Source organism: Cupressus sempervirens, chromosome 1, assembly GCF_028749045.1.
Source record: "Cupressus sempervirens isolate cs-2001-9-10 chromosome 1, ASM2874904v1, whole genome shotgun sequence".
NCBI lineage: Eukaryota > Viridiplantae > Streptophyta > Pinopsida > Cupressales > Cupressaceae > Cupressus > Cupressus sempervirens.
This window is the reverse complement of record NC_143118.1, coordinates 372680138-372752226: the sequence shown is the minus strand read 5'-3', so window position 1 is coordinate 372752226 and position 72089 is coordinate 372680138.

Here is a 72089-nt window from a genome sequence, read left to right as displayed (position 1 = left end):
TCCTTCTCAAAGTTTGGATTGATGAGAGTAGGGGTTGAGGCTTTGGCTGCTTTTATCTCTTCAAAAATTACCTTCCCTTTGTTGGTCCATGAAAAGACCATGATTTTCTTAAGCATGGTTGTAAGAGGTTTCACCATGGTAGCTAAATTAGGGATAAAACTCCTCAAAAAATTTATTCTAACAAGAAAACTTTGTAGAACTTTCTTATGGCTAGAAAGGGGAAGAGAAAGTATTTCCTTTGTAATTTTTGGATCAATGGTGAAGCCATCCTTTGATAAAATGTTTCCTAATAATTTTCCTTGATATGTGGAAAAGACACACTTTTTTTTTAGGGATACCCCAAATTCTCTACACCTTACCAACACTTGTCTGAGATGACCAAAATGATCTGCTACATTTTTTGAATATACTATGATATCATCAAGATAAACCAATACAAACCTTTCAATTATGTTTTTGAAGGTCATCTCCATTTCCTTATGAAATGTGGCACCTACATTTGTTAGCCCAACAGGCATTTTACTATAAACATAGGTGCTTCATTTGGTGGTGAATGTAGTCTTGTATCCATCAAAGTCTTTGACCAGCACCTAGTTATAACTAGAGAATCCACCAAGAAATGAGAATCTCTCTGAACCAATGACCTTGGAAAATATCTACTCCATGGAAGAAAGATGACGGTGATCCTTAAGGGAAGCTTGGTTAAGATCCCTAAAATCCACACAGTCAAATTTATGCATTCTTCTTCTTAACAGAGACAAGGTTTTGTACCCATGATGAGTGCTTGATAGGGAAAATAATGTTAACCTCAATCATTTTGGATATCTCTTTTCTCATTAATGGTTCAATCTTAGGATTCACTAGCCTCTATTTTTGTCTTACTATTTTGACATTATCAATTAAGTCTATGGTATACTGAAACAAACTTGGGTCAAAACCCTTTAAATTATCATATGTCCAAGCAAATATATCATTAAATTATTAACATATATGAATGAAATTTTCTTGCTCAATTTTAGAACATACCTTTCCCATGTTTAAGGACTTTCCATTAGCAACTACAACAGTCATATAATCATCTTTGTCAATAGATAGGTTCATGCCTTTATCTCTTGCTTGGTCATCAAGGTTGAAGACACTCTCTAAGGTAATGAGACCATTAGGCAATTTGTTGGAACTGAGACTGATGATTTGATCAAGCCATACTAGTCATGAAAACTTGATTGGTTTCTCTCTAAGAATTCTCCCTTATTTTACAATAAACTTACAATTTTTGCATCAAATTCAAAAACTTTCCAATTGGTGTTGTTGTCAGAATAGAAGGTCTAACTACCACTCTGATTTGTTGCTTCTTCTCAACTTCAAGATTCCTGGCACATCATAAGATGCACCAATAGTTGCAAGTCTATTAGCATATCTATTGTCTTTTCTAGGGGTACTCTAAATATTAAAAGCATTGAAACTTTCAATGAAATCCCATACTCTATGTTTATAAGACTTGGGTAAGCCATTCTTAGTGATATTCTGATTGCTTACCTGATTGAACACTAACTCACTATCTCGATATACACAATGTTTTGATACCTCTTTCTTGAGCAAGTAGGAGACCTTGAATCAAGTATTCATACTCAGCCACATTATTGGTACAAACTAATTAGAGCCTAAAGGAGAAGTAGTACCTTACTTGTGTAGGAGAAATCAATATCACACCCACCCTAGATCCATTCTTATTCCTTGATACATCATAATACATGCTCCATATCCCACTCATTTCTTCTTTGGTCTTCATAAGGTTAGGGACAAGAGCATCCTTTTTTGTTATGCCATAGGTGCCAAGGTATATCTCAAGGGTTTTTGGCATGGGATAAAATTTATATGCATTAGCCCACTCATATAAGAGAAAAATTATTATCTCTACTAGAGAAGTGGTAGGCTTATTTACTATATCAGTCTCATCCATTTCTAGGATAGTGCAATTCATCTTGATGAGATTAGGGACGTAAGGTTCATTATAATGGATGGCTAGAGGCTTTTCTTTGATTGAAGCCTTGGTTCCATATCTCGTTCTAAAAAACATATATGACCAATCAAAAGATATGTAACCACCTATTTGGGTAGTGAAATCTCTTAACTGGCATATGGAAAAGTGTGGCTTAACCTCAACAAATGATATATCTTGAGTTATAGTACAACTAGGGCATGCATGTAGGTCCATTTCAACATTCCTAACAATCCCTACATTATTGATTGTACTACCATCCTACTATAATGCATCCCTAATAATGGGCTCAAATTTCATTTCTAAAGCATCAAAAACACACCTAGGCATTACTAAACTACTAATCTCTAAATCAATCATGAAATTGTTTACTAGCTAATCCCCTATAATTAGAGAAACATAAAAAGCAAGAGGTATAACCTTTTTACTTGTATCTACCTCCCTTGATGGTTGCACTAGGCCTATGGAACTTTCCATGGTAGGTGATTGGTCCTTTGATTCAATACTTTCCAATTCTTGCTACGCCAACCTCTTTTGCATGGGTATAGTAGAAACAAAATCCCACATGGAAATATTTACATTTTTCTACTTCATCTACTCTACTACACTAAATGAGGCATTAGGTTCTTTGGTAGAATCCTTTGGAGCTACATTTGTAGGGGGTTGAGTTAGGATAACCTAGGGGTCATTCATATCCTCTCTGGTACTATTCTATCTTTTTTGTTGAAGGACATTAGCTTGATGATTTGCTACTTGTACATGAGGTACTACATTGAATGTTTAATCTTGATTAGGATGAGGAGGGGTAGCATCTTCAATAGCTCTTCTTTTTCTCCTAGTGTTGTGAGCAATGAAGTCTCAGTTTATATTACAATTTTCCTCCACCTAGTGATTCATGAAGGAGGAATCACTTTCTCTTTGAATATGTGAGGCATCTTCGGGCTGGTTCTCATTATATGGCTATCCTAATATAGGCTCTTGGGTGGTCAAAGTCAAATACGATTCAACCTTTTGACACATGGAATTGATATAAGAATAGTTGCAGGAGGGACAAAAATCTTGATCTTGAGACATTATTTTTAGGGACTATGGCTCTACTTTGATTTGCATTTGAGGTAGAAGAATGACTATTTTGCCTATTTAGATGAAAAGAATTCTTCCCATAATTATGATTTGGATGTCTACCATTATTCAGATTTTGATATTACAATTGAGGAGCATTATTACCTTGAGCTTTCTATCTCTCAAAAGTCACCACTTTGTTGCTCACCTTCTACATCACAAAGAAGCTATCTTCCAACTCCTTCTCTTGGCCTTGCAATCATTTATCTATGCTCAATATCATAGACTAATTCATCTCCCTAATTTCATCTATCTCATTTGAAGATGTGGAAGTTTGGGGGACTAGGGCAAGGTATTGTGATGTGGAAGTTGTGGGAACAGGGGCCATTACTAGTTGGTGATTTGGGATATCAGGAAAGAAAGGCATAGGAGGCCTTGGAGTTAACTTTTCTCCTTGTATCAATATGGTTTTTTTTCACTTATTGTTATCTCATAAGCATTAGGTAATGCATCTCCTTTCATAGTTTAGATTGTTGTGGAAATATCACTGTTAAAAGCTCTGAGGTAATGTAAGAAGGCATTACTAGGTGTAGGTTTCACTAAAGTAGGTGTTATGTCCCATGTCATCTAAAATCTTTAGTTGATGTCATTAATACATTCTTTGGAGGAACTTTTAATGGTAGTTAGCTATTCTAAAAGTGACAAATAGTCACTTTTGTCTTCAAAGTGTTTACATAGTCCTACTCCTAATCCATCCCAATCCATTATAGAACCATGTGATAGACCCCTATACCATTGTAGGGATTTCCCTTTCAAAGATGAAGCTAGGAGTCTGACAACCACATCATCTTCTATAATACCATGGATATTACAAACATTTGCAACCTCTTGAATGTGTTCTAAGGGAGAGATAAAGGTTTCTCCAATAAATTCAAGTATACTTTTTAGTGCATCTATTGATATATCATGTCTTTGGGCTAATAAGAGACGACTTCCACCACTAAATGTGGAAAAAGCATGACCTTTGATCATATAAGAAAGTGATCTAGATATGGGTTAATGGCAAGCTAGGTTGACATCTAACAACAGGAGGAGTAGAAATTGATCTTGCAAGTGTATATATTTCCTCTGTACTCCTAACTAGTGATAGTGACAATATAGACTGTCTTCTTCTAGGATTTGAAAATATAAGACCTTGATATTGAAATTTACATCTAGAAGATGCCCATGTTTCAACTTTGGGCATGAATCATAGAAAATTTGGTATGGAACCAGATATGAAGTGTGTAGAGTCACCAAGTTCTTTGTGGAAATGAGCCTCTTGAAGGCCTACGATATTGAGAGCAGCATTGTTTCTTCAACATCAACTTAAAATTATTCTCTTTTGACACCAGAAGGCTTTGGAATCTTCTAAATATGGTTATACCTAAGGACAACCTTGTGAAACATGGAAACAACCTCCAAGCTATGGGACTTGAACTATGAGGTTGAGTGTTTGGAGAAGGTTGACTTCCTTTGTTATCAGGGTGCATCTAACTATGCTTAGAGAGGAAAAGGGAGAAGGAATGCATTCAAATAAAATATATCTACTCTAACCTAAGGGATGATGCACCAAAATAAAGTGTTTGACTTTATCTCTACCAATAAATGTGCACTTGCCAAGTTATGACCTCAAAGAATATAGATTCAGACTTTGTATAATTCAACAACCATGTGTAGATTAGACCAAAAAAGAATACTATATGAGTATCATCACTTAATATCATTCAAATGCCAAAAGTAGATACAATCATGAAAATTACAGAATATAGACAAAAACATTAACTAGAGACAAAGAAATCTTGTACAGTGTGTTAACGGCTAAAGAGACATAATGGAGAATTAGAATGGCTCAGAGGCATGAGAGATTATAGTAGTATGCATAGAAGCAACACTAGAGAATTAGAGAAAGATCAACCCTTACAAAAATTACAAAATCTTCCTTTATAGCTTAGGCATAACTGAGATATTTCTAACCAAAGTTACTCCACAACCACTTACATTAAATGCTCAGAGAATAATAAAGATGATACAAATAGTATATTTCATTTGGTACATTTGTAGAGGCATGAAAATCATGGAAACCCTGACTAGAGAAAGCCCTAAAGTGATGGATATGGCACCAATCAATGCTAAAACTCATCAAAATGGATGATCACATAGCGGGAAGAGTTTCCATTGTGTCGTTTAAAATCTAGCATTAACTTGGATTGGTTAGGATTGATTAGAAAGATCAAATTGTTCAAGAAAACCTAATTCTCCTCTATTTATGGCTTACAAATTAGTGAGATCAGTAGTTAAACAAATTCATGCAATCAAGATGAGTTGTATGGACAAAAAACATTATTTCCTTTTTCCACCTTGCATTGTCTTCGCAAGTTTGACTAACCCACTGACCAACTAACCATGCTACCTTCTAAACTTAATTGTGATGACTTATGAAACTACCAACTTAACCACTATGTCTACAGTGTTATTTTATCAACTGGGATCGCTGGGACATGTGGCCATTTGTCACTTACCTACATTCCCTAATTTTTGAGCAAGTCCATGATGCAAGCAAGCAGTGATAATCGATCACCAAATGATCACCAATAATGAAAAACTCTAGTTATTACCATGCTTCTTTTAAAACCTTCTAGCCCACTAAACACTCAACATTCATCCCCACAAACATGTAAACCCTTGACCAATCAAGATGAAGCGACTAACACATACTATCTACCTAGAAACTACTTGGCCTTTCTTTACAACCCTAGTAGCCTACATAGAATAATGGACCCATATGTCCACATGTCAAAATAATTCTTCCCTACATCATCATAAACCTTGACAAAATATAGGATATGAGAAAGCAATGACCAATCAAAATGCCAATCAACACCAACATGTCAGCACAGTTAAAAGATGGTTCACAAACAAGAAGCAAGGTCCCAACTTGGGTGTGTGGCAAAGGGTTACTTCCCTACATTTGTAAAAAACCTTGCATCCTAATAAAGTAGGAAAGTGTCTGTCATTGATCTTGAGAGATTTGATGGTGAAAGAAAACATGCAAGGGTCAAAAATCACTTAGCAGAACATGGAGATATTGTAAGGTTTTTTTTTTTTTTTTTGTGTAATTTTATTATTTTTTGGGTGTGTAAGAAACTTTACAACTTGAGATTAGTGGGAGGGTTACATGTGTGGATAGAGGATAGAGTCACCTTTCTTATGCATCTAGTTTGAGGATTTGGAGTGAAAAGAAAAGCCTGTTAGGAAAGTTTTAGTGCAGACTACTCTCTTATCAGCCTGTGCCTAGGGTTTTGATCATATCTTGCAAACCAACCATGCAAAATTATAAGCATTGGTGATTTACAAGATATGGAAGTTTATTTTAGGACTTTTTTTGTTTTAGGTTGTAAGAATACTGGCCACTAGAGTTATCAGCAAAACCCTAGGATAGACATCTCATGTGATTGTCCAAATTTGTGGAAATCATTGCATCTAGATCAAGTTGGTGGTGGAATCTGAAGGTGAAACTAGAAACTTAGTGATGTTTCATGAACCTTAACATGATCCAAGTGTTCGTGGTAATGAGGAGGCAATAGGAAGGGTGCTTTCTTTCTTAATCGGCCCAGATAAGCCTAATTCCTACTAGGCAACTTAGAGCGAAAATGGTGTTAGGGATTGTTCAAAGGCTCATCTCCTAGGATATTTTGAGTTTATTTGAGTGTACCATTTTGAACCACAAATTAGGATTGGGTGTTTCCTTGGAAGCAAGTTATGCCTAGTTGTGTCACAATACTTATAGCCCTCATTGTGGAAAGTAAGATTCCTCGTATGCCAAGACTTGGGGAATGTGTTGTGGAGTTATAAACTTGTTTGTTTGATTGTTCTTATTGTAAGGGAGATTGGATTCCACCCTAGAAGTCAAGTAAACCTTGAATACCTATTGTTCTTAGGTTTCACCTAAGTAGCCAAGTGGAATGGTGTGGACTACCTTGTGGAGTCACATTTTATGTTGAAGGTAAGATATTGGGAACATTTTTGTTCATCCTAAACCTATTCAATATTTTAAAGGAGTAGATAACTTGGGGCTCTAGGGAATTTTTTGCTCTCCATGATCTACCTTGTGGGAATTTTTCTGCACGTTGCTTTCCCATTGCACATCCTTCACATAATTTTATACTTGATGATATATTTGGAAGCCCATGCACCATTTATAATATCTACATAAGCTTGAGACTTTGAAAATTGACATGCCCCGAATGCTCGTGCCATAACCTGCTCATATCATCATACTGGGCAATAACACATATGTTTATCTCCACATTTTGATGTAAATTCTTGAAACTTATTTAATCCATTCCCTATTTTACCAATTGCAATAAATCTATAATTTTAGACATCTTTGATTAAGTACTTATCATTATATAACTCTACTATTTTGAAGTAAATTCTTGAAACTTATTTAATCCATTCCCTATTTTACCAATTGCAATAAATATATAATTTTAGACATCTTTGATTAAGTACTTATCATTATATAACTCTACTTTGTAGCCTTGACTTTCAATTTAAGGCAATAAAAGTAGTTTTGTTTTTAATATAGGGACTAACTTCACATTTTTAAACAAATCACTATCAACCTTCACATGACCAATCCCTTTAACTTCTAGAGTGCTATGATCTTCCAAATATATCTTTTCTACAGTATTTTCACTTATTGATTCAAATTGTTCCTTATTGTGAGACATGTGTTGTGTAGGACCATAATCAATAACCCAATCATCTTTCAAAGTATTATTTTCTTTAAGTGCAACACAAAATGCATTTCATTTCAAATCACAAAATTTAGGATAATTTTTTACAGTTCTTTCTATATCTCTTTTCTTCTTGAAACATTCATTTTCCTTATGACTCATCATGCCATGATAATTACATTTTCATTTACTCTTATTATGATCTATAGATGAAACACTCTTATTTTCATACTTCCAATTTCTTTCTTTAGATTGATTATCTTGTGACTTCTTATAATATTGTTTTCCATTCATTACAAATGCTTGAGATTCACCATCATTTGACTCATTTTCTTTAACTTGTCTTTTCTCTTCTTGGACTAACTTAGCACACAATTCTTCAGACTTAATACTTTGTAATTTATCTGTGGTATCTAAACCCCTTATAAATGATTTATAAGATCCTCAAAGATTTTGTAGTATAATTTGCATAAAATCTCTATCATCTATATTTTTTCCAAGAGAAATAAGCTTGTTCTTCTTTTCCTTTAATTTACTTAAATGTGGGACTATCTCTTGTGAGCTTGATAATTTCATATTATATAATTCAATAGCAGGAGATAAAATTGATACATCACTTAAATTTTGCTATAGATCCTTCAAATTTATCATACTTTTACTCCACTTCTCTCATTACGAACTTCTGGAAAAAATGTCCTCCAAAAGTGTAAGCTTGATTAGTGTTGCTACCTTCTTGTCTCTTCTATCCCAATTATCTTAATCCTTTCCTAGCTATGTAGGCCTCTGTTCTTTTCCAATCACAACGTCATAACAATCTTGAAGAGTTAGTTTCAATAGTAGATACTGAATCATAGTAATTTTTATGATTTAATTTAACTGTGGGAAAAGTAACACGAAGTGATTCCACTATAAAACTCTCTCCTTTTTGGATGAGAATGAAAGAGATTTAAAAAAGAAATTAATGCCTAGATTAAAATTGAAAATTTGTCACCAATTCCCTTTCCCTTGCTGCAATAGTCTCATTTTTCCAAAAAATAAATTGCTCCTCACTCCTTTGTTATAGCTTGCAAGTATAAAGATTCATACCAAGAAGAAACATATCTTCACATCCTAAAGAACAAAAAAATGATCTGATACCATGTTGAACTAATTAAAGACAATAGCACAAATTTTTTTTTAAAAAGGAGAGTTAAAAATAGAGCAAGAAAAGAAGATTAAATGTATCAAAGATGTACTCTTTATTAACAAAGCACTACAATTTTTCTTCCTGCATTTATAGTTGGGAGGAATGCTTTATTTATTGAGCATATACATATTTCTAGAGGCTTCTTAAGAGGCTTCAAGAAGGAAGCATTCTAGAAAGTTCTCTATATTTTAAAATTTGTATAGTTTGCAAGAAAGGAAGCTTCATGACGAGATTGGAAAGTTCTAGACTACTAATAAAAATATATTATTTGAACACCCTTAATCAAAAAGTCCATATGCTCTATTAGTTCACACAAAAAAACTCTAAGATGAAACAAAACCTTTTTCTATGGATCCATCATTGAAAAATTGATTCTTATCTATATTAGATATGAGGAAGGAACCACTATGCCAAAAGTAGTGACTGAAAACTATGCATACAATTTTTAGTCTTGATAGGATAAAGAGGATCTAGTTATACACTTCATTGTGAAATTAACATAACAACAATTTTCAAAGCAAAAATATGCAGACTATATTCGATCTCTGAAACAAATAGACAAAAAATACATTCTATACACATTCAAAATTATCATATCATTTTCTTGGAAAATGATCAAAAAACCTTCCCTCCTCAGGATGAATAATAGTTGGTACACTCATATTGAAAACCATGAGTTTTTTGAGATCTGCAAGAAAAACTAATTAAAAAAAGATTATCTAATTTCAATCAATGGCTATCCATCCGTGCAAATGAAGGAGGTGGATAGAGTGGATCAAAGATAAACACCAACTAAAAGATAAGAATTCAATTAAATATGTAAAATACAAAGACTTATCACTATGTGCTACAACATGTCATGCATAACTAAAATCTATTACAAGTCCTTAGAATGCTACAACATTATATCCACTCATGATCTACAATGATCAGATAAACATCTAATGCTCAAATCCTTACATAATGCTTCTATATATAGAGGGATTAGAACAAATTAGATATCAAATCATTACAGTCAAATAATATTTGAAATATATGGCATTGAATAGTTTTTTGGAGGGTGTTGGAAACATCCATATTAAATATGGTAGTTGGGAATCTGCATGGTTGGTAGTGGCTAGTAGAAAAAAAACTTTTGTTAGTTTTAATATAGTCTAACTGATGATAGTTTGGTGGTAGAAATTATGATCTACCAACACTCCCCTCTAATTTCTACCACAAATTACATCAAACTTCATAATATTCATTTTATCACTTAAACTTTCAAATTGTTCCCTTGGCCATAATGCCTTCATAATTATATATGCAGCTCTTCAGACTTAATAATTGCAACTGTATTCTTCATATGATGTTTGCAAACCTTTTGGTCTTCTTATTGTTATAATTAGCTATTTTTTCTTGGGTTTCTAGGCTACAACCTTCTACAATCTGCTATCAAGTAAATCCTTAGTGACATTTAGCAATGATTGCTCCAACAACTTCAAAATAAAATCATGGTTCTTTAACTGTGATGCTAATATTCCTTGATCAAATCATTTGATGTCTCCCACATATATATCTACTACAACAAAACATAATTGTCTTTTTTCAACAATACAATTTTGAATAGCTTTAATTTTTCACAAATGGTGACATCCCCTTCTTTGACTTGTGTGACAATCTTTCTTCATCTATCAAAAATGGTGACAAGATCCATTGACAACCTTGCTTCATCTGTCACTAATGGTGACGAGATCCATTATAAATCTTGATTAGTTTCATCTATCAAAAATGGTGATAGGATCCTTACTTAATCTTTAAAACTTTTAATTAAACAAGAACACCCAAGATCTTAATCTACTCTGATATCACTTGTAAGAATTGGATGGAGTGGATCAAAGATAAACACCAACTAAAAGATAAGGATTCAGTTCAATATGTAAAATACAAAGACTTATCACTATGTGCTACAACACTTCATGCATAACTAAAATCTATTACAAGTCCTTAGAATGCTAAAACATTCCATCAACGCATGATCCACAATGATTAGGTAAACATCTAATGTTCAAATCCTTACATAATGCTTCTATATATAAAGGGATTAGAACAATTTAGATAGTAAATTATTACAGTCAAATAACATGTGAAATATATCATAGCAAAAATTTTATTAGATGGTGTTGGAAACTTCCATATTGAATATGGTTTTTGGGAATTTGTATGGTTGGCAGTGGTTTTTAGAAAACAATTTTCATTGTTTTTAATATAGTCTAACTGCTGATAGTTTGGTGGTAGAAATTATGATCTACCAAAAGAAAATAGGATGTACAACATATAGGACATGTTCTTCCCTTGCTTTCACCCCACCTGCCAAGACACTCCTCATGATATCTACTTCCACAAAAATCAATTTGTGCAATTTTCTCATTTTCCTCAAATTTGTTTTCCTATAATTCATCAAAATCATCAAAAAATACGAAGAAGATAAAGGTGGGGAGCCTTCGACAACTTTGTACGATAAAGGTGAAATGGGATGGATCAGCATGCAATGACAAGTGGCATATGTTGTTTAACTTTGGAGATCTGGTACTCTTTAGTTGATATAAATGTTTGGAATTACAAATTATATAGAGGTGTACTTCATATTTTTCAGCCATAAGCCTAGCCAATTTCTTGAATGAACAATTGACCATAAAAATAAATAAGATTAGTATATTTGTATAGGCATTTCACTCCACACAAAGAGGAATTGAACACAACAAAATCCCTCTATTGACTAAGTATTGGTTAGAACCAAATTAGAATCTTAGTAACATAATGCATCATGTAACTAGTTTGATTTTATATCCTTATGATTTAGGAATTTAATTGTATTAATTTTGAGTCTTCTTTTCTTATTTGTTCACTTAGTTTTAATTTATACATTGTTTCTATTAGTTAGTTAACAAAATATCAAATTTAAACATTCTATTATATTATTATTTTTTTATTAGTTTCATTTGATATGTTGTAATATGTAAGGATAGAATTTTTTGGCATTAAGTTATTATTGCCATTAGTGACAACACTTATCTCTATTAGCATAGCTACCAAGCTCAGCACTCAGTTTCCTACACTCACCGAGCTTAGAAGTGTTCAGCAGTTTACATCAAGCTTCATAGTATCCATCGAGCTTCATAGTTTACACCGAGCATCTTAGTATCCATCGAGCATCTCAGTGTCTACCAAGCAATCAGACTATGTCATGGGAATTTAGTGTTAACCGAGCATGGAAGTTATAATGTTTACCAAGTAAAGCAAGGTAAACTCAGCGTGCAGTATCTATCGAGTAACACTTCATCTACTGAGTCAGCAGTGGTCATCAAGTTTAGAACTACATCGAGTGATTAGTATGGACCAAGCCTTCACTTCTACTAAGTGCATGATGATGTCGAGTAATGCAATGGACACCGAGTATTAGAAGGTCACCGAGTCAATTCAGTGAACCTGAGTTATTTACTATTGGGCTGACTCAATAATGTTTTGTTCACTTGTGTTTTAGCTGACCTTGCAGTTATAATTATAGGAATGATATATATGTAATGTATTATATCATTTACAATGTATGGATTAGATTATAAAGGAATAGACATGTAATGTTTTGAGAAGAGTAAATGCGAATTAGCAGTAGAGAAAAATACTCAGCAAGGTCAACAAGGAAGAGTAAAGATTCATCAATCACAAGAGGTGATCTATACTTCAAGGATTTAATCAGCAATCAAGTTTTAAGTAAGTAAAATCTACTATTTCATCCTAATAGGTGAACCAATCACTAAATCCTTTAACAAGGTAGACTTAACAGTCTTTTGTAAATCTCTTACCAAGTGCATACTTCATTGTATGTTTGTAAACCCTCTAACAAGGTCAACCTAGTAGTCCTTTGTGGTCTTAACAGGGCAGATCACCAGAAGTGGTCAATGGAAGCCTTAATAGGCCAACTTTATACTGTAGTATTGAAGTTTTGTGGGTATCATCCCCACCCAAGTTTTACTTTCTATTTGGAAGGTTTTTGGGTCACCAAATCACTATGTACACGTGTTATGAATTTTTGATCTCTCATACATGCAGTAGATTAGATGAATGAATGGTCAATAGAATATATGATTAAAGTGCTAAATTGTTTTAAAGTTTTGAAGTTACTAATTCACCCCTCCCCTCTTAGTAACCCATCATATCTTGAATATTTTGAACAATTGGTATCAAAGCTTTTGTGGTTTCTAGGATAAAGTTTGATAGCTTGAGCAAAGATCAAGGACAATGGAGCTATTCAGACTTGACAAAGCTATTAAAAATGAAAAGCTAGATCTGGAAATGGCCATCGCTCAACTCAAAGAAGCAAAGGAGCATCTTTCCCAATCCCTAAAAAGATGGAAGGAACTTGCAAGACAAATGAAGCACCATCAGTATGTTGAAGAAAATATTGAATACCTTTTACGATCAAATAGTTCAAATAAAGCCAACGAAGCAATCAAAGAACTTTTAGGAAAGAATGGTTCTCTACAAGAGGAAGTAAGAAAGTTGAAAAGAGAACAAGAAATTCAGTCATTGAGAATGTGTGAGATTTTGGAACAAAGAACCAAGGCTATAGGAGACTTGGAGTCTAGGAACAATAAAATTCAAAATCAATCCCTTCAACATGAAGATCTTATAGATAAACTATCTAATGAAAATGAAGAAATTATGAATCTGAGATCTAAAAATGAAAGCCTGAGGAATGATTTAATTACTAAAAGACAAATCAAAGAAATCTTACAAAGTGACTTGAGATCTAAAAGACAAATCAATGAATGTTTGGAAAATGACTTTATCACTGAAAAGAAAGTCAATGAAAGCATAATGAAATCTCAAGTAGACATAACTCAATTAAATAAAAAAAGTGAGCAAAATCTTCATAGACAAAATGGTAAAGCTGGTCTTGGATATAAGGAAGAAGGTGAAACCTCCAAACAAGGTACCCAAAGGAATCAAAGACCTACTTTCTATCACTATGGTAAGTTAGTTCATACATCAAACAAATGTTGGAGCAATGGAAAAGCTAAATTCAATGGTAAATGCTAAAATTGTAGTCAGTATGGTCATAAAGCTAATGACTGCAAGGAGAAACCAAAATTTGAAGGCAATTGTCACAAATGCAAGAAGCATGGTCACAAGGCATTCCAATGCAGATCCAAATCATTCAATCCAGCTAAACAACTTGTTAAAGCAATATTTGGATGGGACTACAATACCTGGTGCAAATGTTATTATTGTGGAGAATATGGACACATTGGTATAAACTATGCAAGACATCACCTAAGGAAGAAGGACACTACTGTAAGGTGCTATACATGCACAAAACTCGATCATGTAGCTAAAAATTGCATGAATATAGGAAGATTTGAAGATGAAAAGAAAGCTAAAGTTGATAACATTTGGAAGCAGATGAGACAACAGTGGATTCCTAAATCTATTGAGCAGAATAGTTCAAATGATGGCAATGTCACTCAAGAAGAGGGTGACTCCAGCATTTCCAGTTAGATTCACAAATAAGGATATGGAACTGCATCTTCAAGTGATATCTCAAGTAGTTCCAAATGAAAGAAAGCAAAATGATCAAATCAGTATTCCAGATACACAAGGATCAAAGGAAGTGTATCCTTCGATGAGTTGCATCTACCGAGGAAAGTCAGTTGAAGACCTTGCTGAGCTAAGTCAGGAGTAACAAAAGTTTTGTTCAATCATCGAGTTGCAAGCTTCTACTGAGCAAGTGAATGAATGATAGCCTATCAAGCACTATCTCATCTTAGCTACTCTTGTACTGGGCATTAATGACAAAATTTTCATCAAAAAGGTAGAATTTGATTTCATTCTTCACCACGATTTCAGAGCTAAGAGATTTACAAGTGCACTCAAGAAAATTCCAAGCGATTTCAAGTAATTTTCCAACAAAGAATTTGTTCAAAATTTTTCTTACACCTACTAAGTAGTGATGGTATCTAGGAGTAGTAGCAATAGCAAGGCAAAGAAGGATTTGGAGATGGTGGTAAAGGGTGTAGAATGGAAAGTGCCTAACTTCAAAATTGTTCTAGCCATTGCAAAGTCACTTGATCCTAGTGGAGCTCAATCCCAAATTCCACCAAAGGTACTCCTCATAAACGATATTTGCACACATTTTAAATGTTCTGTTCAAGAGATTGGAAACCTAGAAATGGACAATGCCCTAGGAGAAATGAGTGTTGATGGCTCTTTGAAACCCGAGCATAAGCATCTAGAGACCAAAGGTTTAACCCATATCTCGCATAGGCCAAGAAGTTTCTAGATTAATTGGATCAGGTACATACTCAGTTGTGTTCACAATGGTCAACTATGGTTAGAGCAGCCAGTATTAATCACCAAGAAGATGATTCATAAGATTATTGGTCTCCCCATACTTAGCAAAGCCAAAACTACCAAAACCCTAGGTCGGGATGACCTTCAAAAGAAAACCCTAGCTAAATGGGATGGTAGAGGTTTGAAGGTTAGCATTGTTTCTGATGTTGAATTAAGATTTGGCATTCACATCATTGCTCACAAGATTTATAGTTCTAGTTATTTGAACAGTGTGCCCTATGAGGCTTTGGATTTGGCATTCAAGATTGTGAAGAAAAATCTAGAATTTGATCGGTCAGAACTATTGTTGAAACAATTGAACAAGAACATGGATAGCATAAGGACCTCAATGAATAATCCCTATAAATTTGGCTCCCTGTTAACTTGTTTATTTTTCTATGTTCAAAAATTCTTTCCATCAAAGGGCTCAGTTGTATGGAGAAAAGACACCCCAATTCTATATCAGATTAATGATTTTATTGCTGAGATGGGTGAAAACTTTGAGAAGGTTATGGATAATTATTTTGAAGATTTCAAGGAAAGAATGAATAACAGGTTCTGAATTCCACCAAAATTGGTTGAAGATTACAAAGATGATGTATGTTTCATGGTTGACTGTGATAGAGTATACATTTAGGTAGTCAAACCCCGAGTTGCATGGGTGAAATCTCTTCCTTATGACATCAATATTGATGAAACTGGGGATATTATTGAATCACTGGTGAATGAGCCTAAAGATCCTAAGCTTCTTGCCTTTGGAACTTATGATGAAGCAAAGGCTAGAATTGAGCTTGAAATCAAGCTATGCCAAGCTATAAGCAAAGGCAAGAGGAAGATAGAAAAATTGAAACCTAAAACTAGCCCTCTAATGTTTACTGAAGGTAAAGGAGAGGAAGAAGAAGAAGAAGAAGAAGAAGAAGAAGAAGAAGACAAAAAACATGAATCTAAAAAAGAAGAGGAACCGCTGAAGAAGAAAGGAAAGGTGTTTATCACCAAACCTCAGAAGCAACCAACTACAGTATTCACTAGGAGAACCAGGAAAGGCAAGAAGGAAACTGTACTTTTCAGGCCTCCACCCACATTTGAGGAAAGGCTAAAACAGTTAAGGATTGGAGTAGGCATCAACAATTTTAAAACTCTCAAATATGAAACTCAGTCTCCTACAGAGCAAAAGGAGATTGGAGACTTGATAATTGAAAAGTTAGAAACTTGGAAATTCTCTCCCGATCAATTTGCATCTCGAATTCTAGTAGTACTTCTTGACAAAATAAAAGTTAGATGGGAGAACATGGTACAAACTGTCAAAGATATATTTGAGCAAAAATTGAAGGAATTAGTACCCAGTCTGATAGATGCAAAAGTCAAAAAGGCATTGAAAGGTCATGAAGGAAGAATGAATATGAGATTCAATACTTGTCTTATATTATTAAAAGACATTGAATCAGTTGTCAAAAATACTATAGATGTTTGGAACGATGCATATCATCTTAGGAAGCCATCAGATGATCCTATTGAAATTAAGGGTGATGATAGCAGTGACAATGATGATTTTGATAACACTCCATCTATCAAAGTTACTCTAGGAGAGCTACATGCACTAATGAAAGAAAAAGAGGAAGAAGACAAGGAGGACGAAGCACTTGAGGAAGAAAAAGATGAAGATGACCCAGAAAGAATTGTAGTAGTAGCTATTGCATCCCTTCCTCACTCTCCACCAAAGACTGTTAAATCTATTATGGAGATGGATTCTACAAGTGAAATTGTCAGCACAATAGCCACTTCAATTAATCAATCTTCACCAACCACCTCCCAGCTCTAGGCATCTGAAACATAATTGCCAAGCACTTTATCTACCGAGCTACCTATCACTTCTTTAGCTATTAAGTTAGCTTCCTTAGCTCCTTCACCATTGGTTAGTACAATAGTAAGTTCTACAATTTTTTCTTCATCAATTCCAATAAGTTCTATAGTTTTGTTTTCATCAACATTATCTGTATCCACATCAACTCCAATCAGTTTAGATACTGCTATGGGTACTCTACCGAGTGTGACACCATTTTTGGAAAGTGTTTCAGTCTTTGATCTGGTTAGTACTTCTATTGGCATTCAATCCTTGAGTCCTATCCCATTTTTCACTGCTAGCCCTTCTATCTCCACTATTGTGTCTATTCCAAAGGTCAAACTAGTAATCACAGAAGTCAAACAAAAGCATCCATTAAAACTTATGATCACTAGAAAGGAAATTGAAGAAGACATTGACTTAGACATAGAGATAGTAATACCAAAGATTGACTTTGACACTGCTACCATTGAAGAGATGAGGTTAGACAATCAACTCATAAAGATTAAGCTACGTAGAAGCAGTTAAGATCTAAAAGGGATAAGGAGTACAAAATAATTGAGAATGCCAAGGATATAATTACAGAAGTTATAGGTGTTGAAGTGGATTCCACTCAACACATTTTGATTTAGTTAGAAGAGGGAGTACAAAAAGTTAATGAAGATCCTTCCAAACAAGAGAAACTAATTGAAAAGGCTAAAAGGAAATTTGATGACAAGGTGCTAGAGCATATTACTCAACAAATAGAAATCAAGTAAGTTGAATTGTCCACAGTTTTGGGTAATTTTGAAATGTCTTTTAATAATGCAGCATCACTTTTTGCCAAACTTTATGATGTTTCTAGTTTTACTAAAGAAATAAAGGATAAGCTAAATAAGATTGACATTGATATGCAATCAATTGCATCCAAGCTAATGGTGGACTCCTCCTCCACAATCTCCCATCACACGAAAATTAGATATCTGGCAGATGTGCAGGTAGCACTATTGAGAGAGGAAGCAAGGATCTGGTCTACACTAATAGACATCTAGAACATGATCCTTCCTATCATGGATACAATGTAGAAGCATATTGCTTATTGCAAAAAAATGGTCCAAGATCATAACTTCTTAGTGGTTGATCACATGATCCAATTATCTGCAGAAGTTCAAATTGCTCTCTCCACCTATCAAATTTTGTAGCAGACTTGGGATAATACTTTTGCCACCATCCTTAAGGTACATCAATATTTTCTATCTCACTTTGGTGTAACCATATAAACTATATATGTAGTCCTTTGGCATTATTGTCAAAAAGGGGGAGAGATTCAACATAATAAATGGGGAGAGTTATTAGTATAAGTTAAAAGGGGAGTTAGCACTCAATAGAGTTAGCATGTGTACATAAGTATCTTTGTATATACATTATAAGTCATCAAGAAGATATATGTAGAAATGTATATGCAACAGTTCTACAAAGATCAATTTTGAAAAATCAAAATTCAGTGAGTTAGGTTATGTACATATGTTTTCACTTATAAGTGTTTTGTCACTAATGCCAAAGGGGGAGATTGTTGGCATTAAGTTATTATTTCCATTAGTGACAACACTTATCTATATTATTATAGCTATTGAGCTCAACACTTAGTTTCCTACACTCACCGAGCTTAGAAGTGTTCAACAGTTTACACTGAGCCTCATAGTTTACACTGAGCATCTCAGTATCTACCGAGAATCTCAGTGTCTACCGAGTAGTTAGACTATGTCATGGCAATTTAGTGTTAGCCGAGCATGGAAGTTATAATGTTTACCAAGTAAAGCAAGGTAAACTCAGTCTGCAATATCTACCGAGTAACACTACATCTACCGAGTCACCAGTGGTCATCGAGTTCAGAACTACATCAAGTGATTAGTATGGACCAAGCCTTCACTTCTACCGAGTGCATGACAATGTCGAGTAATGTAGTGGACACCAAGTATCAGAAAGTCACTAAGTCAGTTTAGTGAACCTGAGTTATTTACTATTGGACTGACTTAGTAATATTTTGTTCACTTGTGTTTTAGCCGACCTTGCAGTTATAATTAATGGAATGATATATATGTAATGTATTATATCATTTACAATGTATGGATGAGAGTATAAAGGAATAGACATGTAATGTTTTGAGAAGAGTAAATGTGAATCAGCAATAGAGCAAAATACTCGGCAACATCAATAAGGAACAGTAAAGATTCATCAATCACAAGAGGTAATCCGTACTTCAAGGATCTAATCAACAATCAAGTTGTAAGTCAAATCTACTATTTCATCCTAACAAGTGAACCAGTCTCTAAATCCTTTAACAAGGTAGAATTAATAGTCTTTTGTAAATCTCTTAACCAAGTGCATACTTCATTGTATGTTTGTAAACCCTCTAACAAGGTGGACCTAACAGTTCTTTGTGCTCCTAATAAGGCAAATCACCAAAAGTGGTCAATGTAAGCCTTAACAAGCCAACTTTATACTGTAGTATTTAAGTTTTGTGGGTATCATCACCACCCCAATTTTATGTTCTATTTGGAAGGTTTTTGGGTCACCAAATCACTGTGTACATGTGTTATGAATGTTTGATCTCTCATACATGCAATATATTAGATGAATGAATGGTGAATAGCATATATGATTAAAGTGTTGAATTGTTTTAAAGTTTCGAAGTTACTGATTCACCCCTCACCTCTTAGTAACCTGTCATATGTTGAATATTTCCAACAAGAATTAATTTATTATTTTATTTTATATTAATCTCAACTTTTGAAGATTTATTTCTGAAATATAATTTCTACTAAAATATAAATTTAAATATACGTACATTTTAAAACATACATAAATCTATTTTCTATTTTACAATTAAAAAACATATTAACTTTCAAATTTCTTATATATATATATATATATACATATACATATACATATACATATACATATACATCTATGAATATGTATACATATATATAGATATATATGTATATATATATATATGTATATATACATATATATATATATATGCATATATATATATGTATATACAAATATATGTATATATATACATATGTATATATATATGTATATATACATATACATATACATATACAAATATATGTATATATACACATATGTATATATATATATATGTATATATACATATACATATACATATATATATATATATATGTGTGTGTGTGTATATATATGTATATATATATGTATATATACATATACATATACATAGATATATATATATGTATATATACATATATATATATATATATACATATATATATATGTATATATATGTATATGTAAAGGTATATATACATATACATATACATATATGTGTGTGTGTGTGTGTGTGTGTGTGTGTGTGTGTGTGTGTGTGTATTACACATTTAGAATTTGAATTATTACAAAAATTAGATATTAAAAAAAAATATTGTGATACTTTAAGAATTACGTGTAAGTATAAGGTAACTAGGTTACATATAAAATAGTTATCAAATAAGTTTGATATTGCTTATGCATGTATCATCCCAATGAAAACAATGTGTGCAAAAAGAAGGGTAAGCATAAAAAGGAGAGGACAAGAAGGAAACGAGGAAGAGGAGAAGAATAAGACAGTGAAACCTAAAGGTTAAGGATAATGAGGTAGAGAAGATGGAGAAGGAAAAGTAAATAAAGATGAAGAAGGAGGAGGGCCATAAGGGAAAAAAGCAAAAAGAAAATAGAGGAAACATGGTAGAAATAGAAAAAGAAGAGGACTTGAAGCAGTAGAGAAAGATGGCGAAACCAAAGAAGGGAGAAGGAGGAGGAGAATAAAAAGTAGTGGAACTAAAAGGAGGAGAAAATGAAACAAAGAAGATAGAGATGAAAAAGACAAACAAGAAGAGAGATGAGGAAAATATTAGATGAAAAAGACCAAGAAGAAGAGAAAGAGGAGGAGAAGAATAATATATGTAATGGGTATGTGCAGGATCATGGTGTACCAAACTATGGCCTTAAGTGGCAGTGAAAAACTAGCAAATCAGGGTTATGTCAACTTGACACATAATTTTAAAGTGATTCTGGACTTTATATCAAAAAGTTGTAAGAAAATAATCTATAGGAAATTGAATCTAGTTTCTAAAATACAAGGCCTTATCTGGAGGAAAAAATATTTGATTGCTCAAAAGTTTGGATTTTAATGCAGTACTACAAAAATTTTAGGGCAAAAATAAAAAGTAGGTGTATGTCTGACCACCTTAATCATAATCAAATGATAATATTTTTAAATATAATTTTAGATATAAAAAGTAGACTCATGCCTAGATATGGCACATATTTTTGGAAATTTTTATTCCAAATAAATAATTAATTATGAATTTTCTACTATATTATTTTCAGAATTAAAAAACTCTTGTGTCTGACCACCTTAACTAGTTCAAAAAAAATCAAAATTAAGTTTTTTTTTTTTTTTTTCTTCTACTAGTCAAAGCATAGAATGTGATGCATCTTTTGGATTTCATAAATCTTATACGATTTGACAGTTATAGCTATTTTTCAACCAATATGTCAATCAGCACTTTGTAGCTAACTCCATTAGAAAATAAGTAATAATTACTTATTGAACTCATAATTTGACAAAACTTACATTTATGAAAAACTAAGAAAACTCTTAAGAAACCCTTTTCATTACGTCAAATTTTGGTTTAAAAAAAGTTGTCAGCTACATGCTTAAAGTAAAAAACACATAAGAATATGCCAAAGACACATTTTTGGGATGTTTTAAAGATGACCATATAAGGTTGGTATTGAAAGATATAGTAGGAATTATAAAGGTATTAATTGTTTTCATTTAGTATTAGGATGGGTGGGAAAAAAGTGAGAATAGATTTCAAAATTCTTTGAGGCATTTCAGAACTACATATTTTTAGATCGCCACTTTTTGGCACACCATGATCCTGCACATACCCTAATTGGAGACAATTTTGGTAGATTTGCATAATATATATAATTGGGTTGTGTCTTTTGGGTTTTTGATAAATTTGTTGACTGCAAGATAGTGTAAGATAAAGTAGTAGATAAGAGGAGAGAGTAAGAAACAAGGGAAAGGGAGGGATACTAGGGGGGTGGGTGGGAGGGTTTGTGTGTGTGTGTGTGTGTGTGTGTGTGTGTGTGTGTGTGTGTGTGAGAGAGAGAGAGAGAGAGAGAGTTCATATGATTAAGTCAATATAAGTATTAGAGTTCACTTTAGCTTAGTGTATAGAAACTCATAATCAAAATCAGCTAAAACCTTGCACTGTTTGCTATAAGTACTAGTTGATATTATCTTGTTAGGAAATCTCCTAACCTAAATGGTGCATTCAGATTCCTCCAACAATTTCCTTAAATGTTGGAGAGGAGGATTTTGGCAAGAGATTATGTAGGAAACTTACACACTTGTATGAAAACCCGAGATTTTCCATTTCTATTTATAAAAATGATCAAGAAATGTTTATAACATACAATTTGCATAATTTAATTTAACAATATAATAGGTATATGTACATGATTATCATTTTAGTTAACTAATATTTTAAAAGATTCCTTAATGGGTATACTTAGAAATGCTTCTATTTGGATGATAATATTTGATAAAGAAGATTTTAGCTTGTTAGGGTCCATCTAGTTGCAGGAAGATGATGGGAATTGACTTTTATAGAACCCAGTTTTGAAAATAATTGTGTTTGTTTCAAAATTGGTAAAATGAAATTAGAATAGCCAACTTCTAATTTTGCCTCAAAACAAGGTTATTAGATTTCCCTCTCCAGACTAGGAATTGAGATTTAAAACCCAGTTTCAATTTTTGGGGAGTAGATCAAAATGAAATTCGAATATTTTTGGTATCCACCCACATTTTTTTGGCACCCACTCCATGAATATTGCTTGGTTGACCTAAAATATTACTTCCATTTTGTTGGCTTTACATGTTAGGTTGATCCACTCTACATTTTCACTGGTTTGACTCTCACCTTATCTTGTTTTCTTTGTATCGTAATTGTTTTAGCATTTTAATTTTAGAGGGTTTTTATTGTGTCATCATTTTTGTTTTACAAGGTCAGAGTTTTTAGTGTTTCCAACTTGGAGCTTTGTGTCTGCATTCACCATTTTTGGATACTCAATAAGGAGCATGGGTTTTTTCTTGGACTCACCATTTCTAGACATGTAAGGATGTGTAAGAGTTTAGGAAGTTTCTTTTAACTAGATCTTACTTTTCATCCTTATTTATTTTCTTAGGTTTTCATACGTAACTGAAATTGAGTAATGTTTTGGGCTTTGGCCACTATTAGCTTCCTTTATGTCAATAGTTGTAGCTTCATTTTTACAATGATGCAAGTTATTTTCATATGTTGCATAGTTGTTGTTCTAAGTTTTATTGTATATTACGTTCTTACACACTATTGTAGAAGGCACTACAAGAGACCTATCTACTTCTATCTTTGTGGGTTCTCAACTTTTGGGTTATAAAAGCATCACAACTTTTTTCCATTTCTATTGTGCTATATTCTATTGAAGAACACTCACCCATGTCATGTTATGTGATATGTATTTGGAAATATATGACCCTCTACTTAAAAACAAGCATCTTGAGAACATCATGTCTCATCTAAAAGAACTCTCCTGCCCATGTTTCAATGACATACGGTGAGGACATGGTTGCCACTGAATACATAATTTCTTGCCATATCTCCATGAATATTCTTTCACACACTCTCTCAATGTTGCTCCAACCTATGTCATGTCACCTCACAAAATATGTTCTTGGAATCTCACTGTTAATACTTGTGAGTCGTCACAAGTGGATTTTTACCATCATTCCCACAAATGCACTTCACTATTTCATCTACTGTGAAGGTATTTGAAAACATCCCTTTGAAGGGTTATTTCTAACAACAAAGTCCAAACCAGGAGGACAACTACAATTGGAGCATCCCTGCACATACACACTAGGGCGAATCTTTTCTCTAATTAAAAAATGTAGAAACTGAAGCTTTCGTTATGGCAACTCCCTAGATTTTACTTGCGTACACAGAATAAGATTTGATTTATATACAAAAATCCAAATAGATGTGTCAAATGTGGAATTGACTAATTGTCTTCAACAGTGAGGATTTTTTCTAGTGTGGGCTCACAATGGTGAATAACAATTTGTGTCCACAATAGCATCATTTTCCTCGAAGGCAGTCTGGAAACTTGGGTGGTGGAAATGATTTTTATTATTATTTCTAATATATGCAGCACCACCACCTTTGAATTTTCTTTGATTTTTTACCAACAAAAAATAGATAAAAATACATATAAACCCTAGGAAATTGCCAATGACCAATCAGGAAATAAAAATTAATATATTACAATTGATATGAAAAATCAAACGTAGTTTTATCGGCGAAAACTAATAGTGGGGGGCTTATATATAAGGCAGGACTAATAATTATAAAATTTAATTGATAATACCCATGATTAAGTTTCCAAAATAAGGAAAAGAAAGAAAGAATAAAGAATTTGGAATGAAGATTCACGCCAACTAATACAGATATGTAGAGTTCGGATTTTATGCCTATTTTAACTGCACTAACTAATGGATCGAATGAAATGGCCGAAAACAACTATGGAGGGATGGAGAGGGGGTGTATGCCTGCAATGTGAATGGGGGCATGCGAATGGGGGAAATTGTTGGCTGCATAGCTAGCTCTATGAAAACCCCAACAAAGTCCCCAAAATTTGGAGCCGTATGATAACATTGTCACCTCAAAGTGAAAAAAAAAGATAACATAATGTAATTCAATTGTTGGGCCTTTGTAATGTAGATTTGCAAAACCATGTCGACATTCTGTTTGGACAAAGGAGTTGGGAAAAATAGGAGGCACAAAGAGAAAGTAGCTATCCACACACGGTATGTCGACATGTGTAGTTGGAGGTCAACAAGACTTTTCCCCCATAAAACAAAGTCGTTTAATGCCAAACGGGGATACCCAAGAGCTTCTCCATACATCATGCGCACCTTCCTCTATTTCATTGTTTTGTCTGGTTCATTTGAAAAAGAAATCCCATGAAAAATCTTCTTAAAGGGGATACAAAGAGAAGTGGACTACTTGTCTCAATGTAGAATTCTTTTGTTAGATGACTCTTTTGGAAAAAGCCTATTAATTTAGAGGCGAAGCGGGCCTGAAATCGTTACATCGTTCCCTGTAATGTTCAGCCTTCCGAAAGTTGAGGTTGGAATTTTATTTTCATCAGAAAAAGGTATGTCAGTGACATTCAAGTAAAAAATGTTTAGGGAGTGAAGAGCCTTCCACAACTTTGTACGATACATGTGAAATGGGGTGGATCAGCATGCAGCGATGGGTGGCATATGTTCCTTCACATTGGAGATTTGGTACAATTAAATTGATATAAATCTTTGGAATTATAAATTATACAGAGGTGTACTTCATATTTTTCAGCCATAAGCCTAGCCAATATCGTGAATGAACAATTGACTATAAAAAAAATTAAGATTAGTACATTCATATAGATATTTCACTCCAAAGAAGGAAGAATTGAACACAAAAAAATCCTTCTTTTGATCAAGTATTGGTTAGAACCGAATTAGAATCTTAGTAATAGAATGCATCACGTAGGTAGCTTGGTTTTGTATTCTTGCGGTTTAGGAATTTAATTGTTTAAATTTAAGTCTTGTTTTCTTATTTGTTCACGTAGTTTTAATTTATATGTTGTTTCTATTAGCTAGTTAATAATATATCAAATTTGAACTTTCAATTATATAATTATTTTTTAATCATTTTATTTGATCATTTGTAATATGTAAGGATAGAATTAATACATTATTTTATTTTATATGAATGTAAATTTGCAATTTTAGAAAGTTTATTTCTGAACTATAATTTGTATTAAAATATAAATTTAATTATATGTACATTAAAAAACATACATATATCTATTTTCTATTTAATAATTAAAATATTTATTAACTTTCAAATTTGTTATTTCTAATATATAACATTTACTTTTATATATAAACTATTACACATTTAGAATTGAATTATTACCAAAATTAGATATTATAAAAAAATATTGTGATACTTTAAGAACTATTTGTAAGTATAAGGTAACTAGGTCATACATTAAAAAATTATCAAATAAGCTTGATATTGCTTATGCGTGTATCATCCCAATGAAAACAATGTGTTCAAAAAGAAGGGGAAGCATAAAAAGGAGAGGACAAGAAGGAAATGAGGAAAAGGAGAAGAATAAGACATAGTGAAACCTTAAGAAGGTAAAGGACAATGAGGTAGATAAGATGGAGAAAGAAAAGGAGGTGAAGAAGGAGTGGGACCATAAGAAGAAAAAGGAAAATGAAATAGAGGAAATGTGGTAGAAATAGAAAAAGAAGAGGACTAGAAGCAATAGAGAAAGAAGGTGAAACCGAATAAGGGAGCAGGAGGTGGAGCAGAATAGAAAGAAGTGGAACTAAAAGGAGAAGGAGAAGATGAAACAAAGAAGATAGAGATGAAAAAGACCAAGAAGAAGAGAAGGAGGAGGAGGAGAAAAATATATATAATTGGAGGCACTTTTTGCAGATTTGTATAATATATATAATTGGGTTGTGTCTTTTGGGTTTTTGATAAATCTATCAAATACAAGATGGTGTGAGAGAGAGTAGAAGATGAGAGGAGAGACTAAGAAACAAGGGAAAGAGAGGGACGCAAGGAAGGGAGAGAGGGAGAGAGGGAGAGAGAGAGAGAGAGAGATTTCATATGATTAGGTCAATATAAGTATTAGAATTCACTTTAGATTAGGACATAGAAACTCATAATCAAAATCTACTAAAACTTTGTCTTGTTTGCTAGAAGTGCTAGTTGATATTTTCTTGTTAGGAAATCTCCTAACGTTAATGGTGCATGGAGATTCCTCCAATGATTGCCTTATAATGTTTGAGAGGAGGATTTTGGCAAGAGATTATGTAGGGAACTTACATGGTTGTACAAGAACCTGAGATTTTTCATTTCTATTTATAAAATGATCAAGAAATGTGTATAACATACAATTTGCATAATTTAAGTTTGCAATATAATAGGTATATGTATATGATTAATATTTTAGTTAACTAATATTTTAAAAGATTTCTTAATGGGTATACTTAGAAATGCCTCTATTTGGATGACTATATTTGATAAAGAAGATTTTAGCTTATTAAGGTCCATTTGGTTGTAGGAAGATGATAGGAATTGGCTTTTACATAGCCAAGCTTTGAAAAAAATTGTGCTTGTTTCAAAATTGGTAAAATGGAATTAGAATACCCAACTTCTAATTTTCCCTCAAAATAAGGTTATGAGACTTCCCTCTCCAGACTAGGAATTGAGACCTAAAACCCAATTTCACTTTTTAGGGAGTAGATCAAAATGAAATTGGAAGATTTTTGGTGTCCCCCACATTTTTTTGACACCCACCCCATGAATATATTGCTTGGTTGACCTAAAATATTATTACCATTTTGTTGCCTCTACATGTGTGGTTGCTGCACCCTGCATTTTCACTAGTTTGACTCTCACATTCTCTTGCTTTCCTTGTATCACCATTGTTTTAACATTTTAATTTTAGAGGGTTTTAATTATGTCGGTATTTTTGTTTTACAGAGTTGGAGTTTTTAGTGTTTCCTGCTTGGAGCTTTGCATCTGCATTCACCATTTCTAGGTACTAAACAACGTGCGTGCATTTTTTTTTGGGTTCACATTTCTCGACATGTAAGAGTTCAAGAAGTTGCTTTTAAGTAGATCTTACTTTTTATTCTCATTTATTTTCTCAGGTTTTCATATGTAACTTAAACCAAGTTATGTTGTGGCCTCTAGCCACCATTAGCTTCCTTTATATCAATAGTTGTAGCCTCATTTTTACAATGATGCAAGTTATTTTCATATGTTGCATAGTTGTTGTTCTGAATTTTACCTTATATTGTGTTCTCAGACACAATTTTGGGAGGCACTGCAAGAGACCTATCTGATTCTACCTTTATGGGTTTCCAACTTTTGGGTTATAAAACAATCACAACCTTTTTCCATTTCTATTGTGCTATTTTCTATTGAAGTACAGTCACCCAGTCACCCATGGCCTGTTATGTGATATGTATTCACAAATATATGACTCTGCTTAAAAAACAAGCATCTTGAGAAAATCATGTCCCATCTAGAAGAACTCTACTGCCCATGTTTCAATGACAAGCTACCATTCTCTTATAATATCTCTGAACTGTAAAAGAGGCTCCTATTTACCTATTGTTTTCATAGAAAACGGCCTACATTTTTTCCCCCTCTTTATTGGAACTTTCAGAATCTGTTTTCTCCTTTAAACTATTGACTTTGAACCTTTTATAAAACCTCTACTAAAGGCACATGGTGAGAACATGGTTACCACTGAATACATAATTTCTTTCTATATCTCCATGAATATTCTTTGACGCACTCTTTCAATGCTGCTCCAACCTATGTCATGTCTCCTCACAAAATATGTTGTTGGAATTTCACTGTTAATACTTGTGAGTCGTCACGACTGGATTTTTACCATCATTCCCACAAATGCACTGCACTGTTTCGTCTACCGTGAAGGTATTTGAAAACATCCCTTTGAAGGGTTATTTCTAACCAGGAGGACAACTACAACTGGAGGATCCGCACACCACTTCACAGATATCGTTCAGACCAGACTCGCCTTATTCCTCACATGATATTCCCCGCACGTACACACTAGGGAGCAGCCAAGAAAATACGCTGATCGACTGATAGCAGCTACGAGAAAGAATCCCAAGAACAATTGACCCGTTGACCGCCTAGCTTAACGGCCACACTGGAAGCTTTGACGCCCACGTCGCTCCCCGTGGATCCCACTTTCAACCCAACCCCACCCTTCATTTCGTCCTCATTTCTGTCTCAGTAAAAGCACTCCATTTTTGCCGTCAAAATCCTGCCTATCCACATTTACTAATCTTTTCTTCTCCCTGTATTATTACCCCAGCCAGGGGATCCGAACCAGAGCGCATCGCAAAGCAGTTTCATAACAGCCATCCTCCTCTGAAATCCCTTATATCAGGTAATAAAGCCAAACCCATCTGCTCTTTCAACTGTGAGGTAGTTAATTTGAGATTTTGTAGCAGATTGCAAAAACGTTATTCCCATTACCATATATAATGGTTTCCTTATTAATTCTAAATCTGGGGGTAATGCGATCTCGGGCTTGAAATTCTCATCTAACAAGATATGGCTTGCTCTTTTTTTAACAATTTGGGTACATATAGATCTATTATTGTTTAAACCCTGTCGCATCTTCTCGTTCTTCATTTTGTTATGAAAATAAATTGATCATTTTTCATTAATATTATAAAGAATTTGTGTTAATTTTGATTTTTTCGCCAATAATTTAGATCACAGAACACACGTTTCATAGATCTCTGTGATAATTGGTCTAATACTGTTGCAGATCTTCCAATTTTAACTCTCATTCTCCATAATCAGCCATGAAAACAAATTGACAAAGACTGTTATACTTGATAATAGACCTGTTATTGTTGAAGCTCTTCCACTTCCATTTCTGATCATACACTACAGAATCTGTCCTGAAAATAAATTGATGCAAATCTATGAGATTTGTAAGGAAATCACCAAAATCTGGAGGTTATGTGAACTTGGGTTTGAAATTCTCATCTAACAAGATATGACTTGCTTTTATATCTCTGTGTATAATAAAAATTTCTATGTGCTATCCCTACCTGTTGCTGCTTCTATTATTTGAAATCTCTTTTCCCAGTTGAGTACATTTCTGGAAATTGGATCTACTTCAAAATGAAGTTCATCCCTTAAAATAAACACAAGGGTAGGGCATTTCAGTAACTTGTGTTTGGATGAAGATTTCAAATTTGGTGGAGATAGAGGGGAAACTGAATAGATCGTAGTGAAGGCTTTTATTGTGTAGGTTTTCATAAACCAAGAGTCTTTCTTGATCATTGACACTGCATCCCAACAATTTAACCAGATTCTTGTGTCCAACATTGCTTATCATGTTCACTTCATTCAAAATTTCCTTCACACCATTGATATTTTTTTGAAGAATAAAAGCATCTTTATGGCAATTTCCTTGTGATTGAGTAAAACTCTATGTATTAAGATAGATATGTATCTGATGATCCTATCTACAGTAACAAAAGTTTGTGCAAAATATATAGACATTATTAGTAAATTTTACCTCTCTGTTCTTATGGAAGGTAGATAAAACTATTTCATTACTGCATACAACTACAATTATTTGAAAATAATGCTAATAATAAAAACTATGAAGGTTGAAAGAGGTTCACAACAGATAAAAAAAACATAAACTCCTCTCTTTCTAATGCAACTATGACTAATCTTAACTATCATTATTGAACAACAGATCATATTCATGCCAATGCATGCAAATCAATAAAATTATGACAGAGACTATTGTAATTAAAACAGACAACTGCCTAGCAACTTGATGAGATATTTACATGTTTTATTCTATTACAGTCAATTTCAATTATGCTAAGATGAATTTCTATGAATTGGACATTTGTATTTCAAAACTTCATCCCAGCATCAGCTATCTTTTACAAAAGCCCTTTGACCAAGTTTTTTTTCTTGATTGAAACCTCTTTAAACAATGTGAAAGGTCTAATTCGAATCAAATGTCTAACAAAGGCCTCATAACAAATGTATATGGTGTGCCTGCCTTAAATATCCATGGGTGTACCTATTGGATGTAAGCACAACTTCGCTGGTGGTTGTTAATTCTACTATAATTAGCTTTATTTGAACACAATTAAAATTGTCATATTCTCTCAAACAAAGTCACTCATCTATGGCTCTACTTGATTCATAGAAAAAAATGATAAACTAGTTGATATATAATGCCTCTTGATTGCCAAATTAATTGATTGCCAAATTTCATGATTTACACCAAAAGTCATGTATAGGATGCCACCATATCTAACTTGAATCTGAGATCTACATCAAAAAATACATCGCTTCACAATCATAGCAAATTTTGTTAAATATTGACAACTTGATAGACTAAATAAAGGTTGTGAATTCAGCAATAATGGTTTCTATCATAAATCAATCTAAAAACTTACAATTCTCAACACTCTAAAGTTTGTTGTAAAATAAAAGTGTGTAGTCTTCCTTTTCATATATGTGTTACCTTATCTTTTGGTTTATTTGTCTTCCCATTTTGTGAACTATTTGAAGCTTTTAATAGAGGTTGTGTGCATGTTATTCATGACCTCTTATTATAGCTTGCAGGTTGTCTTCAAAAGATTCTATATAAAAAAAATGTCAACTAGGGATAACATACATGCACATTAAGCTCTATAGTTTCAAATCTAGTTGCAATTGAATCCTATAAATTTTTTTGAAAAAAGGGGTAAAAACTTTATTGAAGATTAGAAAGCACCATTACAAATAAAGCAAGGACCTAAGGACTTGAGAAAACCAAAGCACCACCCCACAGAAAGATAAAAAAATCCTCACCATCATTTGTCACCATTCTCAACCCCATCTTCATCAAAAAATACTCATTAAATCAAGATAGATCTTCTAAGGGATCAACTTCCACTCTTCAATTCTCCATCCCTCGGCATGCTCAAAATCCCATTTTGCCAAACAATCAACTGCCCTATTCCACTCCCTTGGAATATGGACAAAAGTCACTATTTCCATCAAAGAGCTAATCCATAAATTTTTTTGCACAAACCTAGCCAATTGCCAACTAATATCAGCCACTTTTTGTTCAATAAGTAGATTGATCAAAACTTGGGAATTAGATTCACAAACTATCCTTCTCCACCCTAAAGCATGAGCTCTCTCAAGAGCAACAAGAATAGCCATGCCTTCCACCAAGTTGATGGTCTGTATCCCTTCATGTATCAAAAAGATAAAGATCATTAAGCCCAGAGAATCTCTACCAATCTCGCCAATACTAGCTAGACCTATATTGCCCCTTGAAGATCCATTAGTATTGATCTTCAAAACTCCAAAGGGAGGAACTTGCCATTTGCCAACCTTGTCAATTTTTTGCTTCTCACGATGTCATCTCTTAGGCCTAGTCAAGGCCATAGAAGACCTCAGAATCCCCAATATTTCCACCAACTCTACATGTCTCTTCCCCAAAGGAAATTCCACTTCACACTTAACCTCTACTGTCTTGTCAACCATACCCAATATCCTCTGCCAAAAGTTTTGTACTAGTCTCTGTTCTCCACAAAATATCCTTTGATTGCACTCTAGCCAAATTTTCCATAATAAGAAGATAGGCCCCTCAAACCAAACCTCCTTTAAAAAGGGAGACATAGAAGTGGGCCAACCCATCCCTTGCAAAAAATTAATCAAGGAAGAAGCATGAACAAAAGGGGTTGTCCAGACACTGCACCAAAAGTGCCAAAGTTGTATGGCAAAAGAGCAATGAAAGAACAAGTGGGTAGAATACTCCTCATTAACCCTACACATAACACACATAGAAGGACCCTAAAATCCTCTCTTCCGAATATTATCTCAAGTCAAACACTTATTCCAAGCCAACATCCAAACAAAACAATTACATTTTAGCCAAGAAAGCTTGTTCCAAAATATTTTCCACCATTGCATTTCAGCACAACCAACTTATGAGATAACAACCTACTATAACTAGAGGCTATAGTATAGATCCCCATAGGATTGGAAGACTAGGGAAACATGTCCTCTTCCTAGAGAGAGCAACATCTTTGACTAGAAAGGATATTTTGTAGCACGTCACATTCCTCCCCTAACCCAACAACTGGCCATTCATGTAGGGATTTCCGTTTAGCCATCTCCATCTTACCACAGAGGAAGAAGGACTTAAAGTCCCACACCCATGACCAACTAGCCTCTTGAAACCACTGACAAAGAATCCCTAGGTTCAAAAATTGAGAAGTGATGGGAGGATAACCATCCTAAGAATCCAACCAGAATTGGGCCTCCTCCCCGCTCTTGTAGATCCAAAATAATCCATCCTTAATAAGCATAGCCCCTTTCTTAAGGGTGTCCCAAATCATAGATCCCTTCCCCACAAGGGGATACCTAGATATATCAAGAGGAGGGATCCCTGGGAGATACTTCTGAGAAAGAAACTTGGCCCAACTCTTATCCTGCTCATTACACCACCGCCAATAAAGTTTAGCAACCAAAGCTTCCCTAGTCAAAGCCAACTACCTCAAGCCTAATCCACTATATTGTTTTAGACTGTACACCACTTCCCATCTAACCAAACTCCATTTGGAGGACTCCAAGGAATCATCACATAAAAATTGGGGCACCACAAAATCAAGATCCTTAAGAAAGCCCACAGGAGCAACCTAGAACATGCATCTATAAATGGGCATAGCCTACACAACTAACTTAATCAACTAGATGCAACTAACAAAGGATAACCAATGATGAGTCCAGTGATTAACTTTCACCTAAAATTTATCCAAAATAATCTGCCAAGACTCTATAGGTAGTCTAGTCACCAAGATAGGAATGCCTAAATATGCCAATGGAAGACTCTCAATCTAAAATCTCAAAGTTTGAGAAATTCTTTGCTAAATAGGGCCCAAAGTATTGAAGAAGAAGATAGAATATTTTCCCTCATTAATCTACTTACTAGAGGCAACCATGTACACATCCAAGTCCGTTTGTAGATTAGAGGTCTCCCTCATTGTAGCCATCCCCATCAAAGTAGTATCATCTACAAATTGCAAGTGATTTTGTGGAGGTAAGGCTTCACCCCACTTCCAACCCTAGATAAGACTAGATTCCACATTTCATTTAATCCATCTCCCCAAGCCTTCAGTGAAAAGAATAAAAAAATAAGGGGAGAGAGGGTCTCCCTGAAAAAGCCCCCTCGAAGCCCCAAAAAGCTCATAATGATGCCCACTAATAAGCACTGAGAAAGAAATTAAAGTAACACAACTCCAAACCCATTGAATGTAATCTTTCACAAAGCCAAAAGCACTAAGAATCCACCGAAGGAAGGGCCACCTAACTCTATCATAAGCTTTAGCCATGTCTAGTTTGACAAACATTTCTTTTTCTATTAATTTGGCCATAGAATTGATGCCCCCAGTTTTAATGACAATCCCATCCAGAATTTGCCTACTAGCTACAAAACCACTTTTCTCTATGGAGATCAAATCAAAAAACCCCTTCTTCAACCTATCAGCCATAAGTTTAGAAATAATTTTATAGATAACATTGCATAAAGAGATGTGCTAAAATTGGCTCAACCTATCAGCCCCCTCCATCTTGGGGATAAGAGCAAGAAAAAGTAACATTTAGAGCCCTTTACATTTGATTATTGTGTTGGGACTCATGAACCATAGCCAAGAGATCAAATTTGATGATATCCTAGAATTCTTGAAAAAAGTCAATCGAGAAACCATCCAGACTTGGTGCCTTCCCCTTCTTCATATTAGGCATAATCCTTTCAAGCTCTTCAAGTGAGATATCTCTCATGAGCTATTGTTTCATGTCTTTAGAAACAAGAGAAGGGATACAAGAAAGAATTTGTGCTTCCTTAGGAGACCCCCCTTGCGAGTCCTCTCAAAAGAGAGACTAAAAGTACTGCACTGTCTCACTAAAGATTTCTAGGAAGGAAGAAAGATGGTCTCCCCTATCATTTACCAGTCTATAGATAGAATTTTCATGGCATATGGCTTTCATAGAGTTGAAGAAATTCCACTCTTGCTATAGTAAGAATGGCCAAGGCTTCCTACATCTCAGAAATTCCACTTTGTTGAACTGTTTCCAAGTGCCGACAATCATCCCCTTGTGGCTCCATAGAAGCATCAAGAATAGGATCCTCCTGGAGTAAGTCCACAAGCCCTTGATCCAAGTTGATCAAACTTGGGTTCACCTCTTCTTGGTTGAGCTCATCCAAAACCTCAAACCTATTGAATGTACCATCATCATGCTTTTCATTAAAAGGCCTCTTTTGACCCCTATTCTAATTTTGAGTCTTCACTAGTACAAAACTATCAAAAGCCCCTACGTCCTCTGGAGAACTAATCTACCCCTTATCTATTACAGGAAGATTACTCATAGGCTATGAAGGTTGGGTCTCCCTAGACTTGTACCTTGGGCATCTCCACTACAAATGGCCATATTCTTGGTAGAGCTGACATCAAAAAGGAAGAGTTTCATAGTCCAATTGCTACACCCAAGAATAAGAACCTGCACACATCTTTATTGTATCTGGTAAAGGTGTACTTAGATCAATTTCAACACAAATGCATGAAAAAGTCATTACCTTTTTGCCCAAGGTCTGTGATGACGTCCCTATAAGGTTACCAAGCATAGAGGCCAAAAGGTGCAGCACATCCTCTTGATAGCATTCCATTAGGAGCTATGGTAAATGAACCCACATCGGGGCATGATTTTGAAGCTCCTCTATAGGGTCAAATCAAACATTCCATGGCTTGATAAACGAACCTACCTTACTATGAAAATAAGGCCCCCCTCAAATACTGATTGTGATCAATAGTGCAGTTAAATGTAACCATGAAATAATTGTTTGCTAGTAACATAATCTACATTTCCCCCTCTGGCTCCCAAGTCCTGTGGGCCTAACCCTCCAAAAATTACAAGAAAACCCTCATCCCCAAAAACTTACAGTAGAAGGAGTGATGGGAAAGATACTCAACATCTTCAGCAATCATCACAACTAGAATAACTAGTTTTGGCCTCTCCTTGTACCTCTTAAGACATCCATTAGACTTCATAATCCTTGAGCCATTAGATGGCCCCAAATTAGTATTCCCAAAATTTGGTGCAAAAAAATTGTTATCAAAGGTCTTCACCCCTTGATTCGAAGATTTTGGGCCTATCGCTGCCCAAAAATCCAAGTGAATGCTCCTCACCAATGTCTCATCCTTAGAATCTAGCATTATACTGGGACAAAAGACAAGCTCTAGAATATGAAGAGAGAATCCTCCCCTCACCCTTAGTTGAACCCCACCAAAAACCTTACCTTTAGTCCTCCCTCCCCATGCAACAAAGAAGACAAGAAGTTGTGGGAATATAGGCCACCAATAGCTGAAACAACTATCACCCAATACATAGCAACAAATGTAGCATAAGGAGTAGGCCACACCCTATGCATGCCCCAGAAACTCACCCTCCAATAGCTCAACCAAAATCCAAGCATAGGAGAACGAGCTAACCCAACCTAGGGCATGAATGCCCTAGCTTGGGATGTAGAGCTTCACCATCTTGTCTAATTTGACAAATATTTAGTTTGAATCCTATAATTTCAAATTACTAGACATATTTAATTTTTTAAAATATTTTGTTTTAAACTTGTAGAGGTTGTAACAATTAACAAAATCATTGCTACTACTTAGAATCCTAAAGAGATAAAGAACCAAGTAGATGTGTATAGGAAAATAATTATGTATCAAACTTCCTTTGTGATTCTTCATAAAGCCATTCATACAATAAGGTAAGGTAAGGGATATATGAAAAGAAAAAAATTCAACTTTTATCATACAACAACCTCATTGTAGTTAGAATAATAATTTTTCAAATTGATAAATGATAGAAATAGAAAGTATTTTCCCTAAATTGTTGTCTCACTTCATACTCACAGTCAACCTTTGACATGCAATTAGCCAACAATTAATAATAATTGATGTGCTTTTTAGGAGAGTAGTTTTTTAGGTAGACCTCAAAGTCTAGTTTAGGTAGTCATAGATAACATTTAATTAGTTATAAACTTGCAGGTGCATTGTTTTAAACTTTTTACATAACTTGTGCTTGATGCACTATATGCATGTCATGGCCATGTAAGGTAGTTTGCATGTTGCCTTGATAAGATTCTATATTTTTTAAGTTAAAAACACGACTAGGGATAATAGATATGACTCTATTATTGGGCATGTTGAGTTTTGTAGATTTAACTATAGTAGGAACATGGATTGTAAAATTTCAAATTACTAAATGACATTCAGTTTGTTTTAATCTGGTGTTTTAAACTTGCAAGTGGACTTGACAATTAATAAAATCATTGTCATCACTCGAAAACCTAAAGAGATAAAGAACCAAGCATATAGCTAAATATATAGAGTCCAATTAGAGAATCAAGTATCAATCTTCCTCACCAATTATTCATAAAGCCATTAGTATAATAAGGTAAGGCATATATGAGAAGGGAAAACATAAATTATTATCATACAATTACTCAATTGTCACCAAAAAAAGAAAATAAATAATATAATAGATGTCATTTGAGTCAAACAAAGAATAATATATCAATTCTACATCAAAACCAAAACTTTGTCTAGCAAGTTGGTTGTACTTAGAATTGAAGATTAAAAAAACTCATTTTATTTGAGTTAAAAATGGTACACTAGATGTTTAAATAGGTGTTTATGCTAGTTTGTACTTGAAACTATAGATCAAAAAAAATCTCATTCAAATTCATATATTGACAGTCTTTGGGATCACTTCTCAAGGTTTGCATTTTGAATAATGAAATAATTTATCAATTTTTGTCCTCTCTATAATTTTCTCTTTTCCTTAGTAAAATGATATATCTCATCACATACCTTTTATTTTTACCCTTCTTTAGTGGTGAGAGCCACTTTTCCCTTGGATTGAGTTCTCATTTGTTCTATAAGATATGTCTCACTATGTATGATGGGTTTTGTATCTTGTTCTAATTGCGAACGGGGAATATTTAATATAGAAACATAGTAATTATCAAATTCATCATAACATGTCTTTTTTTAAGACTACCAAGTTTATTATATCATTTGTGGACATCTCCCTTTTCCAATTCTAGTTTTTTTTCTACTAGATGGATGTTAATTGGTCTCACATCATGGAGGAAGGCATTCAACTACCCCCTCATGGAAATTTTTCATACAAAGATCTCTCCTAGAAGAAATATGTCTATAAAGACTCAAAAATATTTTCAACTTGGATTGAGGCCTATAGATTGAATGATTTTATTGACGGAGAAAGCTTAGGGGAGTCATACTAAACCTTCTTTTTGAAAAGTGATAAAAAGAAGTAGCTTCTTAATTTGGATTAAAAAAACAAGATTTAATAGCTTATTAGAATATAACATGTATGAATAAGGATAATGCACTAGTTACTAAATTTTTTTATACTCATAATAGTGAATTGAAAATAATGTCTCTAATGATTGGTTAACTATACGTAAAAGTTTGAATTTTCTTATTGAATTTAATAGGTACTGTTGTGCGTATGGACCAAATTACTATAGGGGGTAAAATGCAATACCTTTTGATCCTTCTTTAGTGCCTAAAATGGGGAAGGGTAGTAGATTTGGTCATAAACATACACAAAGTGGTTGCACCTATCATTTCAACACGTGAATCATAGTTCATAAGCTAAACCATGTCTTAATATGGTATCACCAAGTTCAACATGTGGATAGTGAAGGAAAAACTTGTCATGGTCAAATAAATAATGAGTTTTAAGGAACAAGGTCCTTTTTTACACCATATATTAGCAAACAACTACATCAATGGGTGGAGTCATTACTATTACTTGGCATGCCCATAGTTGTGATGCATAAAAAACATAAGCAAATGGTGCATGAAAAGATGACCATGTTTGAGGGTCAATCTTGTAGGGATGATTTTCTTACCATGGATTATATTGTAAATAGTGATCATAAAATTAAGACATTAAAATATGTGTTAGATAGTAATGATGTCTGTTTAGTGCATGGGTTTTGGCAAATATTGATAAGTGGTTTGAATATCAACAATAATAATATTTGGCTTGTAATTATGTTAGTTTTTAGTCTTCAACATACTTAGCCCAATTTCTAGGTACTCCATAGTGATATTGAATAACATATTCTCCCTATGTTGGTGATTATTTTTTGATTTGATTCGTCAATAAAAGATCTCTTAATCAACAACATCACAATTTGAAAGTTCAATATTATGAGTGTGACACAACTCTTCTAGCTTCAAGTCCCAATGCTATATGAATGGATTTTGATGCTTAGCTTGGCATAAAATTTCAATGTGAAGAAACTCAAGCTACATGATAAATCTTGATCAATATTCAACATACTGCCAAACCAGCTCCAAGCAATTAGTTTTTTGGTCTAATTTTCTCAACTAGTCATCGGTAAAACCATGCCTAGGGTCTAGATTGCTATTTGCACATTGGTATGCATAGAATTCTCAAAAAAATTGTACCTATCAAACACGTACACCAAAATACAAAATTATAGTAGTTTGTAGGAAGAATTATTATGCTATTTTTGAAGAATATGCAGCGAGAATGACATATGACTTTTATACTTGAGCAATAATGGCTTCTAGATTATGTTGGTCGGTTGTGAAATGAATAGCTAAATTAGATCCAGAAATCAAAAAGGTCTAATATAATATGAGGTGAACTCTTATGGGAATGCACAATGCATGTGTCACTTATATTATTTTTTAACTTTTCTTTTGCTATCATTTTTTTTTCAATTTATAGTTATTTCAACTTGAATATGTATGTAGCTTTGAATAATTTTTTGTTTTTTTTGGTTTTTTGAATTCATAACCCTTTCAATTCTTTTCCAAGCTGTAGGTCATACTTTATATGCTTGGCAACAAAGTTGACATGATACTTTGAATCCTTCTAGATGATTGTTTCCCAAGATGTTTTGTTAATGTGATATGCCCATGTGGTGACACACTTATTCAAAATAATTCAATAATTATTTTAAAGAAAAAATTGACAACCTATTTTTATATTCATTAGGTTTGAATTTTTTTAATTTTTGATTCTAAGTTTACTATAAACTCTGAGTTTGTGATATTTTATTATGACTTAAATACATTTTTTATCTAGAAGATCACACATTATTCAATCATTTTCTTTAGTGTAACTACAAATGAGATTAATATCTTATTTTAAAAATAAGAATAATAACTCATTTTTATTATTTATAGAGAATTATAACTATTCCTTTTTTCTTTTACCAATTTTCATATTAATATTATTTTAAAATTGATATTGTATATATATATATATATATATATATATATATATATATCTATCAGTAAGAGTCTGAAGCCAAGATTAATTATTATTTTATTAAGCATAGGTAGATTCAAACCCAATACCTCTTCAATAAGAGGCTCACAATTTACCATTGTGTTTTAAGCTCTTGCCTATTATTAATTTATATTTTTAAAATTTATATTCTTAGTTTATATTTTTAAGAAAATCTTTATATTAGAATCTAATTGTATATTATTTAAGAAAACTATTATTAATTTATATTTTTTTAAGAAAATCATTATACTACAACCTAATTATACATTATTTAATAAAAATTGTTTCTAATATATATTTGTAAGAAAAAAATTATATTATAAATGATAGCAATTTGGATACTATAACAATTTAACTCAACCATATAAAATCTTTTTACTTTGTCTAGATATCTTATCTTTGACTATATATCTTATCAAATGTAAATTTTTATTTAGATAATGATGAAAATTTTAGATTTTCAACATATTATATTATTATCATTATTGTTAATTACCATACAACTGTGCAATCTAATCAAATTCATAACCTTTATTTCCTTATAGGTATCATTATTGTTCATACACTTGGAAAGGCTAAACTCACTTGAATAATGGTACTTGCAACAACAAGGCAAATGATAAATCAATATGTCATGAAAGTGAATGGGAAAGATAAAATATTTTTTAAGAGTGAGTAAGGTGAGGTTAGGTTAGGAGGGATCCACAACCTGGCCACCAAAGCAATCAAAGATTTGAGTGTGTCAGTTAAGCCTGACCCCTGTTGATACTTTCTTGTTATTCCCTAGTTTTTAGAATGAAATGTATTGTACATGAATAGTTGATTAAGTTACAAAATCCCTTCCTAGTGTGTCATGTGGGATCAAACTACAAGTGCTCAAAAATAGGGTAATTCAAGGAAATAAGTGTTGAAATGACTTGTCCTTGATGAATGCTCTATTAAAATAATTGGATGATGATAGTTATAATGTTTTTAATGACATATACTTAAGTAGTTTTTAAATAAGTCACAATGGTTAACATGACAACTCATGTAGCTATGACACATGACCATTTTCTTAATCATGGTTATCATATTTTGACTTTGGGTTAGAAGTCATGAAGGTTTTACTTGGCTATGATGAAACCACATGTTATGATGGTATGGTGGACTTCAAACTAGATTGGTTTTTTATTAAGGATATTATTATGTGTTTGTTTGGTAAGAATTTTTTTTTTTTCATTTCATTCTTTCCAAAACCCTATCACAGTCTCTACTTCCATGGTTGAATCCACAAGAAAGATTAGTAGGATGTTTTTTTGTGAGAAAGCTTAGCTTTTTTGTCTTTTTAGAAATGGTTAGCTTGTCTTTTCAAAGGTAACAATAACGCTAGTGTTAACAAATGAAAGACATTTTTCATGAAATTATTTAGTGGGTTTCAATGAAATTAGATTTATTTTGTATGCTACTTTTCATCTGCTAATATATGGTTTCTCTTATCTCTATTGTAATTTGGAGGTACATGATAGAAGATAAAGAAAACAAAAAAATATTTTTGTTAAATATTGATCTTCTATCAATTATGACAATGATTATTCTCAGGTATGAAAGAATATCTTGTAGTAGTTCTCTTTTTGAAACTTACAGATTGACTTTGCTCCTAATTAAGGAGAGAAAATCATTTTGGTTATTCCTCATTTGATGAAAGAAAGGAATATAGAAAGTGTGTTCTTCCTATCATTGCATTAGATGGAAATACATTTCTATTTGAGTCTTTCATACATATTTATATCATGTGTTAGTACTTGTTATGATAGTTATTGAAGCAGTTTCTATTTTGGTTTAGATCTTTATGTGAAATGGAATATATTTTATTTTATTCAAAGTAATCAAGGAGTTAATTCTTAGAAGTTTCTTTAATAGTTGAAGACAACTCCCTTTTAGTTTTAGATTTGTTCAAAGTAAACAATGATCATTATGAGTTTCACTACGTTGATAGAGATGTTTTAACAAGATGTGTTTATGTGATATTCTCTCACAATTTTTTAACACTGCAAACACTTATAGTTGGAAACTGAGTTTTAGCAGACTCATTTTAATTTTTAAAATGTATCTCTATTTTAGGATGCATAGATGTGTGTGTCAAAAGTGTGATAAAAAGTGTAAATAAAGGCATCTATCCTTCCTTAGATACAAAAAATTTTGGTTTATCTTAAAAGATTCATTACCTATACATATAGGTGTATGAATAAAAAAATCATCTAGTTCTTTGTGTATGTAACATCTGATATATCAGACATTGAAAAGAAGTAAAGGAAATTTTAGCTACTATTGTAAAAGATATTTATTGCTCAATAAAGAAGGAAGATTCAATGGAGTGGTTTTTTTCCCTATGATGAAACTATAAGGCTTTTGAGGGTTTCCCACTTAACACAAAAACTTTGTGTCTCTTGTTCTATGAGTTGTTTCAATTATCTTGTCATCTTCAATTTATGAACTTAATTCATATATTTGTATTGTTTCAAATGTTTCCACAAATGTGATGCATGATTTAGAAACTTGATATAAAAAGTTCTATTTTGATTCTTGCCCATGCGCCCCCCTCCCCCCCCTCCCCACTGCTTGTCTTAGAATAAGCATCACTTCCAACAAGTGTTATCAGAGCCTTGGGTTTCTTTATAGGATTTGTTCCAGGGATTTTTTGGAAGTATAAATAGCTCAAGCTGAAGGAGCTTCACATCTTAACTAGGCTCCATTATTTGATGGCAATGATTATGTGTTTTGGAAAGTGATGATGGAAGATTTCATACATTCCCTAGATGTTAGAATGTGGGATTTTTTTTGTTAAACAATATATTGTTCCTAAAATAGTACCTACTGATCCAAATGATAAACTTGTATATGAATTGGACAAAAAGGCAAGATATGCTCTTTTATGCAGTCTTACTAAAGATCTATTTGCTAAAGTCATATATTGTCAATCTACAAATGACATATGGGTTAAATTAGAAACCATTTATCAAGGAGATGAAAAGGTTAAAGAGTCAAAATTGTTGACTCTAAAAATGTAGTTTGATAATCTAAAGATGGGTGAAGATGAAAACATAACAACATACTTTCTGAGAGTAGATGAGGTAGTAAATGTAGGAAGAGGTTTAGAAGATAAAATTTAAGAATGTGACATTGTTTCAAAAGTTAATAGGTTTGTTTTACCTAAGTTTCAAACAAAAATCTCCACTTTGGAAGAGAAGAAAATTTTCTCAAAAATAACCCTACATCAGTTACAAGGATCTTTAACTAATTATGAAATGAGAATTAGTAATCAAACTAGTACTTCAATAAAAGAGACAACCTTTAAGGATAGGAAACAAGATGAAAGTGATATAGATCTAACATATTATTTAGAAGTGTTAGTTACAAAAATAAAAAGAGGTATTAAGAAAAACCTAAATGTTTTAGTTGTGGCCAATTAGGACATTTTGCAGCAAAATGTCCCCATATTGATCAAGATGATAATGATGAGAAAAATGAAAAGCTTCCAAAAAGAAACCTTGGAATCAAAATAAAAATTCAAAAAATTTAAAAATATGAGTCTCTTGTTAAAAGAAAATTCAAATGAAGATTTAAATTATCAAGATGAAAAGGAAGAAAGACTATTTATGGATGAAATAGTAAATATTCTCAGATTAGAATCTAGTCAATCAAAATTTTCATCTGATTCAGATGAAGAAGTAGATCTTGAGGAACAACTTCTTCAATCTTTACAAGAGCTAAAGAGATTAAAGAAATTAATCTCAAATCATTAAATTCAAAACAAGAGACTGAAGCTTATTTAGATTGATTCAATAGTTCATGAATCATCACTAGTGAATACTTGTCTTGTAACTCAAGTTGAGATAATTGGTTATGGCATAGGAGATTGGGATATCTAAATTTTAATAATCTTGCTAGGATCAACAAGAACAAAATGGTTAGAGGTTTACCTCTAATGAGTAAACTGATTAACATTTGTGAAGAGTGTGTAAAAGGCAAACAAACAAGGGTATCTTTCAAAACTAAAGAATACGTGTCTAGTAAACCACTAGAAATTGTATCATATTGATCTATGTGGTCCAACTAAGAATTCATCCTTAAATGGTGAAAAATACTTTATGTTGTTTGTAGATAACTATTCAAGAATGGTTTGGGTAAACTTTTTGAAACACAAGTTTGAAGCTTTTGAATGATTTAAAATCTTCAAAAAAATGGTAGAAAGGAAAATAGAGCTAAAGTTGAAATTTCTAAGGTTAGACAAAGGTGGAGGATTCACTTCTCAAGAATTTATTGAATATTGTGAAAAACAAGGTATTAAGAGGCAGTACTCAACTACCTATACACCACAAAAAAATAATGTTGTGGAAAGAAATAACATAACTATTAAAGAAATGGCTAGAACTATATTGAATGAAGCTAAATTATTTGACAAATACTGGAAAGAAGTTGGTCATACACATGCATATATTCTAAATAGGGCTCAAATTAGAATAAGGATTGCTTACACTCCTTATGAATTGTGGCATGGTAAAACAACAAATGTAAAGAACTTTGAAATATTTGGCTTTAAATGTTTTATTAAAAAGGAAAATGATTCTTTGGAAAGCTTTAATACAAGAGTTGATGAACGAATATTCCTTGGGTATTCTACACATAGTAAAGCTTTCAAGTGGTATAATAAAAGACTGAATAGGATTGTAGAAGCTATAAATGTGGTGTTTGATGAAAGTTCATAATATTTCATAGCAATAATAATAAAGATCTTGAAAACATTTCTTTTCAAGGAACATAAACCATATCTAATGATAAAAAATTAGATCATGCTGATTTAGATACACCTTATGCAAATGAACAAGAATGTTGTCCAACTCCTAAAGTAACAAATAGTGGTTTGAAAATGACTAAAACTCCATCCAAAATTATTGCTAAAAGACATCTCGAGTCTCAAGTTATTGGAGATGTAGAAGAAGGGATAATAGCTAGAAGAAAAGCCAAAATAGATGAGCATGCTCATATTGCTAACCAAAAAATGTGACTCAAGCATTGATAGATTCTTGCTAGTTGAATGCTATATAGGATGAAATAAATCAAATTTAGAAAAATAAAACATGGGAATTTGTTCCTAGAACCAATGACAAGAATGTCATAGGAGGAAAGTGGGTGTTTCAAAATAAAATGAATGAAGAAGGAAAATTAGTAAGGAACAAAGTAATTTGTATGTAAAGGTTATGCTCAATAGGAAGGTATTGATTTTGGTGAAACTTTTGCACTAGCTGCAAGAATAAAATCTATTAGAATATTTGTTGTATATTCTGGTTATACAAAGTTCACTATTTATCAAATTGATGTTAAAGTAATGTTCTTAAATGGCTACCTTGAAGGGGAATTCTCTATGGAACATCAAGAAGGTTTTGAATCTTTCGATAAACCAAATTATGTGTATTGTCTTAAAAAGGGACTATATGGTTCGAAATAGGCTCCTAGAGCTTTGTTTTCTCAGTTGGATAAACATCTAACAAATGGTTTCTCTCGTGGTAAGGTAGAAAACACTTTATATACTAAAGTTGTTAATGATGATATTTTCACAATGGAAATTTATGTGAATGATATAATTTTTGGATCCACTAATGATGATTTGGAAAAGAATTTCTCTAACATCATGGAATCTAAATTTGAGATGTCACTTTTGGGAAAACTTACATTCTTCCTTAGTTTGCAATTCTCATAGCTTGAACATGATCTATTCTTGTTTCAAACCAAATATGCTAAAGAAATGTTGAAGATATTTAACATGACTGAATGTAAACCTATTAGTATACCTATGGGAACAAGTTGTAAACTGGTTAGAAATGATGATTCTCCCTCGGTTAACCAAATAATATACAAATCCATAATTGGTTGTCTCTTGTATCTTATAGCCTCTAGACTTGACATAATGCAAGGAGTTTGTATGGTTTTTTAGTTTCAATCTACTCCAAAATAGTCCCATCTTAATGTTGTTAATTTAATATTAAAATATATTCAAGGTACTCTTAATTTTGGTTTATGGTATCCACATAATGATGATTTCACTCTGCCTGGTTACAAAAAAACAGAAAAAGAGCACTAGCAATGTTTCTATTTTTCTTGGTGACCAATTTGTTCTTTGGCATAGTAAGAAACATAAATGTGTCACATTATCTACCTATGAGTCTAAATTTGTTTCTACTACAACATGTTGCACTTTGTTAATTTGGATGGATTATCAACTATCTAACTTAGGCATTCAAGTTTCAAAACTTGCCACCATTTTGTGTGATATAATGAGTGCTATTTAGTTAAGAAAAGAATCTTTTTTTACACTCTAGAACTAAATAGGTTGTTTTGTAACTTCACTTTCTTTGCCATAAGGTCATTGATAATGAGTGTTGTTATATGTTCCTACTCAGTGCCAAGTTGCGAATATTTTTACAAAACCTTTTGTCTCAATATAGTTTTGAGCAATTTCGAGCATGGTTGGGAGTTATCACTCAACCTCTTTTGGACTAATTCTCTCAACTTGGGGGAGTCTGATATAGGTTTCTGGTACTATTTAGACATGTCCAATATACAAAAGTAGTAATTCTTGACCATTATTTTCTTAGTTTTTTTTGGGTCCTTGATGTAAAATGGGGGAGAAATACTTTCTCATACCCCATGAAAGACTTTCAAAAAATATTTCACTTTTGGGCATCTTTGGTACTTTGTACATGTTTTGACTAATGTTTTTTAATTGGTAGGGTCATTTTTTATTGTGAGTTCAATTGTGAGTTGACAAAGATCAGTATTAGGATTAGCTTTTACTGATCATTGACATTGTTTTGACAGGTGTATGATAGTTTTCTTGATGTCTATTTCATTTGATACACTCTATTTATCATAATCACAAACTTTAAGTGTATGTGAATGATAATCATAGAGAAAAGTACATATACATTCTAATCTTTCATATGTGTATACCTATTTGTGTATATAGTTCTATTCTAAAACATTCATTTACATTGTTATGTATAAGGTAGATCAAATAATTCTTCCTCAAGGACAAATGGGGGAGATTGTTGACTATGATTTTTCCTTGATGAAATTTCTATTAAAATAATTGGATGATGAAAATTGTAATATTTTTAATGATATATACTTAAGTTTTTTTTAAATAAGTCACAATGGTTGACATGAAAACTCATGTAGTTATGACACATGAGCATTTTCTTAATCATGGTTATCATATTCAGACATTGGGTAAGAAGTCATGATGGTTTTACTTAGCTATGATGAAACCACACATTATGATGGTATGGTGGACTTCAAACTACATTGGTTTTTGATTAAGGATATCATTATGTGTTTTTTTGGTAAGGAACACAAATTTTACATTTCATCCTTTCCAAAACCCTATTAGGGTCTCTACTAGCATGGTTGAATCCACAAGAAAAATTACTAGGATGTTTGTCATGAGAAAGCTTAGCCACTTTATCTTTTTCACAGTGGTCAATTTGTCTTTGCAAAGGTAACATTAATGTTAGTGTTAATATATGAATGCCATTTTTGATGAAATATGAAATTGGATTTATTTCATATGCTACTTTTCATATACTAATATATAGTTTCTCTCATCTCTATTGTAATTTGGAGGTACACAACACATGATAAATAAAACAAAAAAAGCTTTTTGTAAAATACTAATCTTCTATTAGGCATGAATATGATTATTCTCAAGTATGAAAGATAATCTCACAATTTTTTTTTTTTTTGAAACTTATGGGTCGACTTTGCTTCAAATTAAATAGAGAAAATCATTCTAGTTATTCCTTGTTTGTTGAAAGAAAAGAATATATAGTGTGTGTTCCTCTTGTCCTTGAATTAGATGGAAAGAGATTTTGGTTTGAGTCCTTCATATAGATTTTTATTATGTGTCAATACGAGTTATGTTAGTTATTGTAGTAGTTTCTCTTTCGGTTCACATTTTTGATGAAATGGAATATATTTTATTTTATTCAAAGTAATCAAGGAGTTAATTCTCACAAGTTTCTTTAAGAGTTGAAGAAAGTTTCTTTTTAGTTTCAAATTTGTGCAAAGTAAATAGTGATCATTATGAGTTTCACTACTTTGATAGAGACATTTTAACAAGATGTGTTTATGTGATATTCTCTCACAACTTTAGAAAAATCTAAACACTTATAGTTAGAAACTGATTCTTAACAAACTCATTTTAATTTTTAAAATGTATCTCTATTTAAGGATGCATAGATGTGTGTGTTGAGAATGAGAAAAAGTGTACACAATGGAATTTATCCTTCTTTTAATACACAACATTTTGGTTAATCTTGAAAGATTCATTGTATGATTACCTATATATATATATATATATATATATATATATATATATATATAGGTATGTGAATCAAAATCATGAAGTTTTTTGTGTATGTAATGTCTAGTATATTAGACATTGAAAAGAACTAAATATAGTTGTAGTTATTATTGTAGAAGAGATTTATTACTCAATAAAGAAGGAAGATTCAATGGAGTGGTTTTTCTCCCCATGACAAAACTGTAAGTCTTTAGGGTTTCCCACTTGGCACGAAAACTTTGTTTCCCTTGTTTCTTGTGAGTTGTTTCAATTATCTTGTAATCTTCAATTTATGAAATTAATTTATATATTTATATTGTTTCAAATGTTTCCACAAAGGTGATGCATGTTTAAGAAACTTGATATAAAAAGTTCTATTCTAATTCATAGCCACCCCCACTCTCAGAATAACTACCACTTCCAACAACAAGAACTGCTCAAAATAAATAGTTAAGAACTTCAGAATTAGAGATATAGAGTAAGATTAACTAAAACAAAATGGAGCAATAGAAAAATAAAATGGTCTTGGAAAATATTGTATTTTTTACTGCAGACTTAAGATCCTCAATTTCAAAACACAATTCATATTTGTTATAAAAGATAATAGAGAAATGTAAAAATGTCTTGAATTCAATACTAGACAATAAAATAGTGCACATGCTATTTCACATTATATAATGTTTGAATATGCTTTATTCATATGTATCTATAGCTTATGTTAATGATACAAGAACACCATATTAATTATCTCTATAGTATAACTTAAGCACCTTGTATGGAAATATTTAGTGTATCAAACATTACATCCTATGAAGAGAAATTTTTAATATATTAATCTATAGCCTATGATTTGTTTTATCCCCATTATCTGTGCTACTTATGCACTCTAAATTTATATGCTATGAAAATTTGGTTGATCCAAAATGACAAATCCTTTGGAGAGTACATTGATCCAAAAGAGGTTTGAAATAAATAAGAAGAACTGCCATTGAAGAAGATTTTCTCCAATTAGTGGCAATAAATTTTATCATGAAAGTGTAATTTAGCACCTTATATTATAAGGATTACTAGTTAGAGATAATAAATATAGAAAAGTTCAAATTTGAAATTGAAAATATAACCTAGGATTTTGAAAGGAAATAATATTTAGAAGGGTTAGCTTATTTTAAAGTGGGTCAATCAATAAATTGAATGTGTTATATCATATCAAGGAGATAGGTTGCCTCTCTCTTGGTAGAGACTATTAATAAATTATTGAAATTAAATAGTTATGTAACATAATTTAGAACACTTTGTACTATTATTGTGATTCAAGGAAAAATACTTTACCTTGGAGTCTTTATTTTAGCTATTTTAAGAATGAGACAAGCTATGTTGATGGAAATTTTTGTTGTTTTTTATTTATTTGGGAGAGTCTAGTTTAAAAATTTTATCCATAGTCTTAAACAACACATATTTCTCACTCCAAATATTTGTCTCTATTGGTGTAAATATGCATTTACTATTTACACTCACTTAAGTTTACTTAGGTTAATGCATTATTTTGAATTATTTTATTATTTTATTTTGTGAGAGATTTAAGAGTTTGTGTACCTTTTAGAGTTGTCATGTTGACAACACAGAAGTACACAACTCTACTTTAACACATGGTGTGCACAACACTGGAGTTCGCATCATTCACTAAGTTGCCATGTAGACAACATAGTTATTCACACTACATTTTTAGCACATTTTGTCTACAACACTAATTTGTGTGCTACACCCTTGTAGGCTTATCCTCTCATCATCACATTTACTTCCATACTTAATGGAGGATAACCCATATCTAGTGGACATGTGCTTGGTTGTATGACTTATCATGTAGCTGATTCTAAGGAATTCTAGATGCATCTCAGAGGCCTTTATATATAGGCACTCCTAGTGTACTTTCATGAATGCATATTGAATGAATATATCATCATTCTAATCATGCTCTATCTTTCTAGTCTACAGTTTTGCTTGTGTTTGAGTTCTTAGTTCTTGGGTAAATATTTTCCTAAGGAAAATTCTTATATGGTACCAGAGCTTGGAGATTTTCTCTTCACATAGCCATTCAAGACCATTGTTGCTTCAACACCTAAGCTTAAATCTGAAGTACTACAAAAATTGGGAGTGTTTAGAGCTAGATCTAACCTTGCCATTGCTTCTAGAATGTTGATTCAATAAAGATCGACTATAAACTTGGCTACCCGAAGCCAAAGTTGATCATAAGGGAAAATGTTTTTGCAAATTGACACCCAAAGGCCCTGATTTGCAATTCGGGTATGGTCATTTGCAGATCTATTTGATTAAATTTTTGAGTCTATAATTTTATTCTCTATAATTCTTTGCATTTTCAATTATATTTTTATAAAAACTTTTTGCCCTCCTGGTAGGTAGCAGAGAAATTATTTTGCAGTTATTGGGTTGTTAGATCCTGGCCTATGTAGGGAATATTCTATATTTTTGGTAGGCTTTATTTAAGATTTTTTTGGCTATGGCCCTTACAAATCTAGCACATCTACACTCAAAACCATATGAAGCCAACTGGCAACCAGCCCTAACTTCCCGACGGATGCCCAAACCCATGGTGACCACCATATACCTCCCATCGGTGGCCTTCTCCATTTGATTTAAGTAATATGCAGGCTTCTTTTTAAATAGCACTGAAGCTATCATTGTGATTGATGTGGGATTTTTATTAATGAATCTAGCACCTTTTATTGTTTTTCAGTAGCGATACCACCAAACTCCACTACCAGCCACGCATTTTGAACATCGATGATAACACTGATTCTAACTTAGCATTTACTATTTCTAGCTACCACTCCAAACTTGGCAAGGTTTTAAAGAACTCTAGCTGCTGAATATTTTAACTAGCACTTGTTGTTAAATTCTCTAGTAGACGCATGTTCTAGCTCATGTGGACACCGGGTCACGTCGAAACCCTCTAGCTCTACCTCCAACTGACACATAGGCTACTAGCTCTACCTCCATGTTAGCGACTTTGCCATCATAGGTCTGAGGTCACCTAGTCTAGTCAATAGATTACTCAACGTATACATCACCAAAGAAGATCGACACATGTCATCCTATCATCAAGGTTGTATAGTCCACATGTCACATCCCTATAGTTGACATGACAGATTTTCGTACTACCACATTATTAGGGGGTCTAAATTTTTTGTTGACATCATCATTTTGCTAGGCTAAAATTGAAAGCCATTTGACTATCAAAACTGTTAGAGTAATTATTTTGTTTCACTTATTTATTAGATCATCTTGATTTAATTAATTAAGTGGTTCATTACTCTAGTTCTTAAGCTTTCTTTTAGGTGCATATAATTAATATTTTATATTAATTATAATGTGAAAACCTAGTTAGGGTTCCGTGATTCCTTTTATAAGGATTCACCTCTTTGTATTTATTAATTCACTTATTGGATCATAATAAAGATTTCTCTTTGCATGTCCATAAGATGTCTCTGGCTTTTTGGCCTCCATAATTTTTTCTTGCTTCTATTCTTTGCTTCATCCATGTGACAGGGTTATGCATGCAGGTGTTCTTGGGAGATTATTTTTTCACCTAATCTAACATGGTATCAGAGCCATCTTGTTACTCGTTGTTCGTGTTTTGTTGAAGTGTTTTAGAAGTAGGAGTTTTTCAAGGGTTTTAGAAGCTTTTTATGTGGATTTAGGGGGTACCTTTGTTTCTAGTCACTTTGGGCTCAAACGAACATCACCGTTGTGCTTAGAGTGCCCAAAAACCCAAAATCCATATAAAATTTGTCCATTTTGGACAACGTTGATCTGGGAGGCAATTTTTTTTGCCCTGCTGGACCGTACGGCTCCCTGTACACAGCTCGAGGCAAAAAATCAAAAATTGAAAAAAAATTCTAAAAAGCGAGTTTTTTTCACCGCAACAGTTTTAAAAAACCCACTAGCAATCAACAAGATTGCTAGCAGTTTGCGGTAACTACTGGCAGTCCCGCTGATCGCAGCAGCTCTCGGTGACCCGTCGGTGGCGCCTCCCGACCGCCTGCCTGCCCTCCACCATGGCTCTGCCACTGCAGTAGCACCACCTATGCTCTTCACCCACCCTTTGCCCATCTGCCACTCCACTGTGGGTGGCACATTTTTTTTGGAGATTTTTAATTTTTTTATTAAAAAAAATATTTGTTCATGCATTTTCAGAGGCCTTGTCAGTTTTTCTTCTGTAACATGAGCATACAGACATATTTTTTCGATCTGAAAAATGCGTCGGAAAACTGGTTCTGAGACAGAGATGATGGTATAGGTTTTTTTTGGTTTTTTCTGAATTTTGGTTGCCTGTTTTGGAAGTTAAAGCTAGATATTCTATTTTGCCTTTCGAGAGCCATATCTTGCTCATCCAGACTCTTTTTTTTGGGCTTGCTAGATATCGTTGGAAAGCTAGTTCTATGATTTATTCAATTGAAGATGTCTTTTATCCAGATTCTACTCCAGGTTCTTTCTTCTCTGAGTTTTGCACTTTCGCACTCTGGCAGATTACTTGGATTCTACAGGTCCTGGGATCTCTTCTTCTGTTCTTCTGGCTCACTATTCTTTCTGACTTCTAAGCATTGTATGGTTCTCTTTTGTTGCATTCTTTTTTTTATAAATGCACTCAGATAAAGTGCCTACTTTTGCATATCTAGGATCTTGTACACCTTGTGTTTGTTTGTACTCGCACTCAGTTATAAATTGCCATGGGGGGTCATGATGTTTTTCCATTTTGTGCTCATCCACCTTTTTCAAGTGAGCGTTCCTTCCATGACATTAGCCCATGTAGTGTGTCAGTGACACTACCCTTTATCCTGTGCTTGTACTTCTATTGCACTGTTGGTGTTCCTAATTCTTCTTCTTGCAAATATTTTTGGCATTGCATTTCAGTGTTCTTGTCACCCCTCTCCCTATTTAGCATTATGGGGGGGTTCACCTATTGGCTCTATTGCTTCCTTGGTTTGGTTGAGTGATCTACATATTCAATTTTTGTTCCTATGTACTAGGAGGATGCAGCGGCTAGGCACCTATGCATTTCGGTGAGATGGTTCATCTACTATATAGACACTCTATCATTCCTACTTTTGGAGGTCACCTCTTCAATTGATTAGCTCTTCAGACTTTGTCTTCTCTACCTAGTCATGCACTATTTCAGTGGGTGTTCCAGTAGTTTCTTCTGACAGTGTTTGCAGCTTCATGCTTTAGAGATGCTTCATACTCTTTCTTGTTCCTTTCTTTGGAACATTTCCTAGATCGGAGGCTTTGTTTCTTTCATCTAGTTCTTTTCCTTGTATTGGGTACCTGATCAGGCCTTGTTGCTAGGACCCATTTTCCTACTTTCATAGCTTTGCTAGGTTAGCTTCCTCCCAAGCTTCGCTTAAGGGGGAATGTTAGAGTAATTATTTTGTTTCACTTATTAATTAGATCATCTTGATTTAATTAATTAAGTGGTTTATTAATCTAGTTCTTAAGCTTGCTTTTAGGTGCATATAATTAATATTTTATATTAATTATAATGTGCAAACCTAGTTCGGGATTCGTGATTCCTTTATAAGGATTCACCTCTTTGTATTTATTAATTCACTTATTGGATCATAATAGAGATTTCTCTTTGCATGTCCATAAGATGTCTCTAGCTTTTTGGCCTCCATAATTTTTTCTTGCTTATGTTCTTTGCTTCATCCATGTGACAGGGTTATGCATGCAGGTGTTCTTGGGAGATTAGTTTTTCACCTAATCTAACAAAAACTAGGCATTTTTCAACTACTGAGATGATCATTTGATCGTCAAATTTAAGAAAGTAGTTTTCCTTCCACACCCCTCTCTAGATTACTTTTTTATTTGGCAGCTTGACTTTGCAAGGCCATAACTTCATCATTTGGAATCCAATTTCGGTGCAGTTTATTTTGAAATTGGGTAGAATTTCCTAAACATTCTAGTGGTGGTGTTCTTTTCTAGTTTTGGTGCAAGGATTTTTGAAAATTTGTGTTTTTTGGTGATTGTACCTATCCAATCCTACATTTTACAACTTCAAATGCTCCATATAGGCTCATCTAGAAACTTTTTCAGGTTTTTTCTTTTTTTGAAAGTGTGTTATTTTTTGTCCACATTCCATATCAGCAATCAGATTCTAGGGTTGTGTGGACAAAATTCTCACTTTTAGAATTAGGACTTTTTTGGCATTTCACTACTTTGATTAATTTTCATAATTGTTGTATATCTAAGCTATAGTGCTTAGTGACATATTTGGGCCTCAAATGGCAATTGTAAAAGGAAAATAAGAAAGTCCACTTGGTTCATTTTGACAAGTGGCCCATTGTACGCACACTACTTATAAAGTGCCAAAAGCATCTTTTTTTGGGGGGGTCTTTTGATTGAGTGAAAAGTGGGGATGTGTATTATGTGTCTCTTTCTTGTGCTATTTTACTTTTCTACATCATGGGTTCACCTTAATGTCCACTTCTAACTTCACATAATTATTCTACATGGAAAGACATTGCATGGAGTAGATTAATGGAATATGGTTACAATCTTTATGTTAATGGTACAATTACCAAACTCGCTGATGCTAAAGAACTCATTAATGGGAAAAAATAAGACCAACAAGCTTTAGGAATTATAAGAAGTTGTGTACATAAAGATCTCTTCTTCCACATTTTTAGTTTCATGGAATCCAAACCAGCTTGGGATAAACTTGTAGCATTGTATGGGAAGGTGGTTGAGGAAAAAGGATTTTAGATTGAGTATGATCTACTTCTCTTGGATCCAAAGAACTTTGACATAATTCAAGATTACATCAACAAAGCCAGTAAGTATTGGGCACTACTTAAAGATTGTGGAAATCCCATGAAGGATGACAAGTTGATTCATCACATCCTAAAGAGGCTACCTTATGCTTCGTTTGTTTTGAGTTTTAATACTCATAGGTTGACCATGGGAACTACTTACTAGAAGCCTACATTTGATGCATTTGCAGAGATGTTGATTGTTGAACAAACTCACTTGATAGTTTTAGGACTTCTCATGACATCAAAGACCAAAGCCTTGGTGGCTAGTGATGTGAACCAATCATGTCAAGGAGGGAAAAGTTCTAGCAACAAAAAGAAGAAGCAGCGGAAGCAAAAATCATAATTTGAGACACAAGAATCCTCCTCATAGCAAGGATATTCTTCTTCCAACAAGAAGGGAAGTAATAAAAAGAAGGCCAAACGTTTTCATGCATACTGCAAAAAGAAAAATCATGATGAGCATCATTGCAAGATTAAAATAATCGATGAGTTGAAAAACCTACTCAAGAAGAACAAAATTCAAGTGTCAGGTACTTCCAAGGATTTAATTCTAACCTCTTCAAAGGGAAAAGGGCAAACACTTATGGAAAATACAAGTTCTTTGAAATAGATTCTTGACTTCGATGCCTCCTATCATATGGGTTCTTCAAAGGGAGACTTTTCTTCATTGAAGCAGTCAAAGGTACCACACATTTTCGTGGGAGATGATACTAAAATAGAAGTCGAAGGAAAAGGACATGTGAAAATGGAAAATGGGGAATTCAAGGATGTTCTCTACATTCCAAATATTAGTTCCAATCTCCTCTTAATTTACCAAATCGCTCACCTTGGAGATGGTCATAAAGTTGAGTTCCTTGTAGATTCAATGATGGTGCAAAGTCTAAGAGATGATTCATTGGTTGCAATTGGGAAAGTCAATCATGAAAAAAGGTTTTATTCCTTCTCCCACTTTGTGCCTCAGTCTCCTTTTCAAGCCTTGTTGAATCACTCTAATTCACAAATCTAGTTATGGCATGAGCAGTTTGGTCATCTTGCCTTCTGCTATCTTCAACAATTTTGTTCAAAACACATGGTCAAAGTCCTACCTAACATCAAATTTTCTAAGGGTGAGTGTTTATAATGTTCCTATGGATATGTATCTCAAGGAAAAGTATGATAAATGCAAGTCTTCATAAGTATCAGTTGTTCTCCAATTGGTTCACATGGTTTTAGCAAAACCCTTTATAGTGACATCAGTCAACCAAGGCCACTACATCCTTACTTTTGTTGATTACTTTTCACAATTCACATGGGTCTACTTCCTTCATCATAAGAATGAAGTGTTGGACAAGCTTCAAGCCTTTAAGAGTCATGTTAAACTCAAATCAAGGAAAGCCATCAAGGTTCTATGGATGGACAATGAGAACATATATGTGAACAAAAGACTTAAAGACTTTTGCAAATTTGAGGGGATTGATCTATAGAATCCACCAGCATTCAGTTCACACAAGATAGATGTTGTAGCTATGAGGATTAGAACTCTTAAGTCTATGGAAACTTGCATGATAAATGCCAAGTATCTTGATCCTACATTAGAGGTTGAAGTTATTAGTAGTGCCAGTCACATACTTAATAGGTCTCCTCATAATGCCTTGGATGGGAAGTCTCCTATTGAGGCATGGTGTAGTAGAAAACTAGTTGTAAGTCACTTCAGAGTCATTGGTTGTCTAGTGTGGGAAAACCTATCTTCTAGGGGATGCAAGGCACCAACACCAAGGCCTTTTACTTTCATTAGGTATAAAGATAGTGCAAAGGCTTATAGACTTATGGATCCAAAGACTCATGAGATTTTTGTGGAGAAAGATGTTCACTTTGAGAGGAAATTTCACCCAACTTATCCTCTACTCCTTTCCACACTTCATATACTATGGAAACTAATAGTGACACTAGTGATAGTACTTCAATGGATTAGGACACATGGGGTTTTATCAATAGTTGCAGTGAGAGGTCACGACATCAATCTAGTCCATAGGTTTACATTGCCATAGTGAAAGGTCCAGCAAAACATGGTACATATCATCTTCCAGCTCTAGCTTCAGTTGATGATTTCCTAGAAGACATTGTAGGTTTGTTCATGGAGTCACACACTGTAGATTTGGCAGACCTCCTTGATGATTTGCATCTTCTCTTTGATGAAGATGATCCTTCTATAGTTTTTGTGAGGGCTCACTTTGACCCTCATGTCCATTCTCTGCATGATCAATCTTTATAGGTTGGCATGATTGTGGATCCTTATCAATAGTAGTTGTCGAAGGTCTCTTTGTTAATTGAGGAGACAGATGGTTCATTGGAATAGGTTCAACAAACATCCTTGCTAGATCTGCATTTGTTCTTTTTAGCACAGTTGAAAGGGGCAAACATCAATATCAACATAGGGACACTTGAGTAGGTTTTAGGGCCACCATACATCTTTAGGATTGTACCTTTGCCATTATTTCTTCCAAAGGGGGGGAATTTCATTCAACACTCTTCGACTAGCTTCGTCCTTGGAGTAGCTTTCACTGATATACTTTCTTCATTTGGGGTGACTACCTTGTCTCTCTTCCTCTTCTTTCTTATTGGGGGGACTTTTTTCTCTTATGAGGTCTTGTCTCTCTCCTTCACTTTTGTATATACTAGATTTATGTTGGGATGGGGGGGTCTTGATTACTCCATCCATCTATGCATCCCTATTCATCTCTCTTTTTGGGGGAGGGTTTTTCCCATAAGCTTTTCCCTCTTTCTCCACTTTATGAGAGATAGCATTTTCATTATGTACATGGGTACCTAACATAACCTCGTAGCGGGGACCCATTATGCATTTCATCCTAGTTTTTGTAAGTTTAAGTGCATTCCAGGGGGTGTTGGTGTAAATATGTATTTATTATTTACACTTACTTAAGTTTACTTAGGTTAATGCATTATTTTGCATTATTTTATTTTGTGAGACACTGAGGAGTTTGTGTACCTTTTTGAGTTTTCATGTTGATAACATAGAAGTATGCAACTATAATTAAGCACATGGTATCTACAACATTGGAGTTTGCATCATTCACTAAGTTGTCATGTAGACAACACAATTATTCACACTCCCTTTCTAGCACATGTTGTCTACAACACTAATTTTTATGTTACACCCTTGTAGGCTTATCCTCTCATCATCACACTTACTTCCATCCTTAATGGAGGATAACCCATATCTAGTGGACGTGTGTCTAGTTGTATGACTTATCATGTAACTGATTTTGAGACATTCTAGATGCATCTCAAAGGCCTTTATATACATACAGTTATAGTGTACTTTCATGAATGCATATTGAATGAATATATTGTCATTCTAATCATACTCTCTCTTGCTGGTCTACAATTGTGCTTGTGTTTGAGTTCTTAGTTTTTGGGCGAATTTTTCCCTAAGGAAAATTCATACATTCTCAACACTTGTTATCCACACAAAACTTGTATCTTCACTCATGTAAGGATTGAATCTTTACTCATGTAGGGCAATCAACATTACTAGTGAATCTTCACTCATATTGGATTGATCTTTTCCTAATCACACTCATTTGATAGCATAGCTTTAGGAGAGACATAGCTCAAAATGGAAACATCTAGTAGAACTCTAGTACCCATTTTTTAAACCTCCAACTATTTAAAATGCATAAAATGGATCTTTCTTGGGACTCTTACTAAAACTTTGATAATAAAAAAAACAATTGTTTAGATAAGATGATTATTTTTTGGAAATAACTCATATATTATTGATTTTTAGATCATAGTTTACAAACTCTCTAAGAATTATCCATGTTTTCAAATGTTATATTCTCATGTACAACTCTAGCCCCTTTTTACGTTACTGATGGCTCCTATTATAGATAAAATAATCTTGGTTGTCATTGTTAGGAATACTAGAGTAATTTTTTTTTTTGCTAATATTCTTACATTCCTTGCAACATCTTCTCAACAAGATAGAAGAGAAATATGTAAGCACCAAAGAGATGAAATTTCATTTTACAAGTAAATTGTCCATTCTAATGAGAAATTTTGTCTTGACCAAATTTGCATGACTAGAGGGGCTTCCTTTCTCCTAACTGATATTCTAAGGAAAAAAGTCAACATTTGAGATACACTAATCATAGGGTTGGAAGAGAAACTAGTGAGGTTCCTCCATACACTTGACCACAATATGAGGAATTGTAAGATTTCTGACAACTTTGGTCACTCAGGAGAGATAGTTAGCTAACACTTTCATAAGATGTTGAGGGCTATCTAATCTCTCCATGTTGATTATCTTGTACTTGCTAGTCAAAACACTCCTACTAAGATTATTGGGAAGGACCATTTTGATTTGTACTTCAAGGTATATCTCATAGCTCAACATGCTTTCTTTACATTTAATCATATTACTTGACATTTACTCATATTACTACACATTTGATTATTAATGTGGTCACTATAGGATTTTATTGGAGCAATTGATGGATCCCATATACTAGTTATTCTTGATGCAAAGATACAAGATAAATATCGTGATAGAAAAGGTCACTTATTGTAGAATGTTATGGATGTCTATTCATTTGATTATAAGTTTGAATATATTCTTGCTAGTTGGGAAGGGTCTACTACGGATAGTTATATTCTTGATTTGGATTTCTCTAGAGAAGATCAATTGGTAGTTCCCCTGGTATGTCAAATCTACTTGTAAATTATTATATAGTGAAGTTTATGAGAAACGAGGCAAGATTCTGACAATATTCATTTCTATGTATTTTTTGTAGGAATTTATTTTTAGTTCATGGTGGGTATCCAAATGTTCCAAGATTTCTTGAACCTTATTGATGTACACAGTATCACCTAAAGTATTTTTCAAGAGAAAATCAAATAAACACTACATGAGAGTTATATAACCACTAATACTCCTCATTTAGGAATACAATAGAGTGCACATTCGGGATTTTGATGTAGCATTTTCCTATCTTGGGGCATTAAATTTCTTATCGAATAATGATACAAAAAAATATTGTTTTAGCGTGTTGCATGCAAAATTTAATAACTATAGAGGATGGTGGTCCATCTCAAATAGAGGTAGAAGAGAATGATGATTGTGATGGGATAAATGTACTATTACTTGAGACATATGGGATGATTCAATGAGATATGGAGGATTGGGGAAAGTTTCAGGATGGGATAGCATAGAGGATGTGGGAAGACAATAGATCTCATTCTTAATTTTAATAAATCAACATGAATAATATTTTTGCAGCTTCCTGGTGATATGACAATTGTGACATTGATATGTCTTTATTGTGAGTACATTTTATTGTATAAACAAACAAAATTATGCTTACATTCTATTTTTGCTTGTTCCTTACAATCCCACAAAATATTTGATTACACTTTTCAAGTAGATAGTTAAAATGTGTTTTCTCTATCATTCTACATGTATTTGATAAATTGTCTTGCATTTTTTCACTTCATTTCTAAACTATGAAGTGATGGTTTTGAGTTTTTTTTCACAGTTTATACTTTTTAAAATCAAATATATTTATCTATTTATAGTCATTGGGTTGCATATTGGCTAATGATGGTGCATTGATCTTACTTTTGTTGTTCTCTTCCATATAAAGATGTTTTCTTTTAGTGGATCTTTGTTTACCAGGTTGTATTTTCCTCCTTTGCTTGGTGTGAAGATTTTGTGGATGAGTGAAATGGAATGATGGTTTTAGAAATGTTATGAATGTTATTGTGGATAGCTGTGAATAGTTTATGATTTTAGTTGGAATGATTGCATGCAATCTCTATATTTAAAAAATCTATAATCTCTCTACCTTCATTTTATAATATCATTTTAATATTCAAACAAATGGTTTAATGCATTAGAAATATACCAAGTAATTTGTGTGAAGAAATTAGACAATTTAAGTAGCTCATATTCTTATCTTCTGATACTCTCCATTAGTAACTTCAATTTCACCCTTCTATTATGCAATCCAAACATTTTATAGTGCTAAATGGATAAAATTTTGAAGGAAATTAACAACAATATATATAAAACTATAGAAAAATTAACATAGCATCATAGTGGAAATTGATATCTCACCATGCTAAAACAAATGAGAAGAACTTTGGTGAAAATTGATATAGTGGTTTCTTTCTAGGTTATATACCTATTTAAATTGCAATGCATTTCTTTCAAAAGGAGGAATGATGTTATAATGTGAAATATTGGTTGTTATCGTATGCTTATTAGGTTTTTGAGCTTATAAGTGATATAAATTAAATTGTCAATCATGGTCATTGAGAAATATTTTGAAGTGTATCTATACACCTTATAGAAGTTGTGGTTGAATCATGACATGGATAATAGTAATCCAAACACACAAGAGTCTTGGAACTTCCATATCTATCATTTCATTTTAAAACAATTTTTCAATTTTTTTTACTTGATTAGTTTAAGCTTTAAAACTTTGAATCAATTTTCTGTGTCTATCTTGAACCTTGTTTTACAATGTCCATCTCTTTTATTCATGAACTTTAGAATGCTTCCATGTTCAATGATTTTCCTAGACCCATACCCAAACCCAATTTGTCAACTTTGAGTTTCTCTATCCTTCATGAGGTATTGCTGATGGAACCTTTTCTTATGTTTTTTTTGTTCCTAGGTAATTATGTTGTTTAATTGAGAAATGATGCTTGTGGTTACTAGTGTTACCTAACTATAACTTTCAATGTTGGTTACCTTCACTATTGGTGAGGGCATGTCATTTATCCAATAATCAAACCAATCTAAATTTAGAGCATGTTGAAGTTCATATAGAGAAGATGTAATTTATTGTGTTTGTTTTGGTGATATATATGTTGAAAGAATTTGAAGTTGCTGATCAATTGTGATGAGTTTCAATTTTGTTGAATAATGGATAGTAGAAAAAAAATTAACCCAATCAACTTCTTCTTCAAATAAGATATGGTGGACTAGAGAAATGGAACACATGTTCCTTGACTTGCTCCAAGAGAAAATCAACCTAAGCCAAAAAGATGACGGGAGGCTTAGGAAACCCCCATGACCACAACTAAAAGGAAGTTCAATGCAAAATTGAAACTAAATTTGACAAGGGATAATTTTAAAAACAAATTGAAAAAATGGAAGGTTGGCTATAAAATTATGAAAGCATTGAAAAATATGAGTGGGTTCACATGGAATGAGACCACCTTATTATGGATTCTGAGGAGATGGTATGCTATGGACTATTGAAGGTAGTATGATCTTTCAAAATATTTTGATTAAGTATAAGCTATATTTTTAAGTTATTACTGAAAGACAATAATCTAATTCATTTATAATGCCAACACACATCAAAAATATTTCAAAAGTGACAAAGTCTATAAGAGGCAACTATTCCAATACTATAATGAGTTGGCCTCCATTGTGGGGAATGACATAGTTGAAGGTGCAATATCTACAATAATGCATGAGATAGAAGAAGGAAACCTTATAGATGAGGCCCTTAATCTAGATGATTATGGCAATTTTGCTATGCCAATTCATACTCATGCTGATTTAGATGATGTCATGAACACTTCCAATCAATCTAGTAAAATTGGAAAAGAGAGAGTTTCAACACCATGTTCAAGAAAGCCTAAGAGGAAGAAGGCAAAAATGACTAGTTTTATGGATGAATGAAGGCGATCATCATTATACAAGCATGAGTATCAATAAAGATATAATTATGCTAGTTTGATCTCAATAAAGATATAATTATTCAAGCATTTGATAGTTTTTTTCTTGAAAGTGTAAGAGCCAAACGGTCCTTGAGAATGAATGAAGGGGAAAGAGTCAACTATATATGACTAAGGTTTGAATATGATCTCTAGAGAAGGTAGATAATAAAAAAATTGATACTGATTTTTTACCATTAGAACTTCAAGTTTTTGAGATGATAGGTCAATGTTGACTGTCACAATTGAGTACTTTTTTTGGTGTGTTTTTATTCTCATACTCCAACACTCTCATTGTTTCATAGTAGATTTAAGTCATTTTGCGTTAAGAGGGTGTTTGGAAGACTACCATTTTTTGTTAACCTTATATACACAAAGTTAAATTTGAGTTACTAGTTATAATCTTGAATCTAAAAACTTCCAGTAACAACCTTGCAATTTGATGGAACAACAAAGCTTTTATTACCTCCAATTTCATAGGTGACTTCTTTCAAGCCTTTTTCATACTAATATGATTGTTGAATATATAGAGTTTCTAGTTTAATTGGGTTGGATTTTCTATTCTTGGTTCTTATTATTGTAAGAAAGATATTTTATTGGTTGAATCATTTTTTGATTGTTCTACTTGAAGTCTAGTAGAATGCTTAAGAGAGTATCTTTATCACTACTCACTATTCAAAAAAAAGTAGGAAATTTGCATTGTCATTGTGAAATGATATTAGTGTTTTTTTACTTCAAGATATTATCATTTCTTTTATTTAAATAATGAAGGGATAGATAATGGTACACTATAGTAATGAAATGTGTAGATTTAATGTTCTTCATAAGTGTGCTCCCTAATCATCTACACTGCATGCTACTCTTTGCATTGTTGTTGAAACATCTTCTCTATCTCATAGTCTTGTTTGTTGAGGAAGTTCCTTTGGTAGTGAAGACCCTTAAAATTGAGACAAACCCTGTCATAGGCTAGTGTTGTTGCTTCTTGAGCTATGAATGTGCCAAGCCATACTCTCCCATGACTTACATAGATATGTGGAAGTAATGATTTAATAGTTTTACTTTTAAGTATGGTCCTATCATTTGTCATTCTATTAAAAACACATTTTGAATCCAATAGATAAGAAAAAATAATGTTAATAAAATTACTTATTTGTTTCATTAATTTTATTTTTTTTCTAAAACATATTTTTACTCCAATAGATAAGCAAAACCCATGTGTGGAATTCAAAATTTGCATCTCTTTCCTTTAAGATGATACATCTAGGAATAGTTTTGTCAAAGAGTTGAGGTGTGGGTTTATGTAATTGCACCTTTTTTGAGTGTTTGTTGGTGTGTTTCTTGAATTCAAACTTGTTGGCTATGATTCCATATTTTTGCACAAAAGAATTGTTTCTTGACAAGTTTTGATATATACCAATAAACAACTTGTACACTCTCTATTTGCATAGGCATAGAGGAATGTTTATAAAGGTTATTAAATTCACACTCCATTTTTGCACACTTTGTGCACTCTCTTTTTGTACACATGATGAACATATTTTTTATAATGTATTTCCACACTTTGTTAGCACTTCTCCTAAATGAGTCCAAGTAAAAAATTCTATACATCTTGTGATATTTGATGGACATCCATGTGTTGTTCCAAGTAAAAAATTATCTCATTGCATTTGACTCATAAATTTCTCTCTTGATATGAGATTGTCTCCATGTGTAATATGTTAATTTAATTTTGAGCATATCATTTATTATATTATTGACGTAGTTAATGCAATATTTGATGATGCATTATTCAAAATAGGATGATGGCTTTGCTCAATGTGCTAGTGTGTCAATGTGGTGTTCCATGCTTGTTAAAGACATCACACACACAAACTAATCCTTGGCATCAGTTTTGGTGTTGTTCTAATAAGAAGAAGGTTGTTAAAGAATTCACATATATTTTTGTTATAAATTATTGTATGGATTGAAGATTATAGTAAGAACTAATGAATATTTGTTATTGTAGGGGCAAAATGGATGTGAACACTTTACTTGGGTCAATGTTGCTCCATCTATATGTGATGAAGGAACTAAGTGCAAGTTTTCTAAGGCTTGAGAGATGGAGAAAGCAATTTTTTGTAAGGATCAAGAGGTGGATAGGGTAATGGAAAAGGCAAAAACTACCTTTCTACGATGCCTTATATATACGATATTTGGACATTTTTTGTTGGGACCATTTGCTATATAATTCACCTATTAACCTCATGTGATATACAAATGTATGTAACAAAATGACCATTTTTATTTCTATTTGACTATCCACACATCTTTGACATACCTAATCCACACAAATGTGCAATTGCTAATATGAGAGAGGACCTCATAGTTGAGTGCAATTCTCAAAATTGCACAGGGAAATTTTAACTTATTTCTAATTATTTAAAGCACTTTACATGGAAAATCCTCTACACAAAACTGTGATTTGAAGACCACATCATCAAATATGATGCCACAACAACATCCTTTTTGAAAATGTGTTCAAAAGTGACCCCAAAAAAGTGAGATTAATTATCATGCCAAAATTTTTACCCCATACTCGTGCAGCTAATGTGGTATCACATGATTGGCTACTTTTTACAACAAAAGGTACATTTAAAGGTAGCCACCATTGTAATAAGAACTTTAAAGTCACAACTAATAGTGTAATGTTGTAAATGAAATTGGACATTAAATCAAAAAGTGTGGGTATTAAATCAATAAATTCATTATCTCCATTTATTTTGGTACTAGAAACATTAAAACAAAGATGATTGAATTGAAACATAAATAAGTTTAATATAACTACAGTTTTGAACAAAATTATCAATTAAACCCTTAATCACCTCAAATAGTAATAAATATTTATGTCCTAATTTTTTTTTGACTAAATAAAACTAGAGATGTGAGTACAACACATAGTGTGAATTCTGTCAAAAGAATTGAGGGTGTTGATGAACATTTACAATTAGATGATTTACAAATAAAACTATCTTTAAAATGTTGTCAAAAGATTAAATCATGTTTAAATTATCCTAAAACAATAGCTAGTGCAAAACTAAAAGCATGTTAGCTCTTGAGAAGCTATGTGTATACTGAACAACATAATTACATTACTCTATGTTTGTTTATCATGGAGTGTGCCAAGCTTCAACAAATAACTAGATGAATAGGCATACCCACATATGTGATAAGATAATGTTACATCAAACCAAAAGTATGCAAACTCCTATTTGTGTGTCATATCTTTAGGTTACATGTGCATCAAACACTTTATTATATACCTATGTGCGTGAACTTAATGCTATTTTGTTGGAATGAAAATTGATGAGGTGTTAACCATAGAAAATGTCAACAAAACAAGGTTATTGTATTGTCCACATATAAGCTCCATATAGTGCCACCCTAGGGTCTTCAAATTTATTTCACTTTGTTTGATGTAATCCCACAATACAAGAAAGTTGACCATCAATTTGAGCTAGGGAAAATGTCTCTTCTTTGTGACACTCAAATTTCATATAATTATTTGCATGTACCAATTTAAAATAGGACAAGTCTATTAGCATAGAGGATTTGAACTCACATTTTCGTTAGGGTAAGAGAAGTTTTGGTTTATGGAAGAGTAATTATTGATTATGAGTGAGAGGTTGCCTAAACAAAACAAGACCTTTTGTAATGATGTAATGCAATAATATAATCATAAACCAGTATGTGTATGATAGGTAATTTGATCAATGTTCACCCTCCTTCATCAGAAAACAAAGTGCTCAAACACAGAACTAAATTCCATTGGGAATTGATGTGGACAAATGCATTTGGCATTCACTCATAATAACTAACCACACAAGGATTAATCTATAGATTAAATTTTGATAATGTTCCCATAGTTAATAAGTGTTCTCATAGGAAATTCTTAGTTCCCCTTGAGACATAAATCCTAAATGAACTATAAATATTCTTAAATGAAAGTACTCTATACCTACCCTTTCTTCTTTATAATTTTTTTTCCAAAATTCATTTTCACTCTATATTCTTTAAAAGAGACGTCTTCCCAAAAAATTATGCTTTTACCATTCTCCATTCTTGTTCTTCCTGTTTTGATAGCATTGAAGACTATATCCATAGATCTCAATAATTTATGCAATGTTAGAAAGGATTCTTCCTAGTTTCTTGTAGGAAACATATACACAGGGCTAAATATTCTTAATTTCATGTTCATAAAATATTGTAGATTATTGAAGAGTCTCCAATGCATATATACCATGAAATAATCATTTTGCGTACAAAGTTCTATTGGTTATGTATTTTGTACAATAAATATGGACATAACCAGCAAAATCACATCAACTAAAATGCATCCAAATGATTCATCTCAATTAAACTAGAGTCAACTTTGTATGAGATCATTTATGTCATTGCTGGAATATTTTCATGAACATTCCATGGAGCCAATCCATTTATATTGACAGGTCAACGTAAATTATAGAAAAGTGTTATAATAAATTCAAATAAAATGGAAGCCTTGAAATTGAGTGAAGAGTGATAAGCAACAGGCAGAGACTGTCGATAAGCATGCCGTATGTTTGGCATATTAAAAAGTTAAAAAAATACATTTCCCCATAGAAAAACCACGTATAAGGTTAACCAGGTATTCCCAGTGCTTGTCTAAGTATGAACTAGCTTGTTTTTATATATATAAAATAAGCTGAGACAAATTTTTCTAAGGTGCCTATTGCACTGATTCAATTTAGAAAATAAGTGTCTTGAAAAGGATATCTCTTGACATACACACACACACACATGTATATGTATATATATATATATATATATATATATGTATGTATGTATGTATGTATGTATGTATGTATGTATGTATGTATGTATGTATGTATGCATGTATGTATGTATGTATGTATGTATGTATGTATGTACATACATACATACATACATACATACATATATATATACATACATATATATAGACATATATATATATACATACATATATATATATATATATATATATACAGATATATGTAGGCAGAGACTTTCGATAAGCACGCCGTATGTCTTACATATTACAAAGTCAAAAAAAAAAATTCCACATAGAACAAACACGTATAAGGTTAACCAAGTATTCCTAGCACTTGTCTATGTATAAACTAGCTTGCTTATATATATAATAAGCTGAGACATATTTTTCTCAGGTGCCTATTGCACTGATTCAATTTAGAAAATAAGTGTCTCGAGAAGGATATCTCTTTACATAGATATATACACATATCTATATACATATATACATATACATATATGTATATATATATATACACATATATATACATATATATGTATACATATATGTATATATATATACATATACATATATGTATCCATACATATATATACATACATACATATATATATATATATGTATGTATGTATGTATATATGCATATATATATATATGTATATATATATGTATATGTATATATATATATATATATATATATATGTATATGTATATGTATATGTATATGTATATATATGTATATGTATATATATATATATATATGTATATGTATGTATATATATATATGTATATGTATATGTATATATATATACATATACATATACATATACACACACACACACACACACATATATATATATATATATGTATATGTATATGTATATACATATACATATACATATACATATACATAGATACATATATATATATATATATATATATATATATATATATATATATATATATGTATGTATGTATGTATGTATGTATGTATATATATGTATGTATATATATATATGTATATATATGTATGTATATATATATATCTGTGTGTGTGTGTGTGTGTGTGTGTGTGTGCTAGTAGCACTCACCGCAGAATAGAAGACATTGTAATTATAATTATTAAATATTAAATATTTCTATGATATATTAAATATTTTATAATATATAGAATATCATAGTAATTATAATTATAATAATGGTTTCAATTAGAATTTTTGTTTGCATTAGTGTGTATATAAGTATTATCAGTGATGATTGACTTAGTTATAATTGAATAAAATTGTTAAAATAATATTTTTTACCTTTTAAAATATATTTAGATTTATCATAAATGGTAAATAGGTTTAGTGTAGAATTAGTTTTTATTTCTCACTTCTCTCATCCCACTTCTCCCTCTCTCCATTTCTCTAGCCATCCCACCATATATTCCCTCTAATTACCACCTATCTTCATGCCATGTCTGTCAATATCTCCCCCTAATCTCACTCTTTCTCTCAATCTTTCTCCTACTAATTAATCTCTTAGAATTTCTCCCCTCCCCATTCTCTATCTTTATTTACCATCTCTCTCTACCTCATGTCTCTCATTGTCTTCTTATTACTCGATCTCACATCTCTCTTCTCCTAATTATACTCTTCTATTATTGCCCCTGCCTCACCATCTCATCTTCCTAATTTACCCTCTATGCCCCCATTCCCCTCTCCCCCCACCTCTCTCTCTCTCTCTCTCTCTCTCTCTCTCTCTCTCTCTCTCTCTCTCTCTCTCTCTCACACACACACACACACACACACACACACATGTCCCCCATAATTAAGCCCCCCCCCCCCCCCCCCCCCCCGGCCGCACAAATCCATCATGCACACACACATCTTCTTGAGGATGGGGCTTCAAAATTTGGTGTTAGCACATGGCTTTAATGTTTAGGATTTAAGGTTATGATTTGCTTTAGGGTTAGGATATGGGTATGTATCAAATATAGGGTATTGGTGTGTGTTAGGGTTAGGTTGTATGTTTAAGGTTTAGGGTTTTGTATTTTGGATAAGGAATAAAAAATTAGTGTTATAATTAGGTTTTCATATCTAGGATTAGGGTTGTCTTCATTCAACTTAAACTTCCATTCTAACCATAACCCTAATTGATCTCCAACCCTACCAAATTAGATTAAAGTTTATTATTAAGAAAGATTCAATTTTACAAAACTTAAATTTTAAAAATGAATTAAATATCTTGTATGAATAAATAAAATTAAAATAATATATTATGAATGTCTAAATTAAATTAAATTATATAATATAATTTTGAACTATATTATAGAAAAAATATATTTCTTTAAAAGAAAAATAATTTCCTTTATAAGACAAAAGTTAAAATTGAAATAATTTCTCACTACATTGTTAAAATTTGACTTTATAGATATATATTTAAGAATGTATGAGATGTCATTTTAATGAGAGCATAACTAACTATTAAAAAACTACCATTTTATAATTAAGTGGCATTGTATGCATGCACTTCAATTTTGAACATACATTAACCAAAGCATGTATGTTTCTTCTATATATATATATATATATATATATATATATTTCAAAAGAGCCTATTGTTATATTTCTCATATGTGGGAATGTATTATAGGACTATTTCAACATTAATTGAAATGAAATTTAGTCATGATTTTGGTTATTTCATATATGGTAAACATACAAGTGGCAGTAGGAAATTATTTAGAATTCATATAGCTAAATTATTTCCTAGACAATATGGTATGCCATGCACAATTTAAATCTACTCCAACTTTTCATTCAAATGTTTCTTTGAAAATTTTTGAAATTACACATATACAAAAGTAGAATACAAAGCAAAAATTTCAAGACAAATTGCACATAAATCGAGGGTTGTCTATTGATAAGAAATAATATGCATTTACAAATCTCATCAAAAGCTATATTTCAGCTCAATGACCCTCGTTATGCTATAAGTTCCATAAGAAATTAACAAAAGAAAATATAAATACTAACTAAATGACTCTTTTCCTTATAAACATCACACTCCTATATATGCATAGTAAATAAATTAATGTAAAATAGGTAAAAATGCATATAATATGAAGATTGGCCTTTTGTTTTATCCAATATGACACAAATGTGCTATTGGAAAATTCTCTTCTTTTCCATAATATTTATATACCACCTAACTTGCCTTAGAATAATTGCTCTGCAAAAATACACTACCTATCATGCACTATTAGTAATGATTTTTTTTTTTCGAGCTCTATCCTTCATATCTCCTCCACCTTGATCTATGATCAACATTTCTAATTGTGCATATTTCTTATCATTGTTGTCATCCATCTCCATTACTTGCTTCAAACATGTATTTATCACCCATCTTTGTCTTCTTCTAAGAATCTAGATCAACACAACAAAGAAACTTGAGGGCCATTTCAAATCCTACAATGATAGCTTTACTTCCAATTTTAGATCTTATAACTTCACGAAAGCATCAAGTTCCCACCATATTCTTTAACCAGTCTACCAAATTGATGCTATAATTCTCCAATGAAAGAAGAAAAGAAAAAGAATTTTCAATAATTTTAGTGCACAAAAAAACAAAATTGGATTTCTCATACCTCAAGCTTTTCCATAATCAATTGGATTTCTACTAATAATTATTTGCACAATAAGTACTCCATAGCTAGGAAAATCACTCCTCTCATCAAGCATACAAAGCACTACATATCTACTAACTTGTACACAAGCAACCTAAAATTAACCCATTACAAACCTGACATTTCACAAAAAAAGTTCATTAAAACTAACATGAAGTATATTAAATTTGTTCTTCATCATCCAAAGCCATAACTTTTTTTTCTTTCCTAAAAGCAAAGCATATGGATCCTTTTCTTAGCTATACAACAAACCCAAGCCCTATTTGAATGAAGCCTAGTCAATATGGGCATCT